Here is a 72,089-nt window from a genome sequence, read left to right as displayed (position 1 = left end):
TCTGTTAGATAAATAACTGGAAAACCAATTTATGGAGGAGGGAAAGAGGTTAAGTTGTGACAGTTTGGATAAGAGCAGGCTGTGTGAGATAGTGTCGAAGGCTTTGGAGAGGTCAAGTAATAGGGTAGAGACAATGTGGCTGTGATCGCGAGCTCTGTTTACAATCTCAAGAAAGGACAGGAGGGCTGTCATGGTACTATGGTTTGGCCTGAATCCGTGTTGTGTAGGGGTTAAAAGGTTATTATCTAACAGATGTGGAAGGAGTTGAAGCTGGATGCACTTTTCTAGAATTTTAGATATGGGGGACAGGATAGCAATAGGGCGGAAGTTGTTGATGTTGCAATTGTTACCTCCTTTATGGAGGGGGATGATAAAAGCTTGCTTCCACAATTGGGGCACCGTGCATTCATGGATGGAGCGGTTAATTAGAATGCTAATGGGATAGGCAATTGCTTCTCTTGGCTATACTTAGGAAGTAAGAGGGGATATTGTCCGGAGCATTGGTGCATGGCTTCAGTTTCTGAAGAAGTTTTTTTATGGTGGAAGTGGGTATAGGTTTAAATGAGAATAGAGAAGAGTGGGGAGAGAGAGGATTTGAGGAAGATATGGGCGAAGAGGGGGTTTGAGTAGTGGATGAGGTGGAAGATAGACAGTGAGATGATGAGAATGAGGAGACAGAGGAAGTAAGGGAGGGTTGTTTGTGGGCGAGGGTGGGGATGAATTAGATGTTGAGGAGGGCATGTGAAGGAGGATGTGAGTTTGCTAATAGAGTCAATGAAAAGGAGTTGAACTGTGTAGCTAGATCTAAGTCTGGGCTATTTGGGTCTGGGGTTGGGGTGTGTGGCTTACTGGGGTTAAGGAGGGTAGAGATCCCCTTCCAGAATCTTTGAGGGTTAGTTTTGTTGTTGTTTTGGAGTGTGAAGAAATATTTTTGTCTATCAGAGATTATAAGCTTTTTACTTTATTACGAAGGGTTTTGTACATTATGTTGTTCTGGGGTTTTATTTCTAAGATAGAGTCCCCAAGCTTTATCTCTAAGGCATACTTGATAGTGTGGTCTTGGTTAGCCAGGGGGCTGAATTTGTTTTTATTCTTTTTGTTCTTAGTGGGGCTTGGGAATTGAGTATTTCTAAGAAAGTAGAGTTGAAATGAGTAACTGCATCTTCAAGGGGTAGTGTCTTTAGGTTATTCCAGTTGATTGCTTTCAGAGAATATATGAAGGTTGATGGGTTAAAGTTTTTGTCATTGTGGGTAGTGATGAAGTTATGGGTACGATAAGAGATACAGGGGAGTCAGCGGGTGAAAGTAGGCAAGTGATCACCAAGGGGGTCAGGAAGAGTACCACTGTCTGAGAAATAGTGGGGATGTGACACTAGAATCCAGTCAAGGATGGTGCCACAAGAGGGGTTTTTTGATGGGTGTGTTATTGTGTTGATTAGTTGGGAGAAATTATATAGGTTGATATTAAGAGGGTTGGTCGAAGACTGGATGGAGGTCCAGTCGATGTTTACATCTCCTAAGATTATGGTTTCATTACTGATATTGTTTGAGAGCCAAGAGAGGATGTTTTCAAGTGTGGAAATGTTGTCACCTGGGGGAATGTAGAGATGCTAGACAAATGTGTTTGTGCTTATTAACCTGTAGGAGGCTGAGGAGTACTTCAGCGTTGTTGAACTTTGGAGTAGGTTTGTTGTAGGGGGTAACTAGCAGGGAAGAAGAATATAGGAGAGCAACTCCACCACCTTTTTTCTGGGTCCTGTCTTTTCTAATGATAGAATAGCTGGGTGGAGTTATTTCAGAGTCTTTTATAGAGGGTTTTAACCATGTTTCTGAGATAGCAAGTATGTCAGGTTTATTATATGTGAGCCATGCATGGAGGGTAGGGACTTTATTTACAATACTTTGTGGGTTTAGAGAAGTAAATAATATAGGCTTGTGTGAGGAAGGAGAGGTGGAGGGGCCAGGATTTGGGTGGATGTCACCAGATAGGAGGCAGTTAATGAGATGAAAGATTGGGTTAGGAAGGTAATTGAGTAGAGTAGAATAACAATTTGGATCTGTTGTGATAGTCAAGAGGTGTTTAGTTACTATAGGGATAGGGTTATTCTGTGAGGAGAAAATCTTGAATGAGAAGGTTAAAAGTTGTGTTATTGGGTATAGATGGGGAGAAATAGGAGAGTGTAAAGGTGAGAGAGGGGAGTTCAGGTGGTAGGTTGTATGAAAAAGTTGTGAATGGTCAGATGAAGGAGGTTGGGTGAGGTAATAGAGATATGATAATTTAAGAGATAGTAATAGTAAAATAAAGATAGATGGGGTATTTAAATGCATGTTGAAGGTTTCTTGGTGTTTAAGTGTTGCAGTTATCTTATATATTTCTTAAGTTTTCTGGGCAGTAGGAAGAAGAAATGTTGACAGGTCAAGTGTAATAAAAGGTAAGTAAGAGTGGTGCTAGAGGGAGAGCTTGAATAGTGGGTGTGAGTGTATAATTGATGTGTAGTGTGTTAGATCAGTAATAGGTGTGGTTATAATTGGGTAGTAGGCTGATTGGGGTGTGTCTAGCGAGTTGTGAGTGATTGGTGTAGGGAGGAAGTGGGTGTGGTGTCAAGAGGGATATAGCTAGAGGTGCTGGGGCGGGTGGGAATTGGGGGCAGGGTAGGGGAGCGGAGTGAGCCCGCAGGGCGAACGGAGTGGGGAAGACACTAGGAGAGGATCGAGAGCCAATCAGTCAGTGGTGCATGAATAAGGTTATACAGGAAGGTAAGCTCAAGCAGGGTAAGAAGGGTTCTATAATTAAATGGGCAAAGTAAATGTAGAGAAAATCAAGAAATGAATGAAGAAAAGTAATGATAATGAGGGGAGGACGCCCTCTAGTGGTCAAATGCAGAAGTGCACTGGCCCACTAGGCAGGTCTTGGGACTGGATAGTGTGGAGTAGGGAAGAGCTGGAAAACTCAGATAAGATGGGAGAGAGATAGGAGAGTGAGAAATAAGAAGGGTAGGCTGCTGTTTGTCCTGGCAGGGAGATAGCTTACAAAACCTAACAAGTAGGCGATTAACAGTTGTAGAGGCCCAAATATCAACAAATACACATACTTTCTAATTTCCACTGGGGGACTCTGTTCCAATTTCCAAGGTGGGATTAAGGCAGCAGAGCAAGTAGTTTCCTATGCAAAAGTATGGATAGAGTAGGTGACTTTTGCTGTGTTTGTATCCACCCAGGCGCGGTCCCAAGGGAAAATACAGGGCAAAAGCTGGAGGTAGGAGGTAGAGAAGAGTAGAGTTAGTGACAAAAATAATAGTAAGAACACTTTATTTCCTAAAGGAAGAAGTAAGCAGGTAAGAGAAGGAACCAAAAACACAAAACAGTTGGTAAGGCAGACAATATACAATATCCTGATGCTGCAGACTCTGATATAACACAACTAAATGCAGCAGGCCTGCTATGCAGGCGAGTAAGCAACTTGCTATAACAATTAAACAGTAAAAGTTACATACAACCATGTGAAAAGAAAGCAATATCGCCAGGAGATATTCTAAGCAATTCACACAAAAACTAAGCAGGTATACAGTAAAAGCTATATACGACCATATTTGACGTGAATTACTGCAGGTATGAGCACCTGGGTTTCCATCCGGTTATTGTACATCCTGACGGTACATGGTCTGTACACTTGTGTGCACTGAGACTGGACTCTGGCCATCTGATCTGTGTATTTCCATGTACATGTGTATAGTGCCTGCATATGTGCACTGTTACCTACTGGAAGTGGTACAGCTTGTTTGTTGTACAATGGACTACATGCAGCCCTGCTTACTGTAGCTTTGTTGGCATGCATGTTTGCTTGCAGTTACCCTGGAACACTGACTCCACCTGCAATGCAGATTTACAGAGCTTCTGTGGATTCCTAGTGACATCTGCATAGCTTACTATATGTATGTCCATGTCTCACTTGACAGACCGTCACTGTTTGTCCTGTTTGCATGTACGTTGCCTGTGACACATTGCATATGATTTACCTGGCATTTGACCACGTGAGCAGTCATATATGCCAGTGCTAAATAATGACAGGCACTACACCCTCACATACTCACCTTCTGTACCTTGTTCCCCATTGGCCCTATGTGCTGTTAATCACCATGGCAATCACAATACTATGGTAGCATGTGCAAAGGTCACTTGTCAGTCACCGCTATGGTACAGTTGTGGAATATGTGAGTCATGTGGCAATGTCACAGCTGCCACATGTACACAGTCAACCGTCGCCCCTACACATGGACGTACAACACATGTGTGAGATGCAACCACATAGCCAAACTGGGGACTAAGCACTCTGAACCCAGTACTGGCATAACCTGTCAGGTGGCATGAAATACTACAGTGACTACAATACCAGTCTGATGTAGACCTATACTGACAGCAATCCAAACACATGAGCACACTGGGGCATTCGTGGAGCCTCAGAATAGCATCCTGCCTGAGCAGCAGACACCTCTGCAGCTGGCACACAGGCATACGTTAAGCCGGAACACAGCACGTGCAACACATAGCACACAAATCCTGTGTGCCAAACAGTCACAGCCTGTACGGCTAGACAACACACCTGCTACAGTTGTGTTAGGTACCTTTATTGTCTGGTACAGTGAAGTCCCGCTCACCAGGCTGGACAAGGTGAAGGTCACAGTGATATACCCATGGGGGCACTATGGTCCACCACATAACACAAGCATACAGGTCAGTCAGAGGCATGGACACATATGACTCAGTCATTGTCCATGCCACTATGGCTGACCTGTGATGTACCTCCCTGGACTACATGATAGGGAACATAGAAGGGCTCTCTGAGCATGTGGCACAGGCTGGTATGACCCTGACCTTGGTTGGCATCATACCCTCACCAAGAATGCTGAAGTATTACTGAATGCTGATGAATTACTGTAGCTACAACACCCTAGCTGAAAGGTTCCTAGCATGTAGTCACTGCATTGCTATGGAACAACTTGTTACCACTCCCACAACAGGTGAAAACATGCAGCACCTGTTCATCAACAACATGTAGACTATATGTCCCAGACCAGATGTGTATCCCTCGCTGCTAGGATGATACCATATACAACTCACACTGTATATACACATACCACATGCAGCACCCGCACAGAAAACCACAGTCATAATGTTATCCAGTGCAAATACCATGTATTCACATGTGGCAGGCGTCAGACATGGGAACTATTGAAGGTCACAGGTATATATGTGTATTTGGCACACACATGCATCATCTGTGTGCATTGCCATGGTTTAATCAATGTCATGCATTATTGTGAACAACAACCCACACACATGGGCATACTGTGTGACAAAAACACACGTGGCATTTGTGGAATTCAAAGCCATAACTAACTGTGCTATGACAGTAGTGAGAGATGCAGTAGCAGAGCATGCTATTTGCATTACTGGGAGATTTGCCCTCTTCTGCTGTACTTGTAGGGTGCTGACATCATCTCTGTGTAGAGATTGGAATATGCTCTTCTGCTGTACTTGTAGGGTGCTGACATCATCTCTGTGTAGAGATTGGAATATGCAGCAGCTGGTGTGTTGTACTGGCTGCCAAAAGGGTCAGTTCTCTCACACATGTAATTGCACACACCCTACTTCCAAACATCATCTCTGTGTAGAGATTGGAATATGCAGCAGCTGGTGTATTGTACTGGTTGCCAAAAGGGTCAGTTCTCTCACACATGTAATTGCACACACCCTACTTCCACCCCCCTGGAATATGCAGCAGCTGGTGTGTTGAACTGGTTGCCAAAAGGGTCAGTTCTCTCACACATGTAATTGCACACACCCTAATTCCACCCCCCCCCTGCTGACATCATCTCTGTGTAGAGATTGGAATATGCAGCAGCTGGTGTGTTGTACTGGTTGCCAAAAGGGTCAGTTTTCTCACACATGTAATTGAACACACCCTACTTCCACCCCCCCCCCCGCTGACATCATCTCTGTGTAGAGATTGGAATATGCAGCAGCTGGTGTGTTGTACTGGTTGCCAAAAGGGTCAGTTCTCTCACACATGTAATTTCACACACCCTACTTCTACCCCCCTGAAATATGCAGCAGCTGGTGTGTTGTACTGGTTGCCAAAAGGGTCAGTTCTCTCACACATGTAATTGCACACACCCTACTTCCACCCCCCCCCCCGCTGACATCATCTCTGTGTAGAGATTGGAATATGCAGCAGCTGGTGTGTTGTACTGGTTGCCAAAAGAGTCAGTTCTCTCACACATGTAATTGCACACACCCTACTTCCACCCCCCTGGAATATGCAGCAGCTGGTGTGTTGTACTGTTTGCCAAAAGGGTCAGTTCTCTCACACATGTAATTGCACACACCCTACTTCCAGCCCCCCTATGCACCAGCTGGTGTGTTGTACTGTTTGCCAAAAGGGTCAGTTCTCTCACACATGTAATTGCACACACCCTACTTCCAGCAGCAGCTGGTGTGTTGTACTGGTTGCCAAAAGGGTCAGTTCTCTCACACATGTAATTGCACACACCCTACTTCCAGCAGCAGCTGGTGCGTTGTACTGGTTGCCAAAAGGGTCAGTTCTCTCACACATGTAATTGCACACACCCTACTTCCACCCCCACTGCTGACATTATCTCTGTGTAGAGATTGGAATATGCAGCAGCTGGTGTGTTGTACTGGTTGCCAAAAGGGTCAGTTCTCTCACACATGTAATTGCACACACCCTACTTCCACCCCCTGGAATATGCAGCAGCTGGTGTGTTGTACTGGTTGCCAAAAGGGTCAGTTCTCTCACACATGTAATTGCACGCACCCTACTTCCAGCAGCAGCTGGTGTGTTGTACTGGTTGCCAAAAGGGTCAGTTCTCTCACACATGTAATTGCACACACCCTACTTCCAGCAGCAGCTGGTGTATTGTACTGGTTGCCAAAAGGGTCAGTTCTCTCACACATGTAATTGCACACACCCTACTTCCAGCAGCAGCTGGTGTGTTGTACTGGTTGCCAAAAGGGTCAGTTCTCTCACACATGTAATTGCACACACCCTACTTCCACCACCACCATAAACACACTTGCATGATTCAAACCCCTGCCTAACTATGTTATGACACTAGTACGAAATGCAGTAGCCGAGTGCGCTATTTGCATTACTGGGAGGTTTTGCTTCTCCGGCTGTACTTATAGGGTGCTGACATCATCAGTGTTTAGAAAGGGGAATGTGCATCCTGTAGTGTGTTCTCCTAGTTGCCAAAAGAGACATTTCTCTCATACAGAATTGCACACAAACTAACCCCCCTCATACAAACACACACACTGAGCATTTGCAGGATTCAACCCCCTACCAAACTATGTTATGATACTCAAGATGGACTCATTAGTGGAGCGCGCTACTCGCATTACTGGAAGGTTTCCCTTCTCCTGCTGTACTTATAGGGTGCTGACATCATCAGTGTTTAGAAAGGGGAATGTGCATCCTGTAGTGTGTTCTCCTAGTTGCCAAAAGGGACATTTCTGTCACACAGAATTGCACATACACTAACCCCCCTCACCCAAACACACACTCTGAGCATTTGCACAATTCAATCCCCTACCTAACTAGGTTATGACACTCAAGACGGATGCATTAGTGGAACATGCTATTCACATTACTAGGAGGTTTCCCTTCTCCTGCTGTACTTATAGGGTGCTGACATCATCAGTGTTTAGAAAGGGGAATGTGCATCCTATAGTGTGTTCTCCTAGTTGCCAAAAGGGACATTTTTCTCACACATAATTGCACACACACTAACCCCTCTCACCCAAACACACACTCTGAGCATTTGCAAGATTTAAACCCCTACCTGACTATGTTATGACACTCAAGATGGACGCATTAGCGGAGCACGCTATTCGCATTACTGGGAGGTTTCTTTTCTCCTGCTGTACTTATAGGGTGCTGACATCATCAGTGTTTAGAAAGGGGAATGTGCATCCTGTAGTGTGTTTTCCTAGTTGCCAAAAGGGACATTTTTCCCACACAGAATTGCACATACACTAACCCCCCTCACCCAAACACACACTCTGAGCATTTGCACAATTCAATCCCCTACCTAACTAGGTTATGACACTCAAGACGGATGCATTAGTGGAACATGCTATTCACATTACTAGGAGGTTTCCCTTCTCCTGCTGTACTTATAGGGTGCTGACATCATCAGTGTTTAGAAAGGGGAATGTGCATCCTGTAGTGTGTTTTCCTAGTTGCCAAAAGGGACATTTTTCCCACACAGAATTGCACACACACCAACCCCGCTCACCCACACACTGAGCATTTGCAAGATTCAAACCCCTACCTAACTATATTATGACACTTGAGGGAGACGCATTAGCAGAGCGCACTATCCGAATTACTGGGCATCTGTTCTTCACCTGCAGTATTTATAGAGTGCTGACATCATTATTTATACAGAGGTATGTACATCTATTACTACCTGTCAGGTGGGGGATAGCATATATATGCATTTGCAGCCACCTACTTCAGGGTCAGATATGCACATCAGCACTGGCAGGTTACGTTTTATACCATGCTTCGTGACCACAGGACCTGTAACACACAACATAACCAGTTCAGACCACCCCTCCCACATCCAGGACACACACTTTGCTTCCCTGGGAACAGAGGCAAGATATGAAGGTGTTCACACCATTCCAGTTGTTAATGTCAGGTACAGGTATATTGTGTGTGGGAACTACTCAGGCCTCTACAACATTACCCTACAGTCACTACAATTTGTGAGTCCATGTGCTATGGCAGGACCACTCACCACAGCCACAAGGGGGAATACATATTGCACCTGACCATCTGCAACATGGGTACTCACTGTTCCACACCAGAGGTAGACTACCATTGTTGATATCTGACCATACCCACCTTTCCCTTGACATCCATATCCCATCCCCACCCCCAGGCAAGGTTCTCACTGCAAACAAAGTGTATTTATCAAAAGCAGACTTTGCACTTGTGAAGACTGGGGTGGAAGACTTCAAAGGACCCATGCTGGGGGGGTATACAGGCCACTCTGCATAATCCTTGACAATTGCATTATATGAGCATGTGGAAGGTTTGCAATGATCATAATATCCCAAATATACCCATGACTCCTCCACAACAGGTCACCAGGTGTACACCAGCCATATATGAGCTGTCCAACAGACGGAGTGAGCTAATACATTGCAGAGCAGTAGCCCACAGAGGGAGGACATCTCTGAACAGTACTGGCACGACACTTCAATCCCACATAATCATCACGACAAAGTATTGACAGTGAAATTGTCCAGACACTGCAGATAAGGCTCCCCTCAGTCTGTTATTGATGCCTACTTACCGTTAGAGGTCCTCACCAACCCTCTTCCAGCACACACCAACAACATGGATGTGGCATAGCAAATTCAACCCCTGGGATCTCCACTGTGTCCCTGCTTGATGGAGGCACAGCACACTAGCCTCAAACGGTGCCTTATGTGACCTACTTTACAGTGGCACAGTGGCCTGCTGTACTGGGTAGGCAGACGCCAAGCACACTCTGGCTAAGTTTTCATTCCCTAGGGAAAACAGCCTAGTATTCACCTCTACACCCATATGTTTAATTGTCAGATGCACAATATTTGTTGCTGATAGACTGTTTGCAGGTCTTTATTGCCATAGCATTCCCTGTTTCTATGAACAACTTGTGTATCTGTGGAAGATGTTTGAATATGAGAGGGATCCACTATATCACTTATGTCTCTGTAGTCATTTAAAAGTGTGCACTGGGCAGATTGCTGTAATGTGGTTGGTTCCAGGAATAACACATACAAATACCAGATATGTGTGGCCAACTGCTAAACTGAGATATGGCCTGTGTGTGTGAGCATACCCATTTCAGGCTTTCCATGGCATGTTGTCTGACATATGTCTCATTTATCAAAGTGTGCGAGCATGCCCAGTGTGAGCTTTCCATATGTTGAACTCTGTAGTCCACCACATTTGTGGATGAGTGTGAACTTCAACAATATTTCACATTTATGGTTGTGTGTTGGATGTCATGTTGTGTACTTACTGGCCAACTGCTTTGTGTCTGAACACAACAGGGATTATACTGTGCCTGCAGGGTTTGCATGGAATACTTTGCAAACAGCTGTCAACATCCTTTCATACTGACCTAACACTGTAGTACCATATAGTGTACTGGTTCAGTATTTTCACTGTGGTGGACAGTATCCTGGGCTTTAGTCCTATCACTGCTTTAAATTTTCATAGTGAGCACAACAGACTGGTTAGGGGCCAGTTGTGCACATATGACCATGTTGCATTATGTTCAGATATGGACTACTTAAACCAGGCTTGTCCAACATTGGTAGTGTATTCCACAACATAGGTGGACATTGGCAAACACTAGCGGTGTGCCCTAGGCCATTTCTAATGCTAGTCAGAGAGTGTGTTTGTCCTTCGACACACATTGTAACTGGAGTTTGCCATGACATATGTCATGGTTAGTATACTATGCCTCCGTCTACCCGTGACATAACAGTGATAACCAGGGTAAACCTACCATCTCCCATCCACTCATCAAGATTCCTCTTGAGGAGAGTCGATGAGTGACTCTCTGGCTAACCTGTACTGGGAGTTTACTCAAGAGTGGGGGTGGCTTCTGTGTTATGGATCATTCAGTACAGCTTGTCCTATGTATGTCAGTGCTGGGGTTCAGGTCTCTCATGTGCATAGCTCACTGCCATTCAGATTGTACAAGGTGCAGCATGTTCATTGATTCCAGCTTAGACATGGCTTTATACATCAGGCACAGCTTGCCTCTGGGCGGGCAGTATGGCAGTGTGTGGAGCTGCAGTTTGTTTAATCAGGCAACACATGGCATCTGTTCATGCTCTTTGATACTCCTGGTGAGGTACTTTTGGGGTCTTTCCAGTTGATGGAGATGTCTGCTGAGGTACGTCCCACAGGGGCCATTGTAGTCAATTGTGACGCTGATGAAGGATGACTGCAGAGCCACAATGACCTCCCCTGATCTAGATCTGACTACCTTCATGATTAGGTGGGTATATGGTATGTTTCTGTAACCACTACAGCCACATGCTTGTCCAATGCAAGATATCTATCAATTTGTGTCCCCAGGTCTCTTATTACATCTTAAGTACTTAATGGGTTAACACCTATGTGGTAATTGGTGGGCACTTACTGTATATCCACAGGGGTTGACTATACACTTTTCTGCAATTAGCTAGTTGACATGGCTATGGCACCAGTTGTCTGTTTCTATGTGGCCCTTTTGTGGGATGCTTGTGTCAGCTGGAGGGACAGATATGGTGGCCAGTTTGTAGTCCTCTGCAAACTTGTTCAGACACAGTCCTTCCATGCTGGCCTGTACCTATGGGACAAATATACCAAACAAGGGAGGTCCCAGGACTGAGCCTTGTGGGATGCCAGTTGTATCTGGTTTGTAGTCTGACATGGCTGCAGCATTTCTGACCATGTCAGTTCTGTCCTTTGTCTGGTTTGCAACCCCTCTACTGACATAGGGGTTTATATTTAAGCTGGTGAGCGTATCTATAATGAACACGTGGGGTATTGTATGGAAGCCTTTTGCAAGGTCCAGCTAGGCTGTGTGGACCACATTCCCCTCATCAATGACCTTAATGACTGTTTCAAATGAGTCAAACATGTTTAAGGGGCAGGATCTGCACTTAAGATAGCCACACTGGGTAGGGTCCAGTGTCAGTAGGTCGCCAATATCTTTATGTCTGAGGTACATGCTGATCCTTTCCATAGCTTTGCAGACCAAGATTGTCAGGATTCTGGGGTGGTAGTTTGCAGTATCCATTCAGGCAACACCTTTGTGGAGAAGGACCACTGTTGTTGTACACTGCTCTTTGGGTACATATCCTGTGGTAAGGCTGACATTGAGTAGTAGTGTTATTTGGCGTTCCATTCTTCTTGGAGTCCATGTTGGACTCAGCCCAGGACACCATCTTGTACCATTGATGCTGTGTGTTTTGCTTTGTAGATGCTGGCTGTTACCTCAGCATCTGCAATGTCAGGGGGCCAGCACTCTGCTGGGATAGATATTTGGCATTTGGGGGGGGGGGTTGCACTGCACCTGCCAGGTTGGATGTTGGCAATATGTGTGTGTGTTTGGTATGTTGTTTGTAATATTTGAGTGATTCAGAGCATATCTGTGAATTCCCAACAAGGTTCCTACCATCAGTTAAGAAAGCCTTGTGATTATCCTTAGTGTCCTGTACAATTTGTATCTTTATAGGTTCATAGGTTCATACTAGGCTATCCACCCTAGGGCATTTATAAGCATAGCCAGAGTGTGTGTGGCTTTTGCCAACCCTTGCTATGTGAATATTATGGCCATTTAGGATTTACTTCACTGTGCCTCTGTCTGGATGTGACACAGTGAAGACCCCCAGTGTACATCTACGATTACCCATCCACTTGGCAAGATTCCTGTTGAAGAGAGTCAGTGAGGGGCTCTGCCTAACATGGAATGGGATTCCATTCCAGGGTGTAGGGAGCCTCTGGGTTATGTATCTGTCCCTCCAGCACATCCTATTTCATTATGTGTTGAGGTTGACATCTCTCACTCTCACAGCTCTGAAGGATTTGGGTTTTCTGGGGTGGAGCATGTCCATTAATCCTGTGTTGGACATGGCCTTGTACAACAGGCATACAACGGCTCTGCGTAGGCAGTATGTGACTGCATACAGCTGGGGTGTCTACAGCCAGGCAGCATATGACATATATTTGAGACCTTTTATCCTCTTGGTGAGGTACCTTTGAGGTCTTTCTAACTGCTGCAGGCATCGGGTAAGGTACATCCCAAATGAGGCATTGTACTAAATTATGGGCCTGATAAGAGAACAGTATAGGGGCACAATGACCTCTGTTGACATAGATGTGAATCTTTTCATGATAAGGTGGCCAATATAGATGGTCTTCCTAGCCACATTGGCAATGTGAGTGTCACATGACAGGTTACTGTCCACTTGTGTCCCTAGGTCCCTGATTACTCCTTCCATACATAATGGATTACCACCTATGTGGTAATTTGTGAGTACCTTGTTTGGTATTTGGTGAGACATTCATACTGTCCAGTGTCTTCAGGACGGCTGAGTGGGGTTCCTGTGTGTGAGAGTGCGGTCTGTAGCATGCTACAGACTGTAGAGCAGTTTTGCCTATGGTTAGTTGCACATGGGTGGTCTCTGATGCGTCGTGCATTGTCAGTTACCTGTACGTGTGGGTATCTGTGCTGAATATGGATACTGTTTTGGTCCAGGTTTTGGGGCCATAACGCATGATATGAGGTATAACCTGGTAGTGCTGGTGTGCTGTCAGGAGCCTTGCTGCAGGTTTCTGTCACTGCATGGACATCGATGTTCTCCATACTGGGGAGGGCCTCGGGAGCATGCATGTTGAGGTTTACACGTCTGTCATTGGGCAGCATTACCCTTATGTTTCTTTCCACTTATGTTTTCTAGGGAGGTGGGTAAGTCTTTTCAGCCTTGCCTACAAAAGACTCTATGGAGGTGGCAAGAGCCTTAGCCAATATCCAGATGCCCAGGGTAACATGTGCAAGCCATCCCTGGCACAGCAGCATGGCTTGTCAAGCATGACATCCCAAGCAGACAGACATTGGATCCCCTTTGAATGACACCAGTAATTGTGCCACTTGTTAAAGCTGATCATTCTGTGTTTGTACTGTGGCATCATTCTTGGTGAGGGTAGGATGCTGCACAAGGTCAGTGTCATACCGGCCTGGACTATATAATCAGAGAGCTCATCTATGTCTCGTTTCATGTAGTCCGGGGAGGTACATCTCAGGTCATTCACGCCAGCATGGACAATGACTGCATCATATTTCTACTTGCTTTGGGGTGACCTGCATACTTGTGTTATGTGGCGTATTGTAGCAGCCTACAGGCAGCTTACTGTATCCTTTCCCTTGTTCAGTCTGGTGAGCGGGACAGCAGTGTGTCTGACTATGGAGTCACCTATTACAACTGTATCAGGCATGTTGTTTCTCCATCTGGCCTGTGACTGTTTGGCACACCAGCTTTGTGTACTATGTATTGCATGTGCTATGTTTGGAGGTAGTGGTTGCTTGGGTGTCTGCTTTGGAGGCCTCTGTTGATGTGGTGTGTTTGTAATAAGAGCCACCGGGAATGTTTTTCTGTGTTTATGTCTTTGGTTTGCAGTTGTGATAGGTCTACGTGAGACTGGGTTTGTGGTGTGTGTGGTTACCTTCTCCTCCTGACTAGTTTTGACAGTACTGAGTTGAGAGAGCTCAGCCTCCGGTTTGGATAAATGGTTGCATCTCTCACATATATTTGTATTTCTTGGGGGGAGGTGAGGGTTGTCTGTGTACATGGGGCAGGTGTAACATTGCCTCAAGATTCACAGATTCAACTTGTTGTAGCTGGCCTTAGTGGATTGTATGAGTGGACATATTTTATTGCCATACTACTGATCAGAGATTACTTCCCTTTTTAGGTTTGCTCTATCATGTAGTAGCTTCTTCATTCTCTTGCATGGTTTGGTAATGGCTGGGGTCCACCATGCCAGATGCCTGCATGTATGGCATTGTGTCTTGGTTTTATTTGGGATTGCATAATCCATGCATTCCTGGCAGTGTTCATGGAATGCCTGTATAACAGGTTCTGAGGTGTGGCCCATATTTTGCACCTGCACAGGGCCTTTAATGGATTCCACATCAGTTTGGAGGAGTGCAACATTTGCTTTACACATGTTTTTCACTGTGGTTTTCTGGCCAGGGACTGTGGTCAGGATGTGTATATCCGGTGTGATTACTCTATGGTCTGATCTTACCAGTGAGGGATACACTTCTCATCTTGCCATCCAGTACCCATGTTGCTGATTATCACATCCAGTATGCTTACCCCTCTTGTGGGAGTGGTACGTTGTTCCTGGGCATTTTGGTCTATGGATTCTAGGAACCTTTGTCCTAGGGTGTTGGAACTAGAATAATGCTCCCAGTCTATGTTTGGGTATTTTCAGTCACCCAATATAATGTGGTTTGGAGGGCTTGATATATTCATGTATTCCATCATAGGCCAAGTGCAGTTCCTGGTGTTAGGATGGTAGTCTGTAGCAGGCTATAAACTGGGAGGCAGTTTTAGCCACTGTTACTTGACCATGGCTAGTCCATGCTGCTTCTTGTTGTGGTACCAACATGGGGGTGTGGTTATCCTTGACAATTATTGCTAGTCACCCTCCTTTTGTAGCTTGTTCCATGTTTTGAGGCTGTACAGCACAGTATGAGGTGTAACCTGGTAGTGTTAGGGTGCTGTTGTGAGCCTTGACCCAGTTTTGTGTTACAGGACAGATATCAACATTCTCCATACTGGGGGAGTTTAGACTGCATGCATCTTGCTGTTTAGACTTCTGGCATTGGGTAGCATTACATCTAGGCTCTTATCCCTTATGATACCTATGGAGGTGGGTTTGTGTTTTTGAGCCTTACCTATTCAAGGCACGCTGTGGGTAACAACAGCCTTTGCCAGTATCCATAAGGCCAGGACTGATAGGTGCACGCCACACCTAGCAGGTGGAGCATCATGTCATGCTCAGCATGTCATCCCAGGCTGGCACACATTGGATCCCCTTTGACTAACAGCAATACTTCAGCCAATTATTGCAATTGATCATCTCATCTTCATATTGTGGCATCATGCTTGGTGAGGGTAGGATGTTAGTCAGGGTCATCAAGTTTGCATATACTACATGGTGTTACATTGCTTAACACATGGCAATTATGCCTCAGGTGGTGCTGCAGGGCTGCCTCTGTCAGATGCAAATACTACACTCCCTGTACATGTTTGAGAGCAGGTTATGTCATTTTAGGTATCCCTGTTATTATATGAGTGAGTCAGAGAGGGGTATCATTCCCTGGGTTCCTACTGAGCCAGTGTATGTGCTATGTGTTGCCTCTTTGCCAAGGCCAAGGCATACTGGGCACGCCTCCTTCTGCCTACTGGGGCAGGCTCAGGTTGTTCCTCCTCCGAGTCACGCTCTGCCTGTGATGGCCTTGGCAATGGTGGGGGGGCTGTTTAGCCTGGCCCTATGCTGGTCCTGCTGCAGCTGTTTTTGTAAGATCATATTATGTAGCATAGCACATACCATGACAATTTGGGTACATGTAGCTGGTGAGTATTGCAAGGCTCCACCAGATGTGTCCAGACACCGGAACCATGACTTGAGCAGCCCAACCACACGCTCTATTACATTACGTGTTTGTGCGTGTGCCTCATTATGGCATTCCTGTTCAGGTGTGTGTGTGCGTTTCTGATGGGTGTCATCAGCCACAGCTCCAGTACATAACCTGCATCCCCCACTAGGTATCCAAGTGGGATGTCCCCATTGGCAAATGTCTGGTACAGCTGTGTCAAATGCCAGATATGGGAATCATGGTAGCTCCCAGGGCAGTTAGCACACGCATTCATTATTATGCCCTGGGCATCACACATGACCTGGCAGTTGATGGAGGGGAAGCCCTTGCGGTTTATGTAGGCCCTACCCCGCTCACCGGCTGGTGCTTTGATGCATATGTGCGTGCAGTCTATTGCACCCACTACCTCAGGGTATTCTGCTATTTGCTGGAAGAGATGCATATTGCTGGCCAATACCTCACGGGCATTGGGAAAATATACATGATCACCGACATGTGCTGACATGGCATCCAGGAACTGGTGCAGTACCCTGGAGGCTGATGCCTATGATATCCCCATCATATCACCAGTTGGTCTCTGGAAGGTACCTGTTGCTAGTATTCTTAGGCCAACACATACCTTGGTTTCCACTGGGATGGGTTCCCCTCTGTTGGTTCTGTGTGTGAGGCGTGGCCTGCGCAGCTCGACAATTTGCTGCAGGAGGTCTCTGTTCACTCTATAGCGCTCCTCTATCTCCAGCTCATGTAACCCGTGGTAGGTGACCCTGGGCCTGTACACTCTTCTCCGTCTCCTCACTGTGGGTTGTCTGGCACCATTTGCATTGTCACCACCCTCAGCAAGTCACCTATGTCTCCTTATGACAGCTATGGCAGCCCCTAGCATGTCTGCTCTGAGTTAAGCTTTTTCCGTTTTCACTTCTAATAGCTTACTCCTGTCTTGCAGTGTCTCTTGAGAGAAACATCCTGCACTGCTGTTTGCAGAGTTTTAAGTGCTGGGCTGGGCTACTATTCTGCCTGTGTAATTGCCTGCTTCTAATTGTTTTCACCTGCTAGCTCCAGCAGTATTCCCTGCTAGCTTCTTGCTAATTCTGTTGCTTCCTTTTTCCTTTCTGTTTCCTCAGGGGGTAGCAACATGCATACCAGTGGAAACACGCTCACAGTGGCTTACACGCGTGCACACATGCTTACACAGTTCAGAATCTACTTATTCGGGTTAAAATGCGCGCACACCAGCGCAAACAGTCTTACAAGTCTGCCAACAGGCTCCCACATGCTCAGTCTGCCTTACACGCGCGCACACTGCCCTACTCGCGCCTCCTGGTGTGCACACGTGCCCATGTACGCCCAGCAAGAAACTTTGGTGCTGGCAACAGTGTAAACCTTCCATTTCTTGACTTTCCCATGCTTATCTTGTGGCACTCCTCTTTCCATGATATGCGTCTGACATCTGTCATGTAACACTGACCTCAAATGAACTGCATTTCTTTCTGCCATTCCCCCCTGTGATGTCACCTATCTCCTACTCTGTTCCTCCCCCTTATGTAACTCTTACACTACTCAGAATGTGCTCATTTGCTATGTGACAGTGGGATTCAGTATCCTAACACTCATTTACATCAGATTGCCTACTAATGCTTAATTACATGTCTTAGACTCAGCTTCCCCCCTTAGCAACCACTAAACGGTGGCCATGTTGTTTTTGGTCTGCTGATCCCTGCATTGTAAATACATGTATTGCACAAAACCCACATTTGTGGGTTTATAACCTTCATTTTTATGTTTTATATAGCGCAGCCCATTTGCGCGGGGCTGCGCTGCGTTTAAACATTGGCGATCGCCGAAAAAAAAATATTTATTTCTCATATTTGCATCGGGGTACCTTGCCAATGGCCACATATTTGGCCATTGGCATGCTGCCTGACACATATGCACCCTTTATTTGGAGCTGACATGGCTCCATTGTGTTATTTGCAGAAACGTACTCAGTTGTCAACTGAGTACATTTCTGCAGCTAACACGACTCTTACACGGGCTGGTTTGTGCTTCGTGGATCACTAATCTTCCTCATTTCCATGCCTTTCGGCTGCAAGTGAGGTGATTAGCATATCCACGCCCAGTCCGTGTAAGAGACATTTTAGCTGATCTCTTACACAGAATTTCAGGCTGTTCCTGGATCGCGAGGGCTGCATGGAGTCTTACACTACTCTTAGACTCCATGCAAGCCTTCGTGAATCCTGCCCTATATCAATGTCCCAAAAATTAGGGGATGTAACTATAATGGTATACACAACACCTTCAAATAACTGCCTATTTGCACACTTGGGTATAAATGTAATAATTTACTACTGCAGTTCTGCAGTACTAGGGACATCAATGGGCATGTATGATGAACTGGAGATTTTTGGACTGACAGTGATTAATAACAAATGTCAGTATTATGAGAGCATGCCAATGGCAGAGGGTAGGGCGAGGGCGTTTTTTTATGATGAAAGTGATTGCATTCATTATCTGAATGAACTATAAGTAATATATTGCAATTCTCAGTGGCTGTATTGAGATTTCTGTATGTAATTAAATGGTTTGTATTAAGTAACATAGAAAGACTAGGCCAATGATTTGTACTTTAAAACCTGTTTATAATTCAGTATTACCACACTGACTGTGGTCCTTTTTTGTTTGCATATATAGTAATGATGGAAAATAAGGGATCAAATGAGAGAAATGATAACTTCTGCCATGAGGAAAATTGTGTCCTCATGATAGCACTTAGGACATATGGGAAACTTCATTATAATAAAGGGGGGTTCAGACAAGCTGAGAGGAACAAGGGCTGGAATTAAATAGTTTTTGAAATTAATCCACTGGGTGGCAGAAATCAAGAATTGGCATGGTGCAAGACAAGGGCCAATACATGACAACACATGCTAGAAAGAAGGCCATTTCTCAAGCGACTGCGGGGGGGGGCAACTCTTACTTAACACCAGATGAGGAATAGCTTCTTTCCCTTTGTGGGGATGACTATGATTGAACAAAAATAGTTTGAGCTGGTGTGAACACTGCCCAATCTTACCAATGTTTGCAGCAGCAGCAAAAATCATCAGCTCATGAAGTTGGGTATGAGATATGTAATATATATTTGATTTCAGAGAGCTGAATGCTGACAAGGAATGATCTCATCAAACAAATCATAATTACATGTTATTAGCTGAGCAGTGTACATCAGCATAGAAAGGAAATGAAGCCAAAGTGCATGGCAAGAGTCTCACTCAGTCCTTGTAAGCATACGTTACTGTATGCTATTCTACTGCTGTTAATGTTTTCAAAATGTTTACAGGGTCAGCATCAGAAACCAAAAGTTGAGCTGTACCATTAAATGAGAATATCAGCAGCAGAATGGATGTCGCTGCTAATAATAACATAGTTACAGTTATGAGGCAGACTGAGGAAAATGGCAAGCAGCACACCTCTCACCCGCTTTAAGCAAGAAATCTAGACAAAGCTATAAATAATAGGGGCACTTTTTAAACAGAAAGTTGATAGAATAACATGTTTTACATTAGCATGAATTTTCTGAAGGGTGTGATGTCTGAAACTCAAATGCTTGTCATTATTTTCTGACTTCAACCCTCAATGATGAGCTAATGATTTGCCAGAAAACCACAATTTTATGAGAACCAGACCAAAAATATAAGGCAAAAATCTGGGCATTCTGTGAAAATCTGTACATTTTACAGGTATGGCAGGCAATCCTCAAGTTTAATGGCAGGATTTCTCACCCTACAACATATGAGTAATTCTGACAAAAGTGATAGTACATCATATAGTCAAGCACAAAAAGGCATGCCACTTGCACTTGTACAGGAGGAACATCCCTGCAACTCGACACCAGTATCTCCAAACCCAGAGGCACACTTTGAGGATGGTGACAGACATTCAGAGTTAACTGAGTCTACAGTGACACCTTTACAAAGGGGAGCCAAGTGCAAGAATTCTTGCAGCTACCACAAGAAACTTGTAAAACTTTGGCTGCCCACCAGGAAATGTGTGGTGACATTGTTAAGGCACAGAGCACTGCCACAGAGAGTCTGCTGGGAATGGTCAAAGTATTCTAGGGTATGTGTGATGATTTCCAGCACAATTTGGAAATAGCAGACAGTAGGGATAATGTCATTATCACAAGGGTGCATAGTGTGGTGGCACACCAAGCATCAGTGGACACCTCCATTTGTACACTAGATATGACATACAAGAGTCAAACTGGAGTTGGTCTTGCAAGAGGCAGAGTACATGGAAATGTTCGGACATGTGGGGATAAATCACATGATAATACCACTACTTCTCTGGACAATAATGTAAGTAGTCAAGGTGAACAAGTGCAACATATTTCACGCAGGCCATATCAGCATTCATGTACACCTAGCTGAGCCTTGGATTCGAGGGGGATGAGACAAAAAGGTTTAGAATTCAGCAATACAGTTTAAAGTGAAATACTTACATTATAAAAATAAAAATATTTTTCTACTTACCAATAAGATGACCATGCAGGAAGAGGCAGTAGAGTGAGCTCATGTGCCAAATAATCATGTGTACTGCCAGAAAGCTGGGCAGAGTCGCTGGAGATGCACCCCCATGCGTCACATACTACCTGGCAGTTGATGGAATGGTAGCCCTTCCTACTGTGGTACTTTTCCCCCTGTCAACCAGAAGGGGCCCTAATTGCAACATGGGTGCAGTTTATCACATTGAGTACGTCAGGGATATATGCCAGTCCATAAAAGGCATGCATAGTCTTGGCTTAATCCTGATATGACACCTGGAAATAGATACACTGATACACTGTGTCAAGAGCATATCTAGGAACTGCTGTAGTATCCTCGAGGCAGCAAGATCCTCAGTCAGTGGAAGGTCCATGTAGCAAATATAGTGATGGCTCTACATATCTTAGTATCCATAGGGATAGGAAGTCCATGCATTCCTCCTGTGGGGGTCAAACAACTTCTAAAGTCCCTGATTATCACAGTTATAATGAGTAAGTCCTTTGCTTTTTTTTTTTTTGCCTTCTTGGCTGGTGAGCTGTGCTGGGTGCTAGCAATTTTGGCACAGTTAAGGCAAGCAACTCAGATCTAGAAATAGCAAAACTAGCATCAAGTGAAAACAGTTTCACCAATTGCAGATTTGGTAAGGCTTCTCTTTATATAGCACATCTGTAACCAAAGGGTTAAAGCAGAAAAATCTGACTATGACTCGCAAATGGTGTAAAACATACTTCATTAACATACGACGATTTACATCATTCATCATTTCCTTCTCATTATTTATACATTTGCATAAGTACATTCGAGGTCATTGTGCAATAGCATAAATAGCATCTATGAATTGCAGCTCAGCTATGCTCATCTAACATCACGGCTAGCCTCAGAACATTTGCGTATCTATGCAAGCCATAATCACCTTGTATAATTGAAAGAGATTCTGAATAAATTCTAAAATATGTGGTTTGTATTCAGTGTATAAACTGCAATGTATATGTCATGTGCCTAGTACATCATTGACTTGTTATGTTTAATGGTTAAATTCCTTCTGTTTGCTCACTTTTTTGGATGTGATGTGTGCCAATATAATTCTTTTCATCTGTAAATATGTAAATATTCTCTTGTTAAGGTCAATTCTAAATATTCATGTACTAGTTTTGTCTACTAAAGATGAAAAATTTAAATTTGTTTTCTTTAGAGATACTAGTTAGTTTATCAGCGTCATGCTTTTATGCACATTCGTATCATCTGTCATTATATAAATATTCCATTATTCATAAAAATTTAGAAATAAAAGAAATAGTTTTACCTTAAAGTGACATGTAATGTATATGTAATTTGTATATACGTATTTTGTCTTTGCTGTTTGTCTATGGCATAGCTGATAAAGGTAGTAATCCAGTTATCCAATTAACAAATAACGAACAGCTTGCAAACTTTTTTTTGTAACTGCACTTTTAAATCAGAAAAAAGAAAAAAAAAACAGAAGTTTGACAGTTATAAATTTAGAAAAAAACAGTAGTTTGAAAGACAATTTGCAAATTGTCTAACAAGAAATTATAATCATGACTACTTAATGACAGCTGGCAAGCTTTCAAACTTTTTTTTTGTTTTGTAGATTCACTGATGGGAGCACCATATAGATATGCAGACAAGGGTATCAAATTCCCTTGGTAGGGTTCTATCCTGGGGTTTCAGTAAATGGAAAAAGAATTTACTGTTTTAATACACCTATGTCAATGTCTTTATCTATCAAATACTAATCAAGTAAGCAGCTTGGGAGGCAAATGGCATCACAATGAAACCACTAATGTTTTACTACATAAAATTATACATCACAAAGAGATCTATTCAACCCTCAATAAGTATATATACATATTTATTATTAGCAAGGCACAAATGTACCATCAGTATTAATCACAGGCAATAGACAAAAATATGCTAACAGAAACAAAGAAAAATACATATATTCAGTGAAGACGCAAATATGTTCTCTAAAGGTGTAGTGAAGATCAAGCATATTGTCATACTCCATTTGAAATTCTAGTGATTTTTTTTTTTCATTCAAGGGCTAAAACAATTATTTATTTAGTCATTAATTAAATTGTTTAAGAAAGTGTTCTTAACTTTTAAGAGACTTAATTAGACTTCCTATTGCATAGAAATTATAGGAGATAGCTGTGTTATTAGAGGAATAGTTACAACCATGGGTAAAGGCGAAGTTCTACATTTGTCTGTCAGGAAATATTTTCTTTGGGTCAGAGTGGGGAGTATTTTTGTGGATTAGCTCTAAGCACTGCTAACTGGATAGTCTTAATTTTCTGATACAGTAAAGGAAAGATTTCAATTGATTTTGCATGCAGTTACCATTTTAATTTTATATTCAGTGTTGAGCTTCCTAATGGCACCATACTTGTTTGGTTGTGTGTGCTCTTAAGGTGGGCAGACTAGGACCTCTTATAAGAACTATTATTTTTTTTTGTTGTTATATTGTTTATCTATATGAATATTGTACCACAGGGGTTTGCTTTAAATTTTCTTTAATATTTAATGTGGATAGGTAATACCTAAATGAGAGTAGGAGAGAGGCAATGTCAATAGCTTTAGCAGTGTGGTCCACCAGAGGAAAGTTACAGTGCAGTTTATTTAGGTTATCAAGTAAGTGATGAAGGTATGTTTTTGAGAAATCCCTAAACATAATGATATTGGGAGGTTCATTGGTTCATAGTTTCATAGGTGTTTACTAGGGTAACGACCACAAGGGCCTTTTTAAGCCTAGCAATGCATCCCAAATCTCTGAGGGAAAGTTTCACCAATACTAAAGGAAAAAGGTAATTCAGTTATGGTTTAATACGATAGTTAAAGATAATAAACATGAGTTGGGCAAAAGATCAAAGACAGACATCACTTATAATATCAAGGAAGCATTTGGAGTATCCAACACTGGAGACGTAGGTCAGGATTGCATTGACAGTTAATTGAGGTTCCCCAATATAAAGGAGGCGGTGTTAATGGGACTTTGGATCAAATATTCTGGAAGCTATTGTGTTCAGTTGCAGACATAGATGTTTTTATATGGCAATTTATGAAATAGCAATTAGTCTTATTTTGAGTGATTTGGACATTATAAATTTAAATTTGGTATGATGACGAATCAGTTGTGAAGTGATTGTATCCTTGCTAAGCACTGCATTTACTTTTAAGTCTGAATAAATCTTCTTATTCTTCTTTCGGCTTTTCCCGGTTAGGGGTCGCCACAGCAGATCACCTGTCCGCTAATGATTGGCAGTGGAGTTTTACGGTGTCAAGTTGCCAGCCCGGCACCCAACCTTCTATGGAAGGCACACACTCACACCTAGGGCCAATTTAGAGTGTCCAATCCACCTACAGCATGTCTTTGGGATGTGGGAGGAAACCGGAGCACCCGGAGGAAACCCACGCGACCACAGGGAGGACATGTAGACTCTGCACAGAAGGCACCCCAGCCGAGGATCAAACCAGAGAACCTCTTGCTGTGTGGTGACAGTGCTAACCACTGCACCACCGTGGCTGCTGAATAAATGATATGTACTAAACAGTGGACTAGAGGGAGTGATTCACTCTTTTGTAACCACGTCTGTGTAGCTGTACATAAATGATTGTGTTCAAGAGGTGATAAAGTCTCCTATTTGGGTAATAGTTTGGTAACATTCTAGGATTTAAGTATAACCATCTTAATGCACTCAGAAATAAACTTTATTAGGTTGGAATACCCAGAAAATGGTGTCTGCCTAAATTAGACAATACAGAGGTGAGAAAGGTTTTAGCAAGTTAAGAGTGGTGCAGACTATCTCTGGCAAAGCAGGATGGCTTGTCAGCCATTTTGGTCCACTCTAACTCATGTTAGATATTCCTAGAGTGACACCAAGCACAAAAGTACTTATCTTTGAATCTCAACACCATTCTGGGTGATGACAAAATGCTACTCAAAACCATTATCTCACGTACCTCAGTTACAGGCATAATAAGATCAATTGTGCCCCTCTGTATGTCCTTCTAGGTACAGTGACTAAGGTAATTCACCCTCATGTGAGGCACAACAAGGTCTTAATTGTATTTATCAGTGTGGATAGACTGGGTTAGGTCCCCTCATTACTTCCTAAATTCATTCTCCAGAAAGACAGTTGATCTTCACCATATAGTCTGGTAAGGGTGGTATATATCTAAGTGACAACAGAATCATATATTACTAAATCAAAATTTCTTGAGGTAAATAAAGTTTCAGTCAGCATCATAACTCTTGGAGGTATGAGCACTGGCTTTGGGCATATGAGGTGAACACTGGGGTGTCTTTGTGTGAACTAATGACAGAAGTTTCTTTCACCTTAATTTTGGAGGCTTGAGCACTGTTATCTTAATGATCTTGATGTAAGTTAGTATAATAGAGGTACTCCATGCTGCTAGTGTATGTTGTGCTTTCCAAATGCATTTTCAAATGAGGGGTAATTTACATATTCAGTAACTACCTATACTTTTCACACAGTCAATCATTATGTGGTAGATATAAAGGGGTTTGGTCATAATGCAGTAGCTATTTTGTCTCAAAATACATGATGCTATCAGGCTATCAACAGATGGGGTAAGAGTTGACTGAAATTCCATAATGGCCAGTGCTGTCAAAAGGGTATAAAACACTATTGTTTAACAACTTACTCTTGGTATTAGATAGAAAGTGCAATAGAGTAGAATAAGAAATAGTGGTAATGTGGTTATAGGATACCCGAGTATGAGATGTGACTCTAGATGCAATAACTAATAGATTCTGGCACAATAATTAATATCAGTGGAATTCAGAAATACAAAAATGTAAACAAACAATATGTGACAACAATAAAGTAATTATTTATGTATTTATTGGCATTTGTTGACCTGGAAAGTCCCTTGGACCAGAAACCCATTTTTAGTGGAGACCTGTGAGAAAATTTAAATTAGTAATAGCTTCAAGTGCAGAAACTGATACAAATATTTTGATTTCTTTAACAGTGGATCAATCAGTTTAAGTAGCATTGAAACAATGGCAATAATCAAAAGTGTGATCAAGTGGAATCAATAGCTGATCCTTCACCCAGATAACCTTCTGCTATGTACCTATGAGGCTGGATATAGAACAGATTTGTCCAAGGGGTTCAGGTGTCTAGGAAGTAAGACATTTCCCTGTGGCACATTTGGCTGGTGGATGCATGCGATTATTTGCAAACTATGAATGAATTATTATCAGATGCACAAACTTTTATATGAATTGGTAATAAGGAAGTGGATGATATAATAAGTAAAATAAGTATGTCTATTTATGATTTGCAAGTAATGGATGATATAGACATTGACACCTTTCACTTTTTAAGTGTACCATGTCCAACCATTCCTATTTTATATGGCCTCCCTAAAATACACAAGTCCCTCCTGAAGCCTCCAATGAGACCTATAGTCTCAGGGAGGGGATGGGTAAAGAAGCACCTATCTGTCTACTTACAGGATGTATTAAAGAGTTTTTTGAAGCATATACCTAGCTACATAAAGGATACTGGTGACATTTTGACCCAGTTACATGGTTGGTATACTAGTAGTGCCCATGGCCATTTCCTTTTGGTAACTTTAGACATCAAGTCCCTTTTTATGGTCATTCCCAATAATTATGGGATTGACTGTATAAGGGAAATTTTGCAGGAACATGGTTGTTTTTCTGCCAGACATATTGAGAGACTCTATGAGCTCTTAGAACTGGTTTTGGAGAATAATATCTTCACTTTTATTAAACAATTGTACCATCAGGTATCAGGAACGGCGATGGGTACTGCAGTAGCCAACACTTATGCTAATTTAACACTGAGCAAATGGGAACAGATAAATGTATATGGTGAAACTAATATATATGCTGCACATATCCTATTTTACAAGTGTTTTGTGGACGATATTTTTTTGGTTTGGCATGGAAGTAATGTAGAATTGCAGAGTTTTTTCAATTATTTGAATAATACGGTTGAGTTTTTAAAGTCTGAAATTACTTTTTCCTGACATCTCCTTGATCTTTTTAGATGTTGGGTTACAAATAACAGATTCTGGATTAGAAACCTGTATATATACAAAGGAAGTACAAGTGAATAAATATTTTCACAAAAATAGTATGCATGCCAATAAAATGTTTAAAGGCATTGTTAAGAGCCAGTATTTGCTGGCCAGCAGACTGAATACAAAAATGGAAGTATGTGAGACACAGATGCAGGAAATTATGAATGATTTTTTAGAAAGGGGATATAATGTGAATGAATTATAAATAGTTAAAAATAATACAATGGTAAAGAGACTCAAGGGCTAGACCCTATTTTTCTACTCAAGAAGGCACACATTTTGGGAGTGAAAATTTGGCCTCCTTTCAGCCCTTGAGATATTTGACAACTTTTAGTAGGGCAAGTGAATCAGTAGAACATATTATCAGATGTAATTTTTATATTTTGAAGGCCATACCTGGCCATGAAAAATGGCTCCCAGAAAAAACTTTTATTCACTTATCGTAATTGTGATAATTTAAAAAACTCTTATGTTATAAGGATTTTTCCCTCAGTAGATCTATTCCTGTATTTAATAAGAAGGGAACTTTTCCCTGTCGTAATTGTTCATGCTGCTCTAGCATCAATCAATCCACAGAGTTTAAACATCCTATTAGTGGTAGGAAGTATATATTTTATTGTACTGTTACATGTAATACAGCTTCTATTATATATCTGGCTACTTGCAAAAAATGCATGAGCTTTTATGTTGGAAAATCTATGAGAAGACTAAGGGATAGGATCATAGAGCATAGATCGGACATACGTAGGAGGGTCCTTAACAGTTCACTGGCTCAACATATTGAGGAAAATGATGATACACATCAATTTTGTTTTAGGGTCATACATATTATACATTCAAATGTGAGACGTGGTGACATAATTAATAGTGTGGATACTAAGGAATACAATGAATTGTCCGCCTAGAGGCAGATAAATATCCAGGTCTCAATAAACAGGTTACATTAAAACTGATTTTAAAGGCTAAACAACAAAAAGTGAGAATGAAATAAATTTATAATGAGGTTATAATATTAAATTATGCCTATTGCTTATTTACTTATATATGCATATATATGTTTTATGGATGATTATCCTTTTAAGGAAACTAATTGTTGATTTTAATTGTTATTATCTGTTGGTAGGTTGACTGTGTCATGTGATGTATTTAATTTGTATTTAAAAGTGCTGGATTTTATGAAATTTTCTTGTAAGAAACTGAAGAAGGATATTCTATCCGAAGGGTTTGTTTTTTATTAAAATATCTGATGTTGTAGAGAATTGCTTTTTTTTGTTGTTGCTTAAAGCTGATTTATTTTGTATTTCTCCACTTTACTACATTGTTCATCTCTCTTTTTTTGACATTTGGCTGGGGACACATTGCTGAAGTGACAGTCAACTGCAAAGAAATATGGCTGCTGTGAATTCCCTGTGCAAAAAAAGAAAAACACACTACCATGCCCACAGCTTTTTATAATCAAGTACATGGGGTCAGAAGAGGTAATGAGTGTTGTGCTCAGTGTACAGTATGTGCTTATGCAACTACAACATGTAGAAGTGTGCAACAGCATGGAGGAAATACTGCAGGCTACTGTAGTCACTCTTATGCTCCAGTATGCATTTTAGGTAATGTTCCCTAGACACTGTGAAGGGGGTAGTGGTCCACACACACCTATTATAAGTGTACTCCCCATTGCACTCTGCATGTTTAATGCCATGTACATGCTCACTGGCCAACCTACTACTGATGCCTGCTATATTGCCTGCTGTTTCATGTCACCTTGGGACCATAGACATTATTTCCTCTGTGCATTTGGTTATTGAAGTTGTGGTCCTGGTACCACATTCTTTTCTTTGCCCACAAGGAATTCACAACAGTCATATTTATCTGCAGCTGAATGTGTCTCCAATCAAATGTACTGCAGAGAAATGGCTTGCTGTCTAGGCACCTGAACCCTTGTCCAAGCCTCAGTAATAGTGTATTTATTGAGCTGTATTATATGGGCAAAGACTCAACATCAGGGATGCAAGGATATAGCCCATCTGCAAAATATGTTTGTTAATGATGTGCTGTGTATATTTTAATGTAAGAGTCATAAGTTAATAAGGATGGATAAGAGTGCATGGAATCAAACAATGTAGCATTGCCTTTGGGAAAGCAAAGTAGATTTAGCATAATTATATGTTCTGCATCTAAAAAACAGTGCAGATGATATGTTACAATGTTCTGTCATGACCTGATAATTTATGTTATACTTTAAAATATCTTAAGCACTTAGGAAATTTAACTTAATAAGCCTTAATTTCTTGTTTCATCTTATAACATAATGAAAACTAAATGCAGTATATTAAGACATGTTTCGCACTGGACCCACAACTCCTGTATATTATAATATTTTTTGCTAACATTACAGCTGGGAGTACTTAAGAAATATTCTGAAGAGTACATATTTAAGTGAAATGAATGCAATTTTGAACAGAAGTCACAGTGGACAAATTATTTTGATAATTTTGTAGTAAATGAACTGGTCCTTTAAACTTTACATTGAGAGTTTTTTTTTTCTTGGTGAAGCAAAATTGTATCACTCCTTTAGCTATGGAGAAGGTTTTCAGAGATAAACTCTTAACATTTTACATTAACACAATTGATGCCTATAATTCAGTTCAGTCAAGAGCGCTGTTTGCTTTAGATCTATTTAATTACTTCAGAAATGAATGCTGTTTAGAATTAGGAATAGAGAGGTACATAATTAAATACCCCAACAGTCTGGATGGGGTATTAATATTTATGATATTAAAATAATGGAATAACTCATAATTTAAAGAATTCTGATTTCTGAAAAAAAACTACTTTCTATGAAGTGTCATGTTCTAAATGTGTGATTTATGAAAGACACAACTGTGAATTCTCAATAAATCACCACACCATCATTGATTAAATAATACAAGAAGCATTGCATGAAATATGTGCTTGAGACTTGGCAGTTATTTTAATTAATGCAGTAGAACAGGTGATAAACCATCAGGGTGTATATACTCTGTTTATTGAAATGTTTATACCATACAAGACAAAAACACTAATATAGGTTTTATACATTCTCAGGTAATTATTTTGTGAGTCTGTGCAAACTATGAAGTAGAGTATGTTTAAGGCAGGATTTATAAGCTCATAACATAACATTTTTCGTCCTTTGTTTCAGGCACAAAGTGCCCCAAATCAATGCTAATAATGGCATCAAGCATTTATTTTTCAGAAAACGTTAGTAGAATTTCATGTTTTTATACGTTGTCTGCTCCTCACTTTTTCCTGTAAAGTTATTAGGTATGTTATATAGTCATTCACTATAATATTGCACCTTCAAGAATTACAGAGATATTATTCTCACAAAATATAATCATCCTAGTTCCAAGTTTTGAAATGCCTTGCATGTAATATAGGTCAAACCTCAGATCATGGCTGTTATATTGCAAATAAACTGTGTGAAATTTAATAGTCAAGTACAAGCTACACTGAAAAATGGATTATTCTGTCTACAGAGTGGTTGCCTTTTCTTTGCTTAATATTATGCAAACAAAAATAATATATTTCATTGGAAGAGAACAACATATGTATCTTTCTAACAATGCCAAATTGGTCATCTTCCTTCGACTCTGACTACAATTATAATAATATGGTTGTCCTGCTGTTTAATAACTCAGAGCCCATGCTCTTTATATTATGAGTGGGTACCTTAGTGACTAGCAAGATGCATTTTCCTGGAGCTTTCATCTGCTGCTTGCAACTATTGTAGGCAAAACATGTGGGTGTGTGATTACTGTTGTGGATTCTCGAAAGCTTTTAGCTCTAGTAGAGATGCAACTGATAATATGAATGTAATAACACAACACAATCCCAGGGATTCATTGAAAATTGTATACACTTCACACAAAGCCTATGTGAGTTGTGTATGTTAGTGTTATTAGCAGCAGTAATCATTGGATATGCAAGCTGCTAAGTAAGCCTAGACATTCATCAGCACCACTTCATGGCAGCACAAGTGTTAGCGGTCATGAATAGGTGTATGGAGGCTTGAGTATACAATATAAGCAAAGGGTGTAAGTGAACATGCACCAACAACATAATACAAGGCAAGGCCAGCTTTAATGAAATAATAAGATGCAGGAGAAGCTACACTGGGAAACTCTACTCAAATACAGGGCCTTTGTGCACTAACAAGAAGCAGGGAAGCTAAATGCAGAAACTGTAGTTAGATAATAAATGTGATCACTGCACAAAGTACATGTTTAGCATGTATAATTATTAGTTATATTGATGTAATTAATGTAATAGATGTAATCTTCTTCACTCTATTCACCAATGCACAGAAATAAAAATGGAAATCCTGTCAAAAGATGTGAGAGAGACACAAAGCTACTGAGCAATAAAGGGGAGTAGATGTGATAAATGTTTATAAAATGCTGATTTGAGAGAACAGTTAGCAAGGACAGTGGCTGCTTTAGTGGATATTTGCATAAACTGCAGTTATTGCATATCAGATGTGTATACATAAAGTTACCTGCTGTATACTGTATTCTGCAGTTCATCATCTGTTGGCATTTTTAATCGTTGAAAGGTTATTGCACATTTAAACATATACAAGAAAAGAAGCGAAACCAAACCACAGCAAAATGAGGAACCTTGTCGGCAGTAACCACACGAAATGGTCCTTAACGCTTTTTATTTAAAATATCACCATTTAAATCAGGTTACATCAGTAAGTGACATCCTCCTGTTTCCTGAAAAACAGCAGCAATTTACTATAACACTTGTAAAAAAAAGTTTTAAAAATTTTAAATACAACCACACAAATCAATACTTGGCAGAACGTAACCTGCATATTAATGTACATCTTCTAGGAGATGTTTTTATTACAATGTTCTCGGTTGTATTTTGATGCACCTGGAATATATAAATTGTAAACTATAGGTCAATGTCAAGTAGTTTTTATAAGTTGGGACATATGGACTGTGGTTACGTTCTGCCAAGTATTGATTTGTGTGGTTGTATTTAAATTGCTGCTTTTTCAGGAAACAGGAGGATGTCACTTCCTGATGTAACCTGATTTAAATGGAGTGTTTTATGTTGGTTGATATTTTAGTTCCTCATTTTGCTGTGGTACATTTAAACATATATTAGCCAAGATTGTACTGTATATTAATGCAAATGATAAACATTAGTATAATTACACTCACAAAACATAAATATAAGGTTGCCAGTATACATGCTGGGGAGCATGATAGTAAGGCTTGTGTTACTCACATGATTGCATTGAGAATACCTAACTACGTAGGTGTGGCAGTTACAATATTAACAGTTGTTATGGCAGTGTACACACCTGTAACAAGAAGGAAATATTGAGAAGAATCAGAGACAGCTGAACAGCCATTCTAATTATAGTATTAAATTATGAAAATAAAACCTTTTTAAGCAACATACATGTAAATTATAGAAACTTAAAATTGATTGTTCATGTATGCTGTGTATGTATGTATGTATGTATGTATGTATGTATGCAGAAAAATACAGAAATACCTGACACATGCATACAGGTGTCACATTGTCAAAGATTTAAACAGAATACTGATATGACATACATATTACCAATTGTCTAACTATAGCACATGTGACAGGTGTACATACAAGATGAGTCATGCTAATGTTGTATATGAGAAAATGCACATAAATCAAGGTACAAGTAAAGTGTAGTCTGTCCCCTGACAAGTGGGGTTGTGTTTCTTAATATTATATTTCTGTCTATATTACAAATGTTTATAGTAGCCCACAATATGACAGGGGCAAAATAAAAGTCCATGCCAGCATTATAGTGTTAAGACATCAGCTAAGGGGTGAATGCAGCAAATGTCAGGCTGCACTTATTTGTGCCTATGATGCATTTATGTTAATGTATGCAATGATATGATGTGTGCCCTTACCAGAATAAGAGTCCCACCACACATGTAGACTTGAATGAATGTATTAAAGTACAGATGTGAATGCAGCATATTGTAATTGATATAGTGACCTGAAGTTGAGCCTTTTAACAACAATATTAAGAAATGTATGACAGTACAGTAACATGCAACACACCCTGCTGAGACATTAACGTGACCTTCTGTAGATTTATATTACACGTACACCAAATGTACAATGGCTTGTAAAATATGTTGTTATTGTTCAGCCATAGGTTACTAACTCCATTGTGCAGATGTCAAAGCTTACATGACATAAAGGCTAAGATAATTAATTATTAACAAAGAACACAAATAACAAATAAGTCATGATATTCATTCTTTAAAGGTCTCTTTGCTAAATGGCATGCAAGTACATCATTATAATGGGTATGCTCACAAGAAATTACAACAAAGACTAGCATAACATCAACTAATCAACATAAACATACAAGAAAGTCTCATAACACAGGCCCCCACACACACTCTCATGATTTTGTAGTATGCTATACATTAGGAAATGTAGTATAGGCCCTCATGTCCTATAAAGCCCTAGAGTTTGAACAAAAGAATTACATTAAAATGTAAATGTTTGTATGAATGCATGCAATACAGAGCATTATTATCTGGAAAATAAGTAATGCCTGTGATGAAACACTGACATATTCTGCACTTGTATCTTCCCAAACTCAGTCACATTTCACAGTCGATCTCAGTGTGAGCTGCATCGACCACTGATACCACAGAAAGAGGAATATCGGTTGTGTCATAAAGAACACATTTGAAAAGATTTTATCAGTGTCCTCTTGTAATGGATAAGGATCCCTTAAACTGAAGTGTGAACTCTTAAAAAAAATCCTTCTTACTGTGCCATTACTACTTTTTTGCCTGTGCCACTCCAGTCTGACACACTTACCTGACAGACAGATGTTACCAGATTCAAACCACTACCAATCATACTACACACCCTACAGAGCTCAGCATTGACTGTTTATGCCACAGGAGGCAGTAATGGAGTTTCTCATAAATAGCACAAATCAAGCTGTGATGTAGGAAAGGTGCTTTGATGTTAATTTATCAAATAAAAGTTTGTCATAATGATGAAAAGAAAGTAACTATGTTGATGTTCACACAGCTGATAACAGAACAATATCAGTGCTGCTTGGCCAGGGCATTATCATTAATCCACATTGTACTGTTCAGACGCAGTCCCAGATTCAAATCATACTCTATATGTATAGATATGCTACACAAGTCAATAGTAACTTCAAGGGCCACAGAAGCACTCAGCACCTCAGGAATCTCAGAGTATCTGTTGACTGGCATTATAAATCCCCAATTGGTTTGAAAGATGTGTGTTCAACATACAAACATATATATATAATTTAATTATGTTTGTTTCACATCAGTGTACTCATAATGCTGTCCTCTGCTGGTATTGAACAGCTGCTATGTAACTCCACAGGCTAATTAAATGTGTATTAATCATATGCACCACAGTGGAAGACTTAACCCTGCTGTGAGACTCCACCTGAGTGAAGTCATTACATCATATCATTGTGTTGCAAACCAGTTGTTTGAGGTAAATGGATGGGGGAGATGGGGGAGAGCTCCTACACTGTAACTGTACATATTACAACTGTGGTGGGTGTAATTCATGCATAGCAGTATACTGACACACAATGATTATAGTCACTCACTGTGGTTTTGAACACCTACCTATATGACCACAGGAGATACAGAATATTGTGCAGACTGAATGTGACACGGAAGAAGTCTTAGTACAATCATGAAATATTTGTGTATTTGCAACCATTACATCATTTTATTGCTGCAAGGCATATGTGTGCCTGTAGATTGATTAAAATAGTGGTGCAATCTGTCTCTTTGTCACAAAATATTGCATGATGCTAGGCATACCCAACCACATGTGACACATAATGCAGCTGGCACTGTATTTGAACTCATGGCTCAGTAAGGCAACAGCTTACAGAGCATTGTCTCATTTCCTAATGCTACAGGAGAAGGTTTAGTACCAGTATTAGAAAAGGCACATTTCAACAAATTGCACTGTCACTGTTAAACAAAGCATTTGTCTATGAGAAATGGACACGAGGCATTGAAAAAGATGACATTATTACCAACATGCACATTCACACTCAGATTAACACAATGGAGTCTTAGGAGTAGTACCTGGATGTGAACTGCCTATCTAAGATCATAAGCTAGAAAGCATTTCATGAATTACAAGTTACATGCAACATAGCATTGCAACTGTTACACTGCACATTTAAATGAATGACATCACCATTGTTTAATAGGGTGGTGTATCTGCTAAAATGGAAAGAAAGTGGTGGAAGAGACCAATAGCACTCTACAGCTACCTATAGTATATGTATTTAAAGTCCTTTCTACAAAGCATGAGAAAGAAACACACACTCAAAGCAGTCATACACTGCTGGATTCAAACCCTGTACCTATCTAGTTACACAGTCTGGAGAGCACAGTGTCAACAGTCAGTGCCACAGTGGAGGGTGCATTACAGCTATGAGGTACTGCAGTTTTAAAAGCATTATCTTATCAGTGTGTTGTCAAAACTGTGTTTTGCTTGGGGGTGCTAGAAGTTGACAGGGGAGCCATCTGCCTGTGTGACTATTTCTCCTAAGTGAAACTGTACATAATGAGTGCTGTGAGGGAGCCTATTCTATATGAAAGTACAGACATATGCACATAGCAATATGATTTAAGCAATGCAGGATTTGAACTACCTACCTATTGAGTTACAGACTCTAGAGAGCACAATATCAACAGCATGCATCACAAGAGAAGTTGGTGTTCTATAATGACAGAGTACACTTTTGAAAGGATAATCTCAACAATGTGTTGCAGAGGAGATGTTCATGTTAAAAGTGATGAGGAAGTCCTCTCCCAGTTTAAATGTGTCTCCTGAATAGAAGTGGTCACAGCACATCTGTCGATATAGCCATATGAACCTGACAGTTACACCACATACACAAGCAAGTTCAGTGTTGTTGTTGGATTTGAACCTACCTATCTAATTACATACACTTGAATGCATATTATTAACAGCATTTACCACAGCAGAAGTCTGACTTCTGTAAGTGAGAGTGCACTTTTGAAAGGATGACCTCATCTGTGTGTTTCAGAGAAGTTGTTTATGTTAAAAGTGGGATAAAGTGATGAGAAAGTATGCCTCCAAGTAAAATGCTTTACCTGAGTGGAAGTGTACACATCAGATGCATGGGGTCAATGCCATCCTATTAGTACAGATGTACAAACACACTCAAGACATTCAGTCAGTACTGTATTTCAACGCCTACATATCTATTCACACAATCTAGAGAATGCAGTATTAACCACACATTCCACATCATTGTACACCATCTCCCAGTGTAAGTGTTGGAGTGCAGACATAACTTTACAGGATGATGTGTTCAGTCAATGCCACACTGAAATCCACACACATCTAGACTAGAACAGATCATTAATACATACAGAAGTTACACAATCCTCTCACACATAGTTTTTTAAATCTCTCAATGAAGCAGACAGTTGACAAGCTAACTTGCGTGACTGATTGCAAAGTATTAGTGTATGAGTAACTGTGTCTCGAGATGGTAAACTTAGAAAAGAAATTAGCAGTAGTCTATGATGATCCATGCTAAGCTTCACAAAAATAAGGAGTATAGGCATACAAATAGGTCTGATTTTTTTTGGATGATACAGGTGTATAGCTAGAAGACCTCATATCTGGTGATAGTCCATGTATTTGAGACATGCTGTAATTGTTGTTATGCAATTGTAAGTGTTTTATGGCATGACTGAGTAAAAAGTTCAATGCATCTTTAATAGACATATATGAATCATAATTAGTATACTTCAGAACATGGATAGAAATGAAACAACATTTATCCTATCACTTTATGTGTGTATATAGCAGCATGTCCAAATGTCCCTATTGTACTATACTTCTTAAGACATGAAAGCTTGCTTCTACTTAATGTCCTGCAGTAATTTCTTGAGAGATGTGCAGGTTGATAATGAGAATAAAACACATGAAGGACCAAGCATGTGAATGCTGGTAGAAATCTAGAAAATGGAAACACTATGAGGCAAGAAAGTCTCAGGGCAGCATGCTTCATAACACTGTTTACAACTGGAACACCCCATATGGTGAACATTCAACTTTACAGCCTGTTGAAGAGATGATAATAAATGTCATATGCTGCCATCAGCCTGTATTTCCATAACACAGCAAGGCTAAGCAAGGTAGTACAAAGAGCATCAGACTAATGGGGCCAAAGACAAAAACTCACAAGACATGTGCTGCCATTTGTCAGAAGTTACAACTACTCCTTGGTTCCAGGCATAGCACAAATGCTGGGGAGAAAGACTGATGGGACAGAAGGGGTGAGAAGAGGGAGAGATTTGGAGACAGAGATGCAGACATAGTAAGACATTTGTTTATAGGTGATTTCTGCACATCTCTGCTGTGTTTCACTGTTAGGGTTGTCATGATTATTCTATCAGGTTATATAAACACAAAGGTAAAGGATAACTGGGGAAAAAAGACACAAGTTAGGGACAATTTGTTAATACGGCCCTTATAAACTTACAATTGTGCTATGATAATACATTTTCTGACCTATATAAAGTCTGAAAATTAAATATATGGCATGACTTAATGAATTAAATAATCAATTATTTGCCATAAAATCACATATGTTGTTATTAACACACCACAAATTAAGATGCAGGAAGGTGGACATCTTTTGAAAATCTGCACACTTTAGAAGTATTACTGTGTATAATAATGCATTTCCAGTATTGATCAGTAAGGGATAGGGGAGTGGAAACATGATGAGTAAATAAGGAGGGTAGTTGTGAGTTCATAACGTATGTAGCACACCTACACACAGTCTTATTATGGAACAACATAACATAATTGTATTATACACTGCTGGATTTGAACTTAAATATTATAAAAAATTACAGACTGGAGGATTACCTCAGTTCACTGCATAGGAACTCATAATATCTTCCATTAAAATCATATATTTTAAGGGACACTGACAACAGGTTGATGAAAGGGAGAATATAGGCATCACCTTCATCAAAGATATATCAGCTGTAATAACCCTCAGGTAAACACATATCAAAAAAAAAAAAAAAAAGCTGGAAACTCTACAATGAAAACCATAAAAAAACACAAGTCCTAAACAAAAGTAAGCCAATACGTACCAAGCTGCCAACTACAGAAAGGCAGTACAAACTCCACACTCAATGCAATAAATGGTTGCTCTTTTATTCTAAGCATTAAAAAAGAACTTAAACCTTGCTCTAATACTCCCAACAATATTCCCTTTTTCTTACTAAAATGTGCTGCTGATGGCATTGCTCTCCCAATAAACATCATTATCAACCAATCCATAAAAGAATCATACGTCCCCAAACTCTGGCGCTCAGCTTATATTCTTCCTCTTCATAACGGAGGCAAAAATACCAGCATCTCAAATTTTCGCCCCATTGCTTTGCTCTCACCAATCTCCAAAATCCTACAAAAATGCATCCACCTCCAGCTTGTGTCTTTCCTGACCCAAAATAATCTTCTCACTCCTACCCTGCATGGCTTCCATACAGGCCATAGCACAAGAACCGCTCTACTCACTTTCCTAGAAACTGTCAATCAAGCCCGAGATTCAGGACACTTAGTTTCTATTGATCTGTCTAAAGCCTTTGATGCTGTTTCCCACAAGCACCTTCTCTGTCATCTCTCAAACCTTAATCTCTCACATAATGCTTTATCCTGGTTCTCCAGCTATCTATCAGACAGATCACAGGCAGTCAAACGGAAGAACTCCATCTCATCCTTCCTACCTACCCCAACTGGCGTACCACAGGGATCCATCCTTGGGCCAATGCTTTTTAACATTTTCATCAATAACTTTCACACTGCTATTCCTGATGCTAAAATCATTCAATACGCAGATGATTCAGCCTTAGTCTGCTCTGCCTCAAACCTCTCTGAATTGCTGACTAAAACCCAAACTGCCTTCTCAACAACTGAAAACGGGATGCGCCTAAACCACCTCTCTCTCAATGCAAATAAATCAAAGATTCTAGTATTCCCTCCCACAAAGACCATCTCCTATGATAAAAACAACTTCAAAGTCTATAGTCAAATCAACTCACCTATAGAAGTGGTCCCCTCTGCCAAACTACTTGGCATTACAGTAGATGAACACTTCAAGTTTGATATTCATATTCAACAAAATATTAAGAAAACCCACCAAAAGCTAGGTATGCTGTATAGGAATAGTCACTTTCTCTCCCACTCTACCAGGCAAACTCTGGCCTCAACTTATCTTTTTCCTTCCTTATTATACAGAGCCCCTCTCCTAACCAACCTGTCCTCCTCTATCACATCTAAACTAGAAAACTGCTACAACAAAATCTCTAAATTTGCCTCTAAATCTAAAAATACCACCCATCACTGCCTAACCCTACAATCCCTGAATTGGCTTGAACTCCCAAATTACTTAGACTATCTCCAACTCACTACTGCCCATAGACTCATATTTCACCCAACAAAATGTCCTGCTCTAACTAACATCCTTCCCCCTTATACACCCAACAGAGCTCTCAGATCTGAAAATCAGAACGTAATTACTATCCATAAACCTAAACATTCGGCTGACCAACTTCTCCTATCATTCTCACTAGGCAAAAAATGGAATTCCCTTCCCTCCACACTAAGAACTATACCAAACTCAGAAACTTCAAAACCCAACTATTCAAACACCTGTCGACTAAATGGAAATGTACATGCCTTCACCCAACATAATCCAAGGGGGTTCTCGCTCTGGCACCCAAGCTCTACAACTCTCATAGTTATCTTCCTATGAGCCTGTCTAAGCTCTCAACAATTTCTATAGCTTCTCTCTAAGCTCTCAATAACTCCTACAGCTATCCTCACACAGCCCAACCTTGTAAATATTGTAAATAGCATTCTACTGTTGATGTGTGTATGTAAAGCATATTTACATTTTTCTTTAAAGGTTTGTATGTAAACTGTTTCCACACCTAGCACATCTGTTTTCCTCAAATAAAACTGTATGATCCCTACCTTGAAGCTTAATGAATTTAACTATGCATGATATTGAATGCATTTATGAGTAACTATTTTACATAATATTATCTTTAATATTAACTATCAGTTGTATCTAAATTGTATAATGCATCTTGGAGCTTTTCTCCCCGGGCCTCCACTGAAAATGGGTCAATTAGACCCAGTGGACTTCCCCGGTAATCAAACTGCAAATAAATAAATAAGTAAAAATCAGCTTTTTGTCCATCAACAAATGAACAGGATTTCATTAGAATACACACACATTAAAATAACCAAGCCATTTAAAGACAATTCTATAAACTTAACATAAACAATAGATTGAGCAACGTAAACCAGTTAAGACATATGAATGCTCACTAAAGAGACCATTCATTATAAAAATAATCTAAACTTTCCTATCTGTGTTTTGCAGTACAATCTATATTTACATCACCATTTTTTCAGTATGTACACTATATTTGAGGTTTTGGATTATATCTTCATCTTTTGAACAGAGGACTATGTTTAGCCTTTCTATGTTATGGAAAAAAATATGCATGTATTGTGTGTGAATAAATGTTATAACTTCTATGCTTTTTGCTTTAATACTGGGGTTAGTGAATTAAAGTCATTTAAACATGGGCACAGTTGGCAATGAGCTTCAGTTGTCACAGCAGTTCCTTAAATTCAATTCTCTACTGCCAAGTGCCACCCCTGGAATTACCCCTGGAATTACGTAAAACCTTTTCTAAAGTAACCAAAGAAAAACTTTTAAAAATCAGTAATGTGCATATACAATGGATTATTTATATTACATTTTGCAATATCATAATAGTGTTCATAAATATGTTTCTTTAATGTTCATTCCTTCTTTCCAACACAAAAAGTGAAACTAAATCCTTAGTAGAACAATTACCTCCTTGGAGATATATCTAAGATTTTAAAATATTATTTAAGGTGATGGAACTATTTTCCAAGATGTACTTACACTGGTTACAAGCACCATACTTTTTTGTACCTTTGTATGTTTTAAATCCTAAATTGGAACCATTCTCCACTAAATTTTAATAACACTAGCTCTCTTGTGAGTAAATGTCAGTTTGTTTCCTATGATATTGTTTACCCCCTCATCATTGGTCAAAGTACACCAATTATTTTTCAGTATGCTTTTTACTATCTTAGAATCTGTGTTGTATTATATAGTTAGAGCTCTGTTATAATTACAACTTACCAAGCTCTTGCCAGATAGGTTGCTGTTGTCAAAAAATAGGACCAATGTCATTCCCAGGACCACCAGTCAAATCTTGATTATTTGTGAAGTCTGTCCTGTGCCCAGTGAATCCTATACCTAGAAGGGGGGTATATGTTGTACTCCAGCCATTCATGATTTCTTCACTGATTGTTCATACCAAGTGGTGAGGGTATTCCTTTCCAGAAATATATTCTCAAGTTTAACCCTTTCAACTTTGAACATCTCTTTTTCAGATATCATATGGGTTAGTCTAACAAACTGCCCTTTTACTATGCTTCTCTTTTGTGAATATGGGTGGTAACTTTTGCAATGTAAATAACTATTCGAAAAGTGGCCTTTCTATATTTGTTAGAGGAAAAGCCATTTGGCTCCTTAATAATAGTTTTAACAAGATAGTTCATCTGTCTGTCGTCAATTTGACGAGTGAACATCAAAAAAGAGGTAGTTTGGTTTATAAAAGTGATGAAATTCATAACCAGGGCTTGGTTACCCTCACCAAAAAACCTCAAATATAGCCTTATATACTGAAAAAAATGATGATGTAAAATTAGTTTCTACATTACACCCAGCAGCTATATATATATATATATATATATATATATATATATATATATATATATATATATATATATATCTATATATATATGTATGTATGTATATGTGTATATATATATATATATATATATATATATATATATATATATATATATATATATATATATATATATATATATATAAAAGAGTGGGTCTATATTATAATCTCGAAGGTTTAAAACTTCGAATCCCTAAAAATCGAACTTTAGTAATCGAAGTCTTAAACCATTGAAACCTAAAAAAAAATACTAAATAAAACAACAACAAAAAAAAACTAAATAGTGTAAAGGCAGGGGTGCAAGCCCCCGCACCCCCCACACACCCCCTACTTAAAATATACTAACTCTGAGAATGCACTACATTGAACTAAATGGAAATCTCCCCCTACGGAGATTTTCCGTTTAAACATTCGATGTAGTGCGCTTTTGCTATTCTCGTGTCGACAATATCGTATTCGATATTGTCAGACTTCAAGATTTTAATATAGACCCTATAAGAGTAACTGTATCACACTTTATTCCTTCTAGTCTGTTTTGCTATAGCACAGTGGACTTAAACATATTTATTCAAAAGTAACTGTGACAGTGCAGTCTAAGGCAAAAGCTCACATGATTTTGCCATGAGACGTGGACTGCCATTTACCATCAGTTACTATTTCTGTTCAATGCCAGGGTTTGCACAAATGCTGATGACACAGACTGATGACACTGAAGAGGATAGGGAGAAAGAGAGGGAGACAAACAGAAAATGTTTCTGCTTATGGGTAATTTATTGACATCTTTGTTGTGTATTTCTTTTAGGTTTGTCATTGCCATTATTCTGCCAAACTTTCTACAATAAAATTTTCACAACGTGAAGCAAGAAGATTAAGACAAAAACAGGATATTGGTTTAATAAAATAGCTAGCCAACAGTAACACACAAAATAGTCATATAAAAACCAGTCAATAAAACTTTGACAAATTTCAGGATTAAAACCATTACAGTATGCAAAACTAAGTTTAGAGATCTGACCATTATCCCAGCACACCACATGGGAAATCCCACTTCACAAAGTTAAAATCACACATTTGAAGGGGCAGTGACAACAGACTGAAGCAATGGATAATGTAAGCAATAGACCATCACCGTAACGACAATTATAAAACCCCTTGAGACAAATTTTACAACCAGCAGCCTAATAAATGTCCAGTGAAAAAAGTAAAAAGTGATGAGGCAGAAGTGTGTGGGGGGAGACAAACAGAGGTGGAGATAGGGAGAGAAACAACAAAGAGTTTTGTCTATGGGGCATTTGTGAATGTCTTTCTGGGGTTTTGCTCTTAGTTTGTCTACATAATTAATCTGTTATACTATGTACAATAAAGTGTTTGAAATAGGGAACAACCAGGGGTAGGAGTGTAGAATCATGATTAAGGCATAAGTCACCACAAATGTTTTCTTGATCCTCTGCTAAAATGGTGTTCTATATATTTTTCCTTTTCTTGATTGCTAAAATGGCGTTCTATATATTTTTCCTTTTCTTGATTGGTTCATTAACTATTATGCTTTGACAGAAATAAAGATTGTTTGTTCTTATTAACATAATAATAATATAAAACAGCATTAAATACTACTAGTTTGACACACTTCTGGAATTCAACTCTTGACTTCTTCTTCTTTTGGCTGCTCCTGTTAGGGGTTGCCACAGCAGATCAACTGTTTCCATTTCTTCCTGTCCTCTGCATCTTGCTCTGTCACACCAACCACCTACATGTCCTCTCTCACCACATCCATAAACCTTATCTTAGGCCTTTCTCTTTTCCTGTTACCTGGCTGCTTCATCCTTAGCATCTTTTTCCCAATATATTATGCATCCCTCCTCAGCACATGTCCAAACCAATGTAATCTTGCCTCTCTGGCTTTGTCTCCAAACCTTCCAATCTGGGCTGACCCTCTAATATACTTATTCCTAATCCTGTCCATCCTTGTCACACCAAGTGCAAATCTTAACATCTTCAACTCTGCTGCGTCAAGCTCTGACTCCTGCCTTTTTGTCAATGCTACTGTCTCCAACCTATATAACATAGCTGGTCTCACTACCATCTTGTAGATCTTCCCTTTCACTCTTACTGGTACTCGTCTATCACAAATCACTTCTGACACTCTTCTCCACCCACTCCATCCTGCTTGTTCTCTCTTCTTCACCTCTCTTCCACACTCACCATTACTCTGAACTGTTGATCCCAAGTATTTAAAATCATCCACCTTTGCCACTTCTACTCCCTGCATCCTCACCATTCCTCTATCCTCCCTCTCATTTACACACATATATTCTGTCTTAGTCCTGCTAACCTTCATTCCTCTTCTCTCTAGAGCATATCTCCACCTCTCCAGGGTCTCCTCCACCTGTTCCATACACTCACTACAGATCACAATGTCATCTGCAAACATCATAGTCCACAGGGACTCCTGTCTGATCTCGTCTGTCAACCTGTCCATCACCATTGCAAATAAGAAAGGGCTCAGAGCTGATCCTTGATGTAATCCCACCTCCGCCTTAAATGCATCCTTCAATCGCACCACAGACCTCACCGCTGTCAAACTACCCTCGTACATATCCTGTACCACTCTTACATACTTCTCTGACACTCCCAACTTCCTCATACAATACCACAACTCCTCTCTAGGCACCCTGTCATATGCTTTCTCTAAATCCATAAAGACACAATGCATCTCCTTCTGACCTTCTCTGTACTTCTCCATCAACACTCTCAGAGCTAACATCACATCTGTAGTGCTCTTTCCTGGCATGAAACCATACTGCTGATCACTAATCATCACCTCCCTTCTTAACCTAGCTTCCACTACTCTTTCCCATAATTTCATGTTGTGACTGATCAGTTTAATCCCTATGTAGTTACTACAGCTCTGCACATCACCCTTATTCTTAAAAATCGGTACCGATACAGTTTTTCTCCATTCCTCAGGTATCCTCTCACTTTCCAAGATTTCATTAAACAATCTGGTTATAAACTCCACTGCCATTTCACCTAAGCACCTCCATGCTTCCACAGGTATGTCATCTGGACCAACAGCCTTTCCGTTCTTCATCCTCTTCATAGCTATCCTTACTTCCTCCTTGCTAATCCACTGTACTTCATGCTTCGCTATCCACACATCATCCAACCTTCTCTCTCTCTCATTCTCTTCATTCATCAGCCTTTCAAAGTACTCTTTCCATCTGCTCAACACAGTCTCCAAGCTTGTGAGTATGTTTCCCTCATTATCCTTTATCACCCTTACCTGCTGCACATCTTTATTAGCTCGGTCCCTCTGTCTAGCCAATTGGTACATGTCCTTTTCTCCCTACTTAGTGTCCAACCTTTTTTACAACTCTTCATACACCTTATCCTTAGCCTTCACCACCTCTCTCTTTGCCATGCACCTCATCTCCTTATACTCTTGTCTACTTTCTTCATCTCTCTGACAATCCCACTTCTTCTTCACCAACCTCTTTCTCTGTATACTCTCCTGTATTTCTTCATTCCACCACCAGGTCTCCTTGTCCTCCTTCCTCTTTCCAGATGTCACACCAAGCAGCTTTCTAGACATCTCTCTTACTAGCTCTGCTGTAGTTACCCAGCTATTCGGTAACTCTTCACTGCCATCCAGTGCATGTCTTAACTCTTCCCTGAACATCACCTCACAATTACCCTTTTTCAATTTCCACCATTTGATCCTTGGTGCTGCCCTCACACTCATCCTCCTCTTCTTGATCAGCAATTTCATCCTACAAACCACCATCCTATGCTGCCTAACTACACTTTCCCCTACCACCACTTTACAGTCTCCAATCTCCTTCAGACTTCTACATAAGATATAATCCACCTGTAATTCAACCCTTGACAATATGCAAAAACAGAAGTGTACAGAAGTGAATTATCACCACACACCACATAGGAAATCTTACTTCATGACATCCAGCAGCCTAAGTGTTACCGTTACTGTCTAAAAGTAGTGGCTTTACTCTGTATTCCTACAGTGCAGTGAGTTTAAGCACATTTGCATGAAGACAACAGGATTAGTACATGCTATGGCAAAAACTCAACATAGTATGTGAAACATCATTCACCATCACTCAGCATTGATGCACGATGCCAAACTTTGTGCAAATGATGAGGAAAAAAAAGTGAAGGCTTTTTTTAATGGCCATTTATGGCTATGTGTGCTGCACGTGATTCTATTTCTTCCCAGATTAAATGTGTGAATAAAAGGCTGATAGTACAGTGGTGAAAATGAGGTGCTAAAAAAAGAAGAGAACAAGAGAAATAATACAAGAATTTGCAGGATGGTGGTGAGAGACCCCCATAGATATCCACCTCTTCACAACATAAATGTAGAATTCTACTCATAATTTGATGAATGTGGAGAGTCACCACACCAGAAATGAGTGGCAGCAAAAGAATAATGTTGTATGGCCATTTGGACCAAATCAAATGTGTCAAGAAGACACATAGGAGAAGTGGAGAGCTATGTATGAGGTATAATTGTTTTGGTGGGACAGGTGCCCTTTTTTGGAGAAAGGAGTGTTGGGGAAGGTGCTTAGCAATCAGTGGGTCAGGTAGGTAGGGTAGGTCAGTTCACAGGTGTATACATAAAGGACATACAAGACAGACATGGAATGTGATAGGCACAAAAGGTCAGGGACACCAGGACTGGGGATACGTAAGAGACATCAGAATCACATCCACATTCAGCTTACACACAGTGAGAATCTAATATTTTTGTTAGCATTACTAATAGCTTACATTTCTCAATAGCAATTATTTGTTGCCTGTATTTTGTACATTGATGTTGTCATAGTATGAATAACATACATATATTTTAAATAAACTCAAGTAATATTATCTGCCTTTATAGATGCATTTCTCTGAGAAGTCTGAATGTGATGTCCCAGCACTGGCCCAGTAATCAAGGAGCTTCAATCCTCACCATTGTCAACAGTAGGGAATGCATACACTGGGAGGATGACAAGTACACACACAGTAAAGTGCAATTTCCCTTAAGAGCACACATAGTCCAAGTCAGACTGGGGCTGGTTTCTCTCTCTTTAACCAGATCCTCAATAAGGCTCCCCAGTGGCACAGCTATAGAGCTGAGGCTTTAGCCAGGGTTTCAGGACAAGTCCTCCAACACTCTGTCTGTCCAACCAGTGCTTTGTATCCCTGCCCAAGTAGCTGACACACACACTCTTGGAGATTTATTTTATACACACACACACACACATGCACACACACACACACACACACACACACACACACACACACACACACACACACACACACACACACACACACACACACACACACACACACACACACACACACACACATTCACACACACACACACATACACACACACACCTGGGAAAGCCTGGCATACTAGCTATGCCCCCTTCTGCCCAAACTATAAGGTAGTTATCATTGCCACAAGAACTCCTTATCAGCTACTTTAAGGCCCTTAACAAAGGGTGTCCAATCTTACTGCATAATGTTATGATAAATCCAAATGGTAGTTCTTAGGTTCATAGGTTCATAGGTTCGTACTAGGCTATCTGCCCTAGGGCATTTATAAGCCTAGTCAGAGTGTGTGTGGCTTTCACCACCCCTTAGGATGAGAATACTACTCCCACTTAGGGTTTAGTTTGCTGTGCCTCTGTCTAGTAGTGACACAGAGATGACCCCCGGGGTAAACCTACGATCTCCCATCCATTCGTCAAGATTTCTCTTGAATAGAGTTAGTGAGGGGCTCTGCCTAACATGGATTGGGATTCTGTTCCAGAGTGTAGGGAGCCTCTGGGTTATGAATCTGTCCCTCCAGCACGTCCTATTTATTTCTGTGTTGAGGTTTAAGTCTCTTGCTCTCGTGGCTCTGATGGATTTGGATTTTCTGAGATGGAGCATGTCCATTAATTCTGGATTGGACATGGCCTTGTACGTCAGGCACAGGTCACCTCTGAGTAGGCGGTATGCGACTGAATAGAGCTGGAGTGTTTTCAGTCGGGCAGCATATGACATATGTTTAAGACCCTTTATCCTCTTGGTGAGGAACTTTTGGGGTCTTTCCAACTGCTGCAGGTGTCGGGTAAGATACATCCCAAATGGGGCATTGTACTCAATCATTGGCCTGATAAGAGAAGAGTACAGGGGCACAATGACCTCTTGATCTAGATGTGAAACCCTTCATGATAAGGTGGGCAATATAGAAGGTCTTCCTAACCACTTTGGCAATGTGAGTGTCAAATGAGAGGTTACTGTCAACCTGGGTCCCTAGGTCCCTGATTACCTCTTCCGTACTTAATGGATTACCACCTATGTGGTAATTTGTGGATACCTTGTTTTTCCCAAAGGGTATGACTATACATTTTTTGGCGTTCAGCTTAAGGCCATGGCTCTGGCACCAATTATCCATTTCTATAAGGCCTCTCTGAAGGATGTTTGTGTCCGCTGGAGTATCAATTATGGCGCCCAGTTTGCAGTCATCTGCGAACTTTGTCAGCCACAATCCTCCTATGTTTACCTGTACCTCGGAAAAATAAATGCCGAACAAGAGGGGTCCCAGGACTGAGCCCTGTGGGACACCACTTGTGACTGGCTTGGAGTTTGACATAGCTCCAGCAACTCTGACCCTGTGGGTTCTGTCCTTGAGCCAGTTTGCAACCCATCTCATGACATATGGGTTTACATTTAAGCTGGTGAGTTTGTCTATGATGCCCGAGTGGGGTATTGTGTCAAAGGCTTTTGCAAGATCAAGGTAGGCTGTGTGAACTGCCGTACCCTCATCAATGGCCTTAGTGACTGTTTCAAAAAAGTCGACCAAGTTCAAAAGGCAGGATCTGCCCTTGACAAAGCCAAATTGGGTAGGATCCAATGTCTGTAGGTCCCCAATGTCTTTGTTTATGAGTTCCATAATGATCCTCTCCATAGCTTTGCAGACCAGGCTCATCAAGCTTATGGGGTGGTAATTTCCAGGGTCCATAGAAGCACCGCCTTTGTGAAGTGGGACCACTGTTGCGGTACGCCACTCTTTGGGTATGTATCCTGTAGTAAGGCTAAGATTAAACAGCAGCCTTATGTGTGGGTTTAGTTCCTCTTGGAGTTCATGTAGCACACAGCCCGGGACACTGTCCGGTCCCACTGATGCTGTGTTTGTAGCTTTAGAGAGGGCGGCTCTCACCTGGGCATCTGAGATGTTAGGGAGGCTACACTCTGCTGGGATAGTTATTTCTCCTTTTGGGGGGGGGGAGAAATTTGCACTGAACCTGTCTGCCAGAATGTTGGCAATGTCAGTGGGTTCAGTGTATTTTGTGTCATTTTGGACTAACTCTGAGCATATCTGGGAGTTTCCACCCAGGTTTCTAACATAGCTAAAGAAGGCCTTGTGATTGTCTTTTGTGTCTTTTGCGATTTTTCTCTCGAAGTTGGCCTTGGATGATTTTATGAGTGATCGTAGTTTTTTGCTAGTACTGATCAGAGATGCCTTCCCTTTTAGGGATTTTGCTCTGTCATGTAGTAGCTTCCTCCTTCTGTTGTAAAGTTTGTTTATGATTGGGGTCCACCAGACTGGGCGCCTGCCTTTGGGGGAATGGGTCTTGGTTTTATTTGGGATTGCATGATCCATGCATTCTTGAAGGTGGCCATAGAAGCCATTTGTAAAGGATTCAGCAGTGTGGGTTGTGGTTTCCACTGGCCCAGGGACCTTGAAGGATACAACTTCAGTCTTAAGAAGTGTGAAGTTGGCTTTTGAGAAGTTCTTCACTGTGGTCTTTTGTGCAGGGGGTGGGGGCGGGATGTAGGTTTCCAGTGAGATTAATTTATGGTCTGATCTTACCAATGAGGGATATACTTCTGGTGTGGAGCATTTTGTCCCCATGTTTGTGATAATCAGGTCTAGTATATTGTCTCCTCTTGTGGGAATGGTGACTAGTTGTTCCATCGCATTTGAGTTTATGAATTCTAGTAACCTTTGGGCTAGGGTGTTGGGGCTTGAGTAATGTTCCCAGTCTATGTTTGGGTAGTTGAAGTCTCCCAATATGATGGCATTTGGAGAGACATTCATACTCTCCAGTGTCTTCAGGAAGGCTGTGTGGGGTTCCTGAGTTTGAGAGGGTGGTCTGTAGCATGCTACAAACTGTAAGGCAGTTTTGCCTATGGTTAGTTGCACCTGGATGGTCTCCGATGCTTCGTGCATTGCCACTAACCTGGAGGTGTGAGTATCATTGATGAATATGGATACTCCCCCTCCTTTTGTGGTTCGGTCCAAGTTTTGGGGCCGGAAAGCATGATATGAGGTAAAACCTGATAGTGCTGGGGTGCTCTCAGGAGCCTTGAACCAGGTTTCAGTCACTGCACAGACATCGATGTTCTCCATACTGAGGAGGGCTTCGAGGGCATGCATCTTGAGGTTTAGACTTCTGGCATTGAACAGCATTACCCTTAGTTTTTTTTCACTTGTGTTTTCTAGGGAGGTAGGTTTGTCATTTGAGCCTTGCCTAAAAGGCACTATGGCGGTGGCAAGAGCCTTGGCCAATATCCAGAAGCCCAGGGGTGACAGGTGCAAGCCATCCCTTGTGAAGCAGCGTGGCTTGTCGAGCATGTCATCCCAAGCAGACAGACATTGGATCCCCTTAGAATGACACCAGTAATTAAGCCAATTGTTAAAACTGATCATTTTGTCTTTGTACTGTGGCATCATTCTTGGTGAGGGTAAGATGCTGCTCAGAGTCAGGGTCATACCACCCTGGGCTACATAATTAGAGAGCTCCTCTATGTCTCTTTTCATGTAGTCCATGGAGGTACGTCTCAGGTCGTTCACACCAGCATGTACAATGACTGAGTCATATTTGTACTTGCTGTGGAGTGACCTGAATGCTTGTGTTATGTGGCGGATTCTAGCTCCCAACAGGCAGCTTACTGTGACCCTTTCCTTGCTCAGTCTGGTGAGCAGGACGTCAGTGTGTCTGACTATGGAGTCACCTATTACAAGTGTGTCTGGCATGTTGTTTGGCCTTAAGGGCTGTGACTGTTTAGCACACTGAATTTGTGAACTATGTGTTGCATGTGCTATGTCTTGAGGTGGTGGTTGCTTGGGTGTTTGCTTTGGAGGCCTCTGTTGTTTTGGTAGATTTTTAATCAGCACCTCTGAGTATGTTTTTGTGTGTTTATGTGTTTGATTTGCAGTTGTGATAGTTTTATGTGAGACTGGGTTTGTGGTGTGCGTGGTTACCTTCTCCTCCTGACTGATCTTGCCAGTACTGAATTGAGAGAGCTCAGCCTCCAGTTTGGCTATATAATTGCATCTCTCGCATATATTTGTATTTGTTGGGAGGAGGAGAGGGTTGTCTGTGTACATGAGGCAATTGTAACATTGCCTCAAGATTCCCAGATTCACCAGCTGAACAGGAGAGGACGCCAGCAACTGACCCTTCGACATGCTAGAATAGTGAAAAAGATTGCTGTGTAACTGAGTCAGAAACGATCTATAGGGAAATGGGTACTCAAGGGAATTTAGGTGAATGAAGTATTTTCTTTTGTTTAAGAGTGCTTTACCTGTATAAAAAATGCTTTAGGAGCAAGTGCTGAGCTTTTCAGCTTTTAGTTTGACCAAGAGCAAGGCTATTAAGAGTGGCCTGCACAGCATCACCAAATAAATATGCAAGTACATTCAGAGCTTAAATATGTCTCACAAATATCAGCTACAAAGATAGGTTTAAATATATTTAATAATAAATAATAAAAGAACAAGACAATGCTAAATATGTCTTCACAATGACATCAGAGTTCAAAATCACAGGAAATATTTAAAACAACATTGCAGGACATTCACAAATAAATGCAGATGCAGGGCAGTCTCAAATAAATGCAGAAAACATTTAAACTAATCTTTACTATATTCCTTACTGAATCTAAAAGATACTGTACCCTAGTTAACTTACTTACAGAGAGGTAAGACAGATGTGGTGAGTGGATGTTTATAGCAGATGCTGCAAGGTCAAAGACAAAATACAAAATGCACAGTCGCTCTCAGAGAGTTCTTAAATTAATTTCTCAAAAATTGCTGCTGGGATACTAGCAGCATGAGATCACTTTTTCGCGCCTTACTTTAGTTCTCAAGCTAAACCCACATTGTCAGATCTACCAGCATTTAGGATCTCCCTGTGAAAAACACATAGCCCTCAGATCTTTGCAGCTGCTAGAAGACATAAAAAAAATAAAACAATTACAATACAATGCAGAAGGCTCCATAGTTTGAGGCATCCTGTCTCCTCCTTGCATTAAAACTTTATGGTGCAGTTATAAAACAATTTAATTTCAACCATTTTTAAGAAGTTTTGCAAGTTAACCTTCTATGTTTCAGTTCCCTCTGTTAAAACATTTACATTTACACATTAACAATAGTTTATATACATTTCTGTTCTAATCCAGCAGTCTACACTGCGATCAAACTTTTAAGTTCAGTACTGTAAAACCCTTTTCACACACTTTTGTACCAGCAGTTTTATATACTAATATACAGCATATGAATCATGTTGACATTCACAACTGACATAATTATTTACAAAATTCCAGCTAGCTGGGCTGGCAGTGTCTCCTTCTGTCACACTTCTATATAAATCATATTAATATTCACAAATAAATATGATTTATATATAATTATTTACAAAAATCCAGATAGCTAGGCTGGCAATATTTCCCTTTGTGACAGTTAATATCAAAAGTCTATTATGACTAGTAACAATGGCAGGGTTACAATTGTAGCCCATAAACTTTTTCAGACTGTGATATATGCCTGACATCAATCCATGGGGATATCCCAAATGTTAAACGTGTAATTGCCTTCATTTTAAGTAAAACTAATTTAGTTAAGGATTTTAAATTATTACAGAGCTACAACTGTCTTGTCACTCTCATAGAAGAGTTTTATTATTACTATTTTTAAGGGAATGGTGACATTTTTATAGTTGTATATTAATTGCGTGTAGTCCCAGAGAGGCATATGTTTATTTTTTTTTTTTTATCATGATGCCTGCATAGCTCAAATAACCGAATCCAAACCTGCTGGGCACACTTTTGCAAAAGTGTTTTTTCACAGAAAAAGCACTCACAAAAGTCTGCAAAAAAACAAAAAATAAACAGTAAACACGTTTATTCAGGGGGCAAGCCCCCTGTACCTCCCATGTGGGGGGCTGCACCCCCACCCCCTTAATTTTATACTCTCACTCTGAGATCGCACTACAGTGGGGAAAAGGGAGTATTCCCACATCTCCACTGTACCACGACCTCAGCAAAAGCCATTCTATCATTATTTTAATTCTCTTGCGCTAAGTGCATTTTCAGTGAAAATGCACTTTCGCTAAAGTGTGCTCGGTAGTTTTGGTTTCGGTTATTTGAGCTTTTGCTCAGTAGTATGAGACCCATATATATCTATATATATATATATATATATATATATATATATATATATATATATATATATATTTATATATCATGTACAAAATATGGCACCCAAAACATCTGGCCCAGGTAAACCTCCATATAAAGTACTCCTGTAGTGTTACTCCTTACACTGCTCTGTCAGTGATTGTTATGTCCACACCTAGATGTGGTAGGCCACTTGATCATGTTTGTGGATATAGTCATGATGAAAGCTTGTCTGACAGATACTATTCACATTCAGGTAGCACCTTGACTTCTAGACTGGGCCATGGAAGTAGTAGTGCATCTCCTGGAAGAAGAAGTTCTTATGGTTGGGGCAGACGATGATGAACTAACCACTCTGAATACAAAAGTCCATGCAAGTACAGCCAAGAGCAAATGTAAAATGATGAATCCAAACAATAGCAGCCAGCACTTAAATCAGTAAAACCATTTATTTAATATTATTTCATTAAGGAACAGACTGGTTTCGGCAACTCCATGCCTTCATCAGTGAACACAGCAGTAATTATTGCTGCACACAGCTCTCAGTTATGTAACTCAGTTCTTGAATGGGGCCTACTGCTTTAGATTCTGCATATCTCCCCCATATTCCAAAGAGTATTTATTTATTTATGTTTTAGTACTGCCATTTTCTCTGATATCCCCTAAAGGCATACCAGAGTTGATTTGTTTTTTGGTGAACTATGACTACATATACTTGTCATTAAATGAGTTCCTGTGTCCTGTGATGGGTCAGCACCCTGACTGTTGTACATTTTACTGTCTTGCACATTGCACATCACTGGGTTAATGCAGACTACATTTGCCTGCAAAAATGAAGCAGTTTCAGTAGTCAATCTTGCAATAAAAGATTGAATGACTCTAAAATGAATCTGGGGACAGAACTCCTTGAAACATTGAATATGGTAGTTGTCGTTATAACCATGTGTTACTGTAGTTATTCTATGAAATGGATCATTTCTCCATTTAATGATGATCTAGAATAAAATGTTATGAACAGTGCAGGCTCAGTTTTAATTCAGGTCAGTATATGATTAACAAAATACTGTGCTATCACAGACTTTGGTAGATTGCAGAGAGACATTGTTAATTAATGAATATGCTCAAGTTTGTATAAGTGTAAGAAAACTGGGCATGTCACACCATTCCAAACAATAATTAAATATGACTAAAAAGCATGCTATGCAATTCCTTTCTTTTACTGTTACAAAACCATTTCTCGCAAACAAAAGACAAAAGCAATAAAAATGATGAATGCTGCATGATTTAATGCAAACTTAATGAAGTTTTCTCATGTTTTCCAAATACATTAATAAATTAGAACAGAAAAATATGATGATATATTAATCAAACCCTTAAATAGCAATGCTGAAAAAAATTCAGTGCAAACAGAAGCTAATGGATATGCGGTTTAAATAAATCAAATAATTAAACATTTAAAGAAATTAGTGGAATAAAAAGTACCCTTAGTAGGGAACTCATTTGTATTTTGCTGTCAGAACAGGTCAGTTTGAATTTCAAGTTTTTTCAGCTACTAAATAGTGTAATGTAATTCTGCTAATAAATTAGTAACCATTTACAAATGCATTCATTTGTTTTACATAAAGTATGTAAAACTATGATTAAGAAACTCAAAAGCCTTAGTGTCATTGTAAGTGCTTACTCCAGAGGTAAGCTTACTGACAAAACAGCATTAAGCAAGACTATCTCATTTACATTGAAAATAAGGTTTTAAGAATAAATTAAATTATTTTAGCTGCATATTAAGATACAAAAAGTTCACAGAAGGCAAAAAAGCAAGACCTGAAAATATTCTAAATAGAATACAGTGGATTATCTTTTACTGTCTGTTCATACAATATTAAGAAAATGCGCCTTATCACACAACTCTACAGTGTCAATGACAAACCTTTGTTAAATTTATTGTACTAATTTTAATGTCTCCTGCATTGTTTCCTAAAATTATATTCAATGAAGGGCAGTAATGCTTTCCAATTTTACAGACATCTTCCTGAGAGAAAGGGTGCTAAATAATCAAACAAGCCCAGAAATATCAGATCAATATTCCTTATACTTTCTAATGCAAATGAGAGACATTCATTTGGTATATTGCTTGACAGAAATGACTTGAAAATTATTTTCATTTTGCAATTCTGGATTAATTAACATATGCTTAAATCTCGGTATGCAACTATTTCACTGGATATCTGCTACTAAACCATTTTAATTTCAATAATATCATGTAGGCATTTACCTGAGCTTTGGTCTTAAAAGCTATAGCAGTGCATTTTTTTCAGCATAAAATGTATGACACAGAAATAATGGCATGCTGTTTATATAATGTTATGTAGTATCTAGGTGAAAAGTAGATAGTCAACACTTTTCCTATCTTCTTACATCTATTTTCTAATTTGACAGCCGAGGGAAGAACAGATTGTATTTTTTGAGAGGTAGAAAGGGAAGGGATGCAGAATGTATAACAAAAGAGTAAGAATACATGGATGAGGGATACATATAGTAGTGGTTTAATAACACGGAGCATGAAGCCATTTGTTATAGGTGAGGTTAAGGTGTATGCACTAATACCATCTTTCTCCTTGTAATGGTATGTTTGATATCATTTATAAACATCAACTAAGTCCTTTTCCACAAGGGCATTGCCTCAGAATGTGCCTTATATCATTATTGTTCCCTTATGATAACAGCAGTCACAAACAAATGGCCACTGCCAGTTTGTACATTTACTTCAATGTCCCTAAACACTCCCTGCTCCAAGAATGACTTACCTGACTGAAAGACTAGCAGAAGAACTGCAAATGATACTTCACTAGGCGTTGCCTTGTCTTTCGCAGAAGTATCTATACTTTCTTTTTCAGTTGAATAAATGTTACACTAAAGTGACTAGTCAAAAAGCCAAGATGAAATAGCACTCTTAGTCAAAATGTATTTCATTAGATTAATAAAGTAAACAAATCCATAAGCTGAGGCCTAAACATTTTAAAATAGGAAATGTAACTGTTGCATTAACAAAGTTTATTGTTATCACATGCTCACTAATCGCATGATTAAAAAAGTAGAGTTGTGTGAATCATGCAACATAAGTCAAGCCTGAGATGATGTACATGCCTATCAGTGTTTCCATGGTTACTGGTATGATTAGTAGTACTGACCAGTTTATATGGCTGGAGTTACAAATATGGAACAGTAAAACTTGGGGTTAAGTATAAGTGGTCTGCATGTCTGGCACACTGGAACCTGCTTATCATATGATCACAGGATATGAAATCCAAGTTTGATTCATTTCATTTTAAAATCTGAGTGGATTTTGCACACTTTGATCTTCCCAGTCATGACATGAACCAGGTATTACAATGTCAGTCAAACTAGTTTCTAATAGAGACCAAATCAATCAACACATCTGTCAGAATGGGTCCTACTCTCAGAACTCTGTCACTCGAATGTTTGCGTTTCAAGTAAAGCATGGTCTGCTTCATTCAAATCCCACTAGTTTCAAGTTAATTATAATAGTTTTGTCAACTATATGAGTCACTACAAGTAAAATATAACTTCACTCTTGCAACATGTTAGAGAGAAAACTATACTATGATACATATTTAATGGTCCCTCACCAAATTCTTTTAAATTTATGCATTATTTTCTGCATCATGTATAAGCATTTGGACAGACACTGGGCAGTGTGGTTATTCTCTTCCCATTGGTAAAAAGGATGGTCTTTAATTCTTCTGGATCCAATGCATAGTCCCTAATATAATCTGTACTAAAATGCTTGAAAACAGGTAACTTTTTGTCCTACTAAAAGGCATTTTACTGTTTCACATGTCGTATCTTCTGTACTTCTGTTATCAATGTGCATGTTTCCCCAAGAATTTCCTTCTTGTTCTAGCATTCCACGCATTACCATAAAATACTTTAATTTTATAATTTGTATAAGATATCATCAGATCTCCATTAGTTAAGTCAAAACTGTAGTCAAAATGATTCCGCTAGGTTAAGTCATTGACAAAAAATACAAGAACCTTGTCATTTTTTATTTCTTCAGTTTTCCTTCCTGTCCAAATATTTTTGATGAACTTCCTTACATTGAAATTCTATTTCTCATGGATAATATTGTTCTTCAAGAAGAGCCCTACGTACATCAAATCATACTGTTCAATAACCCTTCAGGTTGCCTCAGCTAGTGTAGTATTCTCAATGTACTTATTTGTCATTTAATTTTCACTTTTCATATTGCCTTCCATCACTAGCATTCTTAGTACTTTAATCCATGTATATATCAGCTGGCCATCTTTCAAAGCCTGCTCATTAATAAACTCAGAGTTATTTCTAAGCTATTGGCCCAGAAATATTGGAGGTGGGTACATGACCTTTTTTATTTTTCTATAGAATGGCTTGAAGAGTCCCAAAGTTGCCCATTAAACAAAATGTCAACACAGCTGGTCACAAGAGGACATATTTTTGCCTTGAAGGCATTTATCACTGTTAGGGGAAACTGCCACCTAATGCTTTATTCATTCTTATGATTGCTTATTTCTAGTTTTATTTATATATATATTCTTGCTTCTTACACCATGTCTTGTTACTCCAGAATAATTTTCCTAAATAATTAAAACTTTTTACTTCTTCTGTGTCCCTTTTAAAAACACCTTTAAGAGTTGCACCTTCAGTTTAGTTTTTTTTTATTTCTTACATTAACTGGGAACTCTAATGCCTTCATCTTCTTGAGATGTTTTACTTTCTAAGCATTATTACTTGTGAAGGGGAAAGAGGTAATATGACATTTCTTTAAGCAGTGGTAGAATATATGCTTACTTATTTCATACTCTTGAAGACATTCTCAATATAAGCAATAAACAACCATGGGTTTAAGAAGCAGCATTGTCTTATATTTTTATAAATTACCATTTTTGACATTTATGTGCTTTTCAAGAAACATTTACTTTTGTCCAAGTAGATGAACTGAGAGCTGCTATTAGACTTTTAAAGTTTGGTGTAAAAACTCTTTCCATCATAACTCTCCATGATCTTTTCCTGTTAATATTGTCAAAGACCAGTTCCAAATCAACAAAAAATAAAAAGAGTTTTGGGAGCTAAAGACCAGTTATCTTTTTTAATAACATGTTGCTATAACAGACTGACACCTAAAGTAAAGAAATTAAATAGCTAACCAAACTTAGCCTGGTGCATGGGTTTATGTCTCAAGAGCTTCTTTAGTTGAATGTACACTACAAATGTAAATATCTTTAAAGATATGTTAATCATGATGTAGAGACTTCATGTTTGTGGGTACTATGTGAGGCTTTTTTTTTTTAAAGTAGGCATTAGAATACCACTAACCTATGGCTTCAAAAACTGATATTCTGATAGGCAAGTTTAAGTAAAATATTAGACAATTTTTATTTACAATGATTATATATATATCTATATATATATATGGAGTATTTTTAATCTTGGTTATTCATTTGTTCTGAAGAAGTCCAAGAGACAAAAGTGTTTAAATAAAAGGCTGTACTTTCAGTTGAAGTGTTATTATTCAGATTTTTTTGCTGCTTTAGCATCACTGGGCACGTCTTTTAGTACTGGTTTTTGGAGGTTATACTGGTATAAGTGTTTGTCATTCACTTACAGTTTTCTCACCAAAGTTCCCACTTTACTCATTCAAACCCATTACTTCTGGAACGCAGGCTAAGTATTGTTCTCAGTCTTCATATCTACCTCCAAACTTCTCTTATAAGTTATTCTGAAAACCTCAATATCAATATCCTAATCCCTCAGAAAATGTTTAACTAAAGTATTCCTATTTTCCTTTCAAATTTCTTTACTCTCTCTAATAATAAATTGCCTACCAACATCATATTCCATTTTGTGCTAGAAAAGTCTTCTTTTCTTGGTTTGATCACTTTCTCATAGCTTATTCTTGCAGCTGACATTTTATCCATATTTGTGTGTTGCCACTTTTTGCCATCTTCTTGGGTGGTTTTTTTTTTAGTTTTTCTTACCTTTACAGAATTCTTTATCAAACCATTCAACTAACATCAATAACTGTAAGAATAAATGCTATAAATCATAAAAATATATATCATTAAGGGATTTGATACATCAAGCCAACTACAGCCAGCAAAGGAAATAGCGACTCTGTTAAGTCAAATTGCTATGTAGTCAGAAAATAGGAAATGGTTTCACTAATCTCATGGAATTCTGAGAGTAGAGAAGTTCCTCTTAATCCCAAGGTTGTACAACACCAGAACTGGTGTATATAAGAAAGAATTGGAGGTGGGTGAACAGGATGTTACCCGTGAACAAAAAAACTGTCATGGCTTTGTTTGTGTCTGTCTGTCTGTAGGTATGTATATATGTGAGTGGACCTATAAGTGTGTATTGTGTGAGTGTGTGTGTGTGTGTGTGTGTGTGTGTGTGTGAGTGTGTGTGTGTGTGTGTGTGTGTGTATATATATATATATATATATATATATATATATATATATATATACAGAATATCATCACAATTTCAAACATGTTTTGTGGGAGTACTGACTTACTTGAAAAACATTCTAAAATTTATATTAGCTAACAATTGCAGGAACAAATAAAAAAAAATGTCAGCAATTCGAATTCGAACTGGTGACATTTTTTCAAACTTACCGCAACATCCAGTTCCATTCAAAACATGTTTTGCAGGGGGGCAAGCCCCCCTGAACCCCCCATGTGGCCCCACACCTCCACTAATTATATATACTAACTCCAAGGACACACTACAGTGAAAGAATGGGTACATGCCCTAATCCCCACTGTAGTTTGATCTCCACTCAGAATGCCAGTCACAAAATTCCCTCTTTTGTGTCTTTGGCATCTTTTGGTTCACTAATATGAACCATTGAAACATCATTTTGCACATCTGCCATTGCAGATATGCACCTCGACAATGTGATGGTAAACTATATATATATATATATATATATATATATATATATATATATATATATATATATATATTTATAGGTATATAGATATAGATATAGATATATAGATATATAGATATATATGTACACATACATATAGGGCCGGATTCACGAAGGCTTGCACGGAGTCTAAGAGTAGAGGAAGACTCCATGCAGCCAACATGTTCGCCGAGCGTTCCAGGAACAGCCAGTAGGGGCATGCAACAGAGCGCTCAAAATGAGTCCTACACGGACAGGGCTTGGATATGCAAATTACCTCAATTGCAGGTAAAAGCTATGCAAATGAGGTAAATTTGCGATCCAGGAAACCCGAACCTGTCTGAGTAGGAGTAGTGTTATTTGCAGAAATGTACTCAGTTGACAACTGAGTACGGTTCTGCAAATAGCAAAATGGAGCCGTGACAGCTCCAAAAAAAGGATGCATTTACATGAGGAAGCATGCCAATGGCCAAACATTCGGCCATTGGCAACATTCATTGATGCAAAATAAAAATAAAATAACTTTTTTTTTCATCCCGATCACCGGGGTTTAAGCGTAGCGCAGCACCGCACAAATGTGCTGCTCCCTAAAAACCAGAAAATCAATAATTAAGACCCACAAATGTGGATTTTATTGCTAATATGAATTTACAGTGCAAGGGAATGGCAGGCTGAAGACAACATGGCCACCGAGTAGAGGTTGCTATTGGGGGAAGCTCAGTCTAAGAGATGTAACTAAGCATTAGTAGGCAATCCTATGCAAATGAGGGTTAGGATAGTGAAGTTTACATGGCAAATGAGCACAGTCAGTGGAGTGTAGGAGTAGGATAAGGGGAGGAACAGAGTAGAAGATAGGTGACACCATGACGGGGGAATGTATGAAAGAAGTGAAGCTCATTGGAGCAGAGTGGCATATGTCAGCTGTCAGTTACACATCAATGAAAGAGGTGTGTCAACGGGTAGGCTAGGTAAAGGCAAGAAATCGAAGGTGTATACCATGGATAACACCAAAGTTTCTTGCTGAGCGTGTATGCATGTGGGTGCGCGCTTATAAACCCGAGTAAGACTGTGTGTGCGCGTGTAAGTGTGAGTGCACGCTTTTAAGCTGGAGTAAGCATGTATAAGGCTGTTGAAAGAGTTGTAAGTACGTTTGCGCTGGTGTGTGCACGTTTTAAGAAGAATAAGCAAGTTTTAGTCCGTGTAAGCATGTGTGCGCGCGTGTGAGTTGCTGTGCGTGTGTTTGCGCTTGTGTGCGTGGCGCTGCCCCCCTGTGGAAACAGAAAGGAAAAAGGAAACACAACAAATAGTAGGAAGTTACCAGGGAGTACTAGCAGAGCTAGCAGGTGAAAACAATCAGAATCAGGCAATTACATAGGCAGTGCACTAGTCTAGCCTAGCCCAGCACTTAAAACTCTGCAAACAACAGTCCATTATATTTCCCTCAAGAGACACTGCAACACTGCAGTAAGCTAATAGAAGTGAAGACTGAAAATGCTTTACTGAGACAAAGAAATGTTAGGGGCTGCCATTGCTATTATAAGGCGACATATGCAACATGCTGAGGGTGGTAACAATGCAAATGCTGCTGGACAACCCTCAGTGTGGAGACGGAGAAGAGTGTACAGGCCCAGGGTAACCTACCAGGGGCTACATGAGCTGGAGATAGTGGAGCGCTATAGAGTGGACAGAGACCTCTTGCAGTAAATTGTTGAGCTGTGCAGGCCATGCCTCACACACAGAACCAACAGAAGGGAACCCATCCCAGTGGAAACCAAGGTATGTGTTGGCCTAAGAATATTAGCAACAGGTACCTTCCAGAGACCAACTGGTGATATGATGGGGTTATCACAGGCATCAGCATCCAGGGTACTGCACTAGTTCCTGGATGCCATGTCAGCACATGTTGGTGATCATGTATATTTCCCCAGTTCCCGTGAGGTATTGGCCAGCAATATGCATCTCTTCCAGCAAATAGCGGAATACTCTGAGATAGTGGGTGCAATAAACTGCACACACATACACATCAAAGCACCAGCCGGTGAGTGGGGTAGGGTCTACTTCAACCGCAAGGGCTTCCCCTCCATCAACTGCCAGGTCGTGTGTGATGCCCAGGGCATAATACTGAATGTGTGTGCTGGCTGCCCTGGAAGCTACCATGATTCCCATATCTGGCATCTGACACAGCTGTACCAGACATTTGCCAATAGGGACATCCCACATGGTCACCTAGTGGGGGATGCTGGCTATGCACTGGAGCCGTGCTGATGACACCCATCAGAAACACACACACACGCCTGAACAGGAACACCATAATGAGGCACACGCACAAACAAATTGTCATGGTATGTGCCATGCTACATAATATGATCCTGCAAAAACAGCTGCAGCAGGACCAGCATAGGCCTGGGCAAACAGCCCCCCACCATTGCCAAGGCCATCACAGGCAGAGTGTGACTCGGAGGAGGAACAACCTGAGCCTGCCTCAGTAGGCAGAAGGAGGCATGCCCAGTATGCTTTGGCCTTGGCAAAGAGGTAACGCATAGCACATACACTGGCTCAGTAGGAACTCTGGAAATGATACCTCTCTCTGACTCGCACATATAGTAAAAGGGATGCCTAACTTGACACTACCTTCTTTCAAACATGTATAGGGAGTGTAATATGTGCATCCGACATAGGCAGCCCTGCAGCACCACGTGAGGCATAATTGCCATGTGTTAAGCAATATAAAGCAGTGCTAAACAGCATTTACCACCATGTAGTATATGTAAACAAAATTGCACACCAACTAGGACAACTGTGGTCAATGTTGAGTAATATTGGGCAATGTCAAGCAATGTTGGACAAGCTTGGTCTAAGTAGGGCATAGCTGAACAAAAGCCAACATGCTCATATTTGCTCTACTGGCCCTTAAGCAGTTTGGTCTGCTCAGTATGAAAATATAAAGCAGTGATGGACCTCAAACCCAGGATACTGTGCACTACAGTCATAGTACTGAGCCACTAAACCATGACAGTGTTGCAGTAGTCAGCCTGTATGAAGAAATGTTGATAAGTCTATGCAAAGTATCTCATGGAAACCCTGTAGGCACAGCATAATCCCTGTCGAGTTATGAGACAAAGGTGAGTCCTGCAGTAAGAATAGAACCTGACTTTCAACACACACAGTATAAATGTTAATATTGGTCATGTTCACACACATCCATAAATGTAGTGGACCTCAGACAGCAACATACTGAAAGGTCACACTGGGCATGCTCACACACTTGAATAAATGAGACAACTGTCAGACAACAAAACAATGACAGTCCGAACTGGGCATGCTCACACACTTAGGCCATGTCTGAGTACAGCAGTAGGCCACACATATCCGGAAGTTGCATGTGTTAACCCAGGAACCTCTCACTATTCAGCAATCTGCCCTGTGCATACAGTTATATGACAACAGACACATATATAATATAGTGAAACCCTGTCATAATCAAATATGTTCTGCAGATACCTAAGTTGTCCATAGAAAGTGGGAAAGCAAAGACGATAAAAACCTGCAATCAGTATCATCAATAAAAATTGTGCATCCCGAACATTATCATAGGTTCAGAGGTTGATACTAGGCTATCTGCCCTAGGGCATGTACAAGCCTAGCCAGAGTGTGTTTGGCTTTCGCAACCCTGTCAGATTAGTACACTGTGCCTGTGAATAGTAGGCCACACAAGATAGCCCATTTACGTTTAATCTATTGTGCCTCTGTCTAGCAGAGACACAGAAGATATCCCAGGGGAAACATACGATCACCCATCCACTTGTCAAGATGTCTCCTGTAGGTGGTCAGTGGGTGGCTCTGCCTATGCAAAACTGGGATTACATTCCAGAGTGAGTAGAGCCTCTGGGATAAGAATCTGTCCCTCCAGCATGTCCTATTAACATCTGTACTGAGGTTTATGTCCCTGGAGTGTGTAGCTCCAAGGGATTTGGATATCCTGAGGTGGAGCATATCCATTAATTCTGGGTTGGACATTTCCTTAAGCAACAGGCACACATCACATCCGAGTAGGTGGTAAGCGACTGAGTAGAGCTGGAGTTACTGTATCCGAACTGCGCAGGGCATCTGTGTGAGTCCCTAGATCTGCTTGTTGAGGAACATTTGTGGCCATTACAGTTGCTGTAGGTGTCAGGTAAGGTACATCCCAAATGGGGCTTTGTAACCAAGCATTGCCATGATGAGTATAGGGGCACAATGACCTCACTTGATCTAGATGTGAAACCATATGGGATAAGGTGGGCTATATAGACGGTCTGTCTAACCACTTTGGCAACGTGATTGTCAAAGGTGAGAGTACGAACAAGTCATGTCCCCAAACCCCTAACAACTCCTACCGTACGTAATGGATTGCCACCTATGTGGTAATGTGTGGGCATGTTGTTATTCCCAAAGGGGATGACTATGCATCTAATGGCATTTAGCCGTAGGCCATGGCTCTGGCACCATTCATCCATCTCTGTGGGACCCTGTTTGAGTATGCATGTGCCAGCTGGAGAGTTGATCATGGCACACAGTTTGCAGTCATCTGCGAACATGGTCAGCCATATTCCTCCTGTGTTAGCCTGTACATCAGAGAAATATATACTGAACAAGAGAGGTCCCAGGACTGAGCCTTGTGGGATGCCACGTGTAACTGGTGTATAGTCTGACATGGCACCTGCAATACTGACCATGTGGGTGCTATCCCTGATCCAGTTAGCAATCCATCTTGTGAGATATGTGTCAATATTGACACTGGTGAGCCTATGTATAATGGCCGTGTGGGGTATTGTGTTGAAGGGTTTTGCAAGGTCCAGGTAGGCTGTGTGGACAATGTTCCCTATGTCTATGGACATGGTAACTGTTTAAAAAATACAAACAGGTTCAAGAGGGAAGATCTGCCCACAACAAAGCTGAAATGTGTAGGACCCAGTGTCTGTAGGTTCCCGATGTCTATGTGTATGAGTTCCATGACAATACGCTCCATAGCTTTGCAGAACAGGCTAGTTAGGCTTATAGGGTGATATTGTGTCCAGGGTCCATTGTGACACCACCTCTGTGGAGCGGGACCACTGTCGCTGTACGCCATTCCTTGGGTACATATCCTGTAGTAACTCTGATATTGAACAGTGAATTAATGTGAGGGTTACGTTCATCATGAAGCTTGTGTAAGACGCAGGCCAGGACACTGTCTGGTCCCATTGATGCTGTGTTGTCTGCTTTGGCGAGGCCAGCACTCACCTGTTCATTTGTGATGTCAGGGAGGTGACACTCTGTTGGGATGGACAGTTGCTCCTTAGGGGGGATGGGGGGAGACATCTGCACTGAACCTGTTTGCCAGGATGTTGGCAATGTCTGTAGGTTCAGGGTATGTTTAGTCAGTATGTAGTAACTCATAGCATATCAGTGAGTGTCCACCCAGGTTTCTGACATAACTAAAGAAGGCCTTGTGATTGTCCTAAGTGTCTGGTGCAATTGTCTGTTAGAAGTGGGCCTTAGATGAATTCATGAGTGATCGTAGCTTTCTGCTAGTACAGATCACAGATGCCTTCCCTGTCTGGGATTGTGCTCTATCATGTAGTAGCCTCCTCCTTTCGTTGTATAGCTTATTAATGGCCAGGGTCCACCAGACATGTCCCCTGCCATTGAAGGAGTGAGTCTTGTTGTTATTTGGGATAGCACGATCCATGCAGTCCACTAGGTGTCCATAGAATGCGTTTGTAAAGGATTCAGCAGTCTGAGCCATATTTACCACTGTCCCAGGGTCTTTGAAGGATACCACCTTGGTTTGGAGAAGTGTGACGTTTACTTTTGCGAAGTTCACCAAGATTACCTACAATGGGTGTGGGGACAGGATATGGATGTCCAGTGAGATAAATGTATGGTCTGACCTTACCAATGAGGGGTATACTTCTGGTGTGGAACATAGAGTCCCCATGTTGATGGTGATCAGGTCCAATATGTTTTCCCTCTTGTGGGTGTGGTGACTGGTTGTGCCATAGCATTTGAGTTTACAAATAGTTGCAACTGTCGGGCAAGGTTGTTGGGGCTTCATTAGTATCCCCAGTCAATGTTTGGGTATTTGAAGTCACCCAATATAATGGTGTTTGGGGAGACCATCATATTCTCCAGTGTTCCCAGGAAAGCCGAATGTGGTTCCTGAGTTTGGGAGGGTGGTCTGTAGCAGGCTACGAACTTTAAGGCAGTTTTGCACATTGTTAGTTGCACATGTATGGTCTGCGGTGCTTTGTGCAGTGCTACTAACCTGGAGGTGTGTGTATCTGATGTATATGGATACTCCCCCTATTTGTGCTGGCCGTTCTGAGTCTTGTGGTCATAAAGCATGGTATGAAGTATAACCTGGTAGTGCTGGTGTGCATTTGGGAGGCTGAACCAGGTGTCTGTTACTGCACAGATATCGATATTCACCATACCAAGGAGAGTCCTGAGTGGGCGCATTTTGAGGGTAACACATCTGGTGTTGAGCAGCAGTACCCTTAGTTTCTTTTACCCTGTAATGTATATGGAGGTGGGTTTGTCTTTTGAGCCTCGCTTAAAAAAGGCACTATGGGGGTGGCAAGAGCCTTAGCCAGTATTCGAAAGTCCAAGGGTGACAGGTGCAAGCTGTCCATAGCGAAGCTACGTGGCATATCGAGCATGTCACCCCAGGCTGACAGACACTGGATCCCCTTTGAATGACACCACTATGTTAGCCAACTGTTAAAAGTGATCATTTTGTCTGTATACTGTGACATCATTGTTGGTGAGTGTAAGATGCTACACAAGGTCAGGGTTATACTGGCCTGGGCTACATGATCAGAGAGTTCCTCTATTTATCATGTCATGTGGTCCAGGGAGGAACATCTGAGGTTATTCGCACCAGCATGGACAATGATGGAGCCATTTCTGTACTTGTTTGGAGTGACCTGAGTGCATGTGTTATGTGGCGGATCCTGGCACCCGACAGACAGCTCAAAGTGACCATCCCCTTGTTCGGCCTGGTGAGTGGGATGTCAGTGTGTCAGACAATAAGTGTCACCTATTACAAGTGTATTAGGTGTGTTGTTTAGCCCTAAGGGCAGTGACTGTGTGGCACACTGACTTTGTAAACTATGTGATATGTGGGTATTGTAGTGGGGTAGCAGTTGTTTGTATGTCTGCTTTGGAGGTCTCTGCTGCTTAGGCAGAGTTTATTTAGAGCCTCCAAGTATGTTTATGTGTGATAATGTAGTTTGATTGCTGTCGCTATAGGTTTATGTGAGACTGGATTTGTGGTGTGCGTGGTTACCTTCACCACCTGATAGACTGTGCCAGTCATGGGTCGAGAGAGCTCAGCCTCCTGTATGTCTATATAGTTGCATCTCTCATATATATCTGAGTTTGTTGGGAGGAGGAGAAGGTTGTCCGTGTACATAAGGCTATTGTGACATTGTGTCAAAATTCCAATATTTACCAGCTGGACTGAAGAGTACATACGAAACCGACCCCTGGACATGTCAGGATATTATGATGACATACTCTGTTGACTGATCACAAAGGATCAGTAGGGTGTTAAGTGTGTAAAAGAGTATAACAGGGGTTTAGTGCTCAGGTTTGTTGGTGTTTTGTAAAGAGTAGCTGCGAAGGAGTCCAGACTGAAACATGACACCTCCTTTAGCTATGTCATAAATAGCAATGTACACTCATATATGTCCTGAGTCAGGGCCAACTGTATCTGACTGACAATACCGACATCCTGCCAGACAGGCCCATATATACATACCCACCTCCCACTGACAAAAGGCCCTATCATCATACCAGGAGATATCACATGTAGAATGGGTAAACAGCTCCCCCCAAAGCCAAAAGCATGGCAGCAATTGGATTACATTGTTTCCCTATATGTGTCATAAGTGAACTACAGAACAAACAGACCCTGCACCTGAACAGTCTGTTGAGCCTCACCCTCTCCACAGGATCTGAAACCGTTGAATGTGTTACAGCAACATATGGCACTCCCCACAAGTGCTGGTGCACAACACACCATGGGAAGTATAGTCCAATAAGCCTATGAAGTCTGATCTGCAAGGCCATGGAGTCCATCATGATTGAAGTCATAAACAGATAAATCCACAAAAAACGAATCGAAGGCACGAACACTAATACTGTCCATTTTCGTTTTATAAGTCATAAACAGAGCTATTGGAAGCTGACAAACACACAACCCTACCAACTGTGGTATGTTCATGGGCAGATCATGGTTCCCAAAAATGCTAGACTGTTTGCAAGGCAGCCACCCAGGACATACATCACTAAACGGAGCTACACATGTCCCACATAGACTTTAAATAGTCCTTTATCAACATCCCAGACACATGTCGTAGCCACAAAATCAACAATCTGTGCATAAATTTGTGTTGTCATATGAAGGAAGGCAATTTGTCCACAGATAGATCACACAAGCTAAGAATTGTGGGGTCCTGTTCAAGCTGGTAAAACCTTCTGACCCACATGGTTCATTCCTGGGATTGCATAAAACAAAGTGTACACACATTACCATGTCAGCATCCTACAAATATAGCAGGAGAAAAGAAACCACCCAGTAAAGCATATAGCATGTCGTGTTAATGCGTATCTCTCTAATATCATAACATAGCTAGGTAGGGGTTTGAAACTTACGATTGTTGATTGTGTGTTTCCTTTGAGAGGAGTGCCCTTTTTGGAGACTGGGAAACACATTAAAAAAGGTACAATCCTCTTTGGAAAGTCTGATGATGTCAGCATCCTACAAATGTAGCAGGAGAAAAGAAACCACCCAATAAAGCATATAGCGTGTCGTGTTAATGTGTATCGCTCTAGTATCATAACATAGTTAGGTAGGGGTTTAAAACTTGCAATTGCTGACTGGGGGGGGGGTGTTGGTGTGTGTTTCCTTGGAGAGGAGTACCCGTTTGGAGACTGGGAAAACACATTAAAAGAGGTACAATCCTCTTTGGAAAGTCTGATGATGTCAGCATCCTACAAATATAGCAGTATAATAAAAACCACCCAGTATTGCATATAGCGCATTGTGTTAATGTGTATTTCTCTAGTGTCATAGCTATGTAGGGGGTTGAATCCTACAATTGTTGATTGTGTATGTGGGGGAGTGTATGTGTATGATTACCTTTAAGAGCAGCGCTCTTTTTGGAGACTCTCTCTAGTATCATAACATAGCTAGGTAGGGGTTTGAATCCTGCAATTGCTGACTGTGTGTGTGTATGTGGGGGGGGGGTGTATGTGTGTGATTACCTTTGAGAGGAGTGCTCATTTTGGAGACTGGGAAAACACATCAAAAGAGGTGCATTCCTCTTTGGAAAGTGTGTTGATGTCAGCATCCTACAAATATAGCAGGAGAAAACAAAGCACCCAGTAAAGCATATAGCACATTATGTTAATGCATATCTCTCTAGTATCATAACATAGTTAGGTAGGGGTTTGAATCCTACAAATGCTGTGTGTGTGTGACACTGTTGGTCAATGCTGTGTGGGTTTTGCTTTTACTATGGTATGACACATCAGGATTAAAACAGTATGTGCATTGCAGACATCAGGTATACATCAGGTATCTGTGTGGCAAATAAATATATGTACATATGACCACAATTAGTACATAGGTGTGAATCCTGCATACTACATGAATACATTTGTTTCCTTTGACAGATTGTGCTGCTGCTTCTCAGATTGTAGGTCACATATGTATGTATGTGAAAAGGCCGGCCACTGTAGTGATCTGTGGCCAAGGTCATCTGTGCCACACACACCCATGACAGTTACTATAGAGTAGTGTGAGTGAGGGTACATGCTTGGGGTATATGTCAGACATGTTCATACACAACAACATCTGGCAATAATGGACAGTCATTATAGGTGTACAACAGCCTTGTGGATATGCATACAGGCCCCTAATGTCTTATGTGATACACCAAGGGACTCCACAATACCTCTGGATATGTGGATACCAAGAGACAGATGACATAACACTTGGCTGTATGTACACATTGCTACCCAACAAACATGTTGGGGGCTACTACCTATGTGGTACTGTCAGGATAGTATGTATAATAAATGTGGATGACTATGCTATAGTTGGCTTAGAGCTATATAGCATGTGTCGGACAACAGGTATCTGTCTGTATGATACCCTTGTGTAGGATATGTGTCCCATCCAGAGAATGCATTGTAGGCCAATGCATGCATTTACAGATGTGGATGGACATATCCCTAGTGTGTTTGCATGTGTTTGCATGTACCTAAGAGGGCTATATGCCAAACAGGTGTGGTCCCAGGAACAGGTGGTGGTCAACAGCTTGCCACAGGGTGGCGGTCAATACCACTGGTTACTGTTATAGTATAGTACCAGAAGGATCCAACTGTTACTGAGTTCCCCACATCTGTGTGTCAGTTGTCAGGACATCATCGAATGATTTGTTATGGTCATGCTGTTGAGGTTGTGTATACTACCAGAATGCAAAACACTGACAGATATTAACAGTATCACCCACAGCATAGTGTCAAACCATGTCATACACACACGTGTACCCATGATAGAACATATCTGTAGTAGAATGCATACTGGCCATCAAGAGATACTATGAGATGTTAACAATGTGTAATACAGGGTATGTCACATGTCCCATGTGTCCACTATGCACGTACATGCAGACAGTGCACACTCACCATGTTCACAGATGTACACTTGCTAATCTGTACTGCACACATCACACACATACTGTCCACACACTGACACATGCTGGCAATACTATACACTTCAGCCACGTGGCACATGGGCGGACAATACATACTCAGGCTTAACACTGGTGTAAACAATGCTACATTCACAGTCATAGCTTTGATGCATCATGCCTGCTCAGATATACCTACAAGGATATCATTACAATTTCCTGTTGACAACATGCTAATATTGCTACACTGATATAATGTCACCCTGTGCATCAGCACCATGTTAGCCTGTTCCTGCATCAATGTTACAGATGACAGGTGGTGGCACAGGTGTCATCATATGCACAGGGTGTGTTGTTGGTTTGCCAGAGCCCGACATTGACCCATCCAATTGACATGTGTGTGTGTGTGTGTGTGTGTGTGTGTGTGTGTGTGTGTGTGTGTGTGGGACAACAGTACAGCATGGGCCAATGTTGATGTAATGTGTGTGTATGTGTGAGCCCTAGTTGTTTGGTTAATGTGTGTGTGTCTGCATGCACACAGCTCCACCATGTGGCTGCCATATACGGGAGGTTGTAGGACAGCCACAGACTGTACCTACCAGGCTGTACAGATCATTGTCTCTGGCCACGGACATAATACCTGTGCCTGGCTGGGGTGCTATGGACAGTATCATGTACCAACCCTGACTGGGTACTATCATCAGAGGCAGAGGTATGTCGAGTGGACCCATGTCCCTGCTGGGACTGGCCAGAGCCACGTGCATGTGGTCTACTAGGATGGTCAATCGACAGGCCAGCCCCAGCATTGCTGGGGCTGGTACTGCCACTACAGGAGCGGCTGTGATCTGTGGGCCATCCGTGACGACTGCCAGCCATTGATGTTGCTGGCATACGTCCGTGTTGATGTCTCAACCATCCCGCATGGTCCTGGCTCATGGAAAACACATTGTGGAGGGCATCTAATGTCTCCCCCCAACATCTATCAATGACCTCGGTGTAATTCCGGATGGCACCAGCAAGGTCACGGATGCTGTCATTGATAGCGGTGTAATGGGCCCTCTGTGCCCTTAGTCCCTGTCTGGTGTACCGTTCCATATGTGCCTGCATTA

The sequence above is a fragment of the Protopterus annectens genome, chromosome 2.part0 (assembly GCF_019279795.1).
Source record: "Protopterus annectens isolate FY-2018-M chromosome 2.part0, PAN1.0, whole genome shotgun sequence".
NCBI lineage: Eukaryota > Metazoa > Chordata > Ceratodontiformes > Protopteridae > Protopterus > Protopterus annectens.
Note: the sequence above shows the minus strand (reverse complement) of the source record.